This window comes from Hirundo rustica, chromosome 3 (genome assembly GCF_015227805.2).
Source record: "Hirundo rustica isolate bHirRus1 chromosome 3, bHirRus1.pri.v3, whole genome shotgun sequence".
Taxonomy (NCBI): Eukaryota; Metazoa; Chordata; class Aves; order Passeriformes; family Hirundinidae; genus Hirundo; species Hirundo rustica.
In genome coordinates this window covers 20,414,704-20,486,792 of record NC_053452.1, presented here as the reverse complement: position 1 = coordinate 20,486,792, position 72,089 = coordinate 20,414,704, and the positions used below count along the sequence as shown (strand labels likewise).

Genomic DNA, 72,089 nt, shown 5'->3' with positions numbered 1-72,089 from the left:
CCAAGAGTAGGGCACATGGCCTGTAATTAAAATTATTTCCATCAATAGAGATTTTAGTGGGAGACAAGCCAGAAAATTTTGATTTAGTGATTTTACAGTCTAGTAAGGCACTATTAGTATTCCTTTGGCAAATGAGGATTGATTTGCTTGTGTTTGATAGATTATCAAACACAGACTTAAAAATTGGTGCAAAGTGATGTAACTATAGCATAAGCCCCTTTTTAAAAGTTGCTTGGTAGATCGTTTAAAATCAGTGTAAGAGGTCATTGGAAAAGATTGACACAGCTTCCATAGAAAATGAAAGTTCCTGTTTATAGTTATGTATTCATGCAAACAGACAGTGTATCATAAATACACCATTCTGTACTTATCATAATCGAAGTAAAATAAGGCAAACTCTAATGCATAAAATCTTTATTGGATCTCAGGAGGAAGAAAACAGCAACTTTTTCACTGAAATGTCCATTGCTCTGTGCTGTCAGCACTAGTCCTCCAATGCAGAACAGCCTTCCTAATTGTCCACAGGAGAGGAATATAGTATTATAGAAAACATTTGGTAACTTGATGCAACCTGGTTTCCTCTATACAAGTTTTAACTGTTTACTGATAGTTGTCATGCTGTTCTTGAAGCACTGTTTACTTTTCATTTCTCATTAGGGAGGTTAAAATGAACTCCACTTTCTGTGTTTCAGCTTGAAGTTTTTGGCCATCCTTCTCTGGGAAGTGACTGAAGGCACTCCTGCCTTCCATCTCCTACTTTTCTCAGTTCCCTTCCCACCCAGTCACTAGGAAAACATGCAAGAGGAAGGGGACAAGGACCCAGCCACCTCTTCAATCCATTTTGCTCTCTGATGGGACACAGCTTGTTTTACTGCGTAAGCATTGGGGCACAGCTTAAGGTCCACTGAAATAAACACTTTTCCTTCTGATTTAAGTGCCAGTAAAGAGCATTTGCTGCCCCCAGCACAGAGGTTTCCCTAAGGCACAGCAGAAAAGCCAAACAAGGAGGAAGGATGACCTTCTGTGGTCCCCTCCCTCTTGCACAACCCTGTATGACGGCTGGTGTAATGAAGTTCTCAGAAAACCTTTTAAAAACACAGAGAGAGAGAGAAAGAGAGAGAGAGAGAGAGAGAGGGGACTGTATAAGTATTGTAAGCTTTAAAACTGGTTTCTGGGCAGGAAACAGAAGGCTTGAGTAAGAGTGAAGAGTTAGGGGGAGGTAGCAAATCATATGCTCAAAGAGCCAGTGTGCCACACATCTGAATGAGCTTGTGGACTGTCAGGTTTTTACTTCAAAACTGGTTTTAGAGATAACAGTGACTGAGGGTGGTAAGGAAAAAAAATAACAGGAGCCTCTGACTGGGAGAGCAAAAAGAGAGTGGAGACAGAGTGGGGTAGGATAAACCTCTCACTTGGTAAGTGACAAAGGCATTTTAATGCAGTAAATAAAAGTGGAAAGAAAGTATTTTCCTTTGCTCTTTCTCAGCTCTAATAATGATCACAGCTCCAGAATAAAACCACAAGGGCTGAACAGATGTTGTTTAAAACAATTTCATTCTAGACAGAAATTAAATTCCCACCAACTTTAATGAAAATACAAAGTGCTGAACAAATTACAATTGGACTGGGATTTTTCCTCCCAATAGAAAGGAAGAAGCTTACAAATCAATATAGTCCTCTAAGACAAATTTTTGATACAAATTTCATGAACATAGGGTGTACAGAAGCACGGAATCACAGAACTGAGTTGGAAGGGACTCTCAAGGATTGCCACATTAACTCCTGGCCCTGCACAGGACAGCCCCAAGGATCACACCATGAGCCTGAGAGCATCTTCCAAATGCTTCTTGACCTCTCTCAGGCTGGTGCTGTGACCACTTCCCTGGGGAGCCCGCTCCAGTGCCCCAGCACCTCTGGGTGACGAACCGTTCCCTGATATCCAACCTAGACCTCCCCTGGGCGAGCTCCAGGCCGTTCTCTCGGGTCCTGTCACTGGTCACCACAGAGAAGAGATCAGTGTAGAAAGTGTTTCCAGAGTTAACAGGAAGCTCTGAAATCGCCATGCCAGAATTTTATGGCTTTATTAGAATAAAAGCTGCTAAAATTATATTTTTAAACTTATATATTCATATTTCCTGATATAGCAGAAAACTGTAAAGAAAATTGTTAATCATTTAAAAGGCATAATTATTCACTGAAAAGCATAATTATACATTCATTTACCCAATAGGGAAGATTTTACACCCAGAATTTTAAAAAAGGAGATTTGAGTTATTTAAAAAGTGTGTAATTTTTTATTGCTATCTTAGCACACAATCTTATTGCTTGATAAAAACAGCCAAGCACCTCATACTTCACTGGAGGCTCTTTTATACATTTCTCTTCCAGCTGATCAGCAGTGATGCATTAAAACTAATGAAACATTGAAAAATTGCAATTAATTTTTGAAAACTGACTTTTTTCCATTTTTTTCTCAGAGCATAAGTTCACCTGAGGAGCTTGCAGCTTCTTTTGCCCCTGCTGTTTTGATGCTGTCAGTGCTTTAGGAAGTGACATCTTCCTAGTAGAGCAATGGAGATGAAACTCTGTTGCGCTTTTTAACTTCTGAAACACAAGGCTCCCACTTCAAGCTTTTACATCACAGAGAAATAATCCCTTACATTTTTATATTAATATTTCACCCTAGAGCCTCAAGGGAAAAGAATTAAAATAAGTTTTCTTTCTTACTTGGTTTGTTTGAGATCTTTCACTTAGTCCTCTAAAAGCCTTCCAGAGGTGTGTGTCGTGCGCTGTGTGTGGGAGAGGTGTTTCCAGATAGCTCATAGTTTGGATTCATCACCTTCCTTTATTTTCCCACAGTTGTTGTACCCCAATGTATTAATGAAAAAGTTTCCCTGATGCCAGAAAGGATTTTTTTCATGTTTTTCTTGCCATGGATACTTTCCTAGATGAGTTAATTTTCACCTACAGAACCTTTTGAGTCATCTAAATCAGAGAAGAGCCTTTTCCTTGCAAAAGGCTAAGCAGACCTTTCACACACTTTTCACACACCTCTCACAGGCCACACATTAACACACAGATTAGTGTTATTTTATAAACTGTGAGGGGGGAAAAAAACCCTTAAAGTTCTATAAAATAAAGTCGGAGGGTAATTCTGCCAGCAGGTTCTCAGATCTTCTACACATGACCTCCCTTGCATGGTGGACTCCCATATTTACACACCTCCTTGAAAAACAACTCCTGAATGCTTTATTAAAGGAATATCACATATACAGCATTCCAACTCTGGAAAAATTCACAAGGAATGTCTTTGTAAGTAAATTAAAAGTGTTGCTCATCTCTGAACTAGATGCTTAGTCAAGTTAAAAAGATACCTACTGAAGCAAGAGGATTACGTGCATTTTCCTTTGCAAGCTTCTCTGTGCAGATGCATTTCCTAACAAGAGTCTGGACAGCAGCACCCATGGACTTCTGTTCCCATAGTGGTGTACGTGTGTAGGATGAATAGATATCGTGTCTCAAAGTCCAGGCACCTTGGACACCCACCATTCACTGCTGAAGCAGACTGTAGGTAAAATTCATACTGGCATTTCAAAGGAATCTCCAGAGGAATTACTCACATCTGTATTTTCCCAGTCCACACTAGGAAGGGTTTACAGGATTGGGTGCATTTCCCCAAAGCTGTGTTCTGGACAGCTGAATTTTCTTGTCCCCCCCCACATCTCCTCTGTGAACCAATGCTCTCATCTCTCACACATCTAACATTTTCTTTATATCATAGAAATTCTCCCACACCACATGAAATGCCTTTGTTCTCTCTGCAGTGTTTGTTGAGAAGGATTGATTGGATCCACAAAAAGATCATGGTAAGCATGTGAAAACATACCTAAAACTTAACTTAAGCCTACATTCATTTATGGTAGGACTTGAGGCTTTTCTGTTGTGGATTTCAGGACTTCACACTTGCTTGCATGCTGTCAGTTAATGAAACTATCACATGAATTTGTGAAAGGCCACACTTAACAGGTTGTGTCACAAGCTGGGGGTACTAAATGTTTTGGGTTTCCCAGAATTTATCCTTCTCCTTCTGCCTGGAAATGTTCTCTGGGTAGTAAAAGATAATTTTTCCCATTTGTCTGGATAAGTGAGCCCAGAGAAAAGGTAGCTCTCTGGCTGCCAGATGTACAGCAACCCCAGGCAAATGCGTGTGCAGATCACCAGGTGGATGTACTGCTTCATGCAGTCAGTCAGATGGACCCCAAATGCACTGATTCGCTTGTGCACAGGATCTGTGCCACTCCTCACCTGAGAAACTGGAGCAGAAATATTTGAGCCCTGTTTTGCCTTTATTAGCTGAAAGTACTTGTGTTTGCATTATATTGTAGTAAAGAAGTGGCATACTGTTCTTTTTTGTCTTAAAAGTACTTGTGCCTGATTTTCTACATTTGTCAGCATCTCTCTTCTACTTGAAACTTTTAGGGTCATCACTCTGTCTTGTGTTTGAGCATTTTAGGCTGATCTAAGGGTAAGTATTAGATCCAAGAGATCCCAACAGTGGGAAAATCCCAGCCCATGTGTTGGGGTGTAAAGGGGAGGTCTGGTAGTGCTGTTGGGATGTCTCTAACAGCATCACCTAATCAACTCCATCCATTTTTGTCTGTCTGGACAGCCTGAAGTTGCCAGGAACTAGGCCAGTGTCTGAAGCACCGAAGGCTGAGGAGTGTAACAGCAGTATGACCTCTTTGCTGAAAGAAAAGTTGTTCAGATGTTGATCCACAGTCTGTGTATCTATGGAGATGGAACAGGTCAGTGGAATTTGTGATTCCAGCTATCTGTAAGGGATATCCTGTGTGTTCTGCGTATCACCATAAACCCATTTAAGCTTGTACCCCTAGTTTTGATTACAAACCCACCAGGAAGTAGCTGGCTAAGCATGTGGAGGCAGTGGCTCAGGAGGCACATAAAAAGGAGACAAACCCAAAATGGGCACTGGAGCTGCCAAAAAGGAGGTCTAAGATGTGATACAAGATGTAGTCTTTTATGCTTTACTGTGACCACAATTTCACCCAGCAGGGTGAAGGAAAGTGCCCACTGTCACACAACTGCTGTAAGGCACTGGTGGAACCTCTTTGTCCTGCCCTACACAGTTCAGCTGTGACCCCACTGCTCTGTCCTTTTCCAGTGAAAAACAGAAAGTGCTTCTCTTCTTTAAAGCAATAGAGGCACAGTATTTACCTGAACTTTGTTGTCAGATGATTTCCTTGAAGTTGTAAATCAGCCTCTGAAATTTTCTGTGTGCACCAGGAGCTAAATGAGCTAACCTTCTGTCAAGCAGTGAATTCTGGGACATTTTTTCCACCTTTGCAAACATTAGCCTGTTTAAGTGAATCAAGTGCTTAACATGGCATGATGAGGAGGAACCCTGGGGAAAAACTAGTGAGCTCATAGTCCAGAACTGATGCAGTCATAGTACTCAAAGAAAAAGAAAGAAAAAAGCACTCAAATTTTCCACTATGATAAAACCAGAAGCAAGTGCTAGATTAAGTAGGTTTTGACATCCATTGTTCAGTGTTGCAAGAGTGTTATTTTTTTTTTCTATATAGCAGAACAGTGGTTAATTCATAGCCCTTGGGATCTTTTTTCAAGCATAAATCACCATAGTTTTTTTTCCCCCCACTATATCAATAAGTGGTTTGTAAAAATCCGCAGGGAAAAATAAACCATACAAGCTGGCAAGTAGTTTTAGTGGCATTTAAAACAACTGTGGTAGTTATAAACAGTAAACAAAACATAGTAACCAATTTAAACACTAGAGATTGTTGTATCATAGAAGCATAAATCATTAACTTAATAATTTCAGCAGCAGTGACTAAAGTACAAAATTAAGCCAACAGTACCCCCTGTGGCAATACTGAAGTACTGTAGTTCTTACAGAAAACTGACACAATCTGTGGTCACAGTTTGGAAATCCTCTGAATTTGACCCTTGAAAGGGAGACCTCCAAGTAGCTTTTGCACAAAGTACTTTTAGAAGGAGTTGTATTCCAGACATATATTCATAAACACAATCCAGAGCCCATGAGCAATGGCGATGAGGTTAGAGGTATTTCAAGAAGAGACGCACAAATATAAATGTGATGGAGACCACTGCTGGGATTCAGTTCTCTGTTTTAGACAACACTCCAGGCTATTTTTCTGGAGAACCAGTGTAATGAAGCAGAAGATTATAACCTAGAAGGGCCTGAAGACACAGCATTCACTCTGGCTAAACTCCTACTACGGTAGCGCTGACGGGTTCTGTTCCAAATATCCCAGCTGGCCCTTTACGAAACACTGAAGCATATCTGAGAGGAAACTACACTCTCCTTCCTGCAGCCAAATCCATGCTACATCTCTTCTGGCTGCTTGGAAATGAAGCTCAGAGTGACTAGGCTTCTCTCTAGGCATTAGTCATGGGTCAAAAGTTAGGTGGTTGAATCTTAGCTTTAAATCTCCTTAATTTTCCAAGAAAATTGCAGAACTTCTAGGATACATGAATGTTGCTCAGCCAAAACTGCTTTTAATTTTCATCTGCAGATTTTGATACCTTTTCAAAGAGATGATAAAATTCAAAAAGTGCTGTCAGAGTTGGTATGAAGGGAATGCAGTTCACTTTCAACTTCTTTGCTTTTTAATTTCTCTGCTATTAGTCTTTCCAATACAGCATTTTGGTGATAGGAACAAATAATATATTTCTGATGTTAGACGATGTTATGGGAGAGACAGAAAAAAATCATATGATAACACCTCACTTCAGAACTGCTTTTTTTTAAGGATCTCAGAATTCCTGAGATCTCCTTGTCCAAGTTATTAACATGTCCCAATTGAGTACTCTATTCTTTTCCTTGTTTCAGTGTTATTTATGCACCAGAAGCCTTTTACAGTATGAAATAAGGCACCAACCAATGCACAGTGGGGTCATAACCTAACTATAATGCAAGAAATGAAAAGCTGAATCAAGGGTGAAGAGATACTTTTCACTTCCACACGTACAGTAACAATTCTTGAGTAAATAAGGGTTTTTTTCATAGAAATCTCTCGGTCAAACCTCCCTTCCTCAGACGTCCTCTGTGAAATTGCAAGGTGGTGCTCTGTAATTTCAGCCTAGTCCCTCATTTAACACTAGATTTTTCTTCTGTTATGTATGTGCCCTGGCAAACATTAATGCTCACAAGAAATACGACGCCTTTACCCAAACCTCAGGAAGATACAGCCTGAAAAGTAAGGGACCAACTGCAAACATTCCTGCATGAGAATCCAGACTATGGACTTGGGCCAACACATCACATATAACATACACCTTAGCAAATAAAGGTGACAAAAGGAATTTGCAGAAACATCTGGCAACAGTGCTGTGTACTCCAGGACCTCCCTCCAGTTTCTGAGATTAAATATTAGAAAAAAAAAAAAAAATTAAGACATAATCATTATCTACAATATATTAACAGTATTACCTTATCCTGTTGCCTGAAAGCCATGGAACAATATGAGGTCTTCTTTCTTGGTGTATCAGAGAAGAGAAGATGCAGCAAAGTGCCTCTACTGCTGGTAAGTAATCTGAGTAACCAGTGGGGACTGAGTCAAGCCTCAGCTATCCAAAAGCCTTCCTCAGAAGTCCTTCTCAGAAGGACAGCCTTCTGAGAATTAAAGTACAGAACAAGGAAAAGAGGCAAGATTCAGGATGAGCACTGTGAAGCTTGAAAGATAAACTTCTGTCAGGAAAAGCAGACAATGGAAAACCTGATGTCCCAAAACCATGGCAAAGCCATCACATCTGCAGGGGATACAACTGCAGCAAGTCTGTGCACCTGAGGATCCCCTGGGTTAACTGTGATGGGCAAGTGCCACGGCACTTGTGAGCCCCTGGGTCAACTGTGATGGGCAAGCAAACAGGACCCAGAACTCTGCCAACTAGCTGAGAAGATTGCTAAGGACTGAGGGGTCATGAGGGGAAGGGATATTTTGGTATTTTGTGTAGCTTTAAGATGATGTCATTAACGTACGCCCAGGTAACAGAACAGAATCCTTCATCCTCAATGATCCAGAGTCTCAGATCACATTCCAGAGTGATCACTCAGATTTACATCCATTTAATACTACTTACAGAGTAAGCAGTTGCTGCCTACATTACCAGTTATCACTAAATCTAAACTGTATGTCAGCTGTGGGACTGAGATGTGCCAGACTTTGAAAAGGAGGAATCCACTCCATACACAAATACCATTCCATTGCATTTACCAGTAACATGTACAAAAAAATGTCAAATACCTTGCTTGCTCTGAGACTTTCCACTTTCAGATGTGCCTTAGTGTTTGCTGTATTTCTGGAGCTGCATTAGCCAAGAAAATCTTGACAATGGTCAACTATCATTGCTGTGTATCCAAACTGAGGATTAAAACCGCATTCAACCAAACGCAGAAGATTTAAGGATATTTCCCAGATGAAATACTTTTCAGGTATAAACCATTGTTACAGATTTTTGCACACAGAAGGATTGTGCATCACTCACTAAGAAAAATCCCATCACCAAGAAGATTCCTTGAAGACTGAAAATTAACGGATAGCCTGGCCAATTACTCAGCTCTAGCTACTAGTAAAAAGCTTTAAGAGGAAGAGGTGGTTTATGGACCTTTCCACTTGGACAATACATCCTGGGCTGGGGTGAGTTTGAGATTATTGGAATCTCAAACTGGTTATCTAAAAAATCATAAATACTAACCTAGACTCCAACAGTATTCCCTTGGGGAAGACTGGGAGAAATAAATAATTCAGAATTAGGTGCTCCACCTCAGGGCAGGTGGAGCCTCCTGGAATAAGTGGAATTTCTTTCATCAGTGTAGACTATCCATTTTTCACAGCAGAAATCAGCTCATCTCCCACAGTTATTGGTAGCTAGCACTAGGGTAGCCCATTATTTACTTAGAGGAAAGCATTAAAAAATAGAAATTCCTTCAGTTCATGGGTTTGTATAGCACTGTAAATGAAAGACTTTCCTTCAAAATGTAGGCTAATGAGGATCACAGAAAAAAAAGGAGCATTGTTTTGATGTACACAGGCAGCAAACATCTTCAGATGCTGGATCTGATTTAACACACATCCTTGCAAGAAAATAATTAGGTTGCTAAGTGTGAGTCAAATGTCACTTACATTATGAATAGTACATGTCTGTGTGATGAAGAAATGCTGACTACATATGAGTTCAGCCTCTTTAGTAAATTTTCAGGCCAATCTTTTCGAAGTTACTTAATACATGTCAACAACTTAAACTGTAAGCATAATTAAAGAGGGAAATTTGGTTCCTGAAATACGTCCTTTTAGGACCCAGAGATTATTAAATCAGCAAGTTATGTCTATCATTAATCTTTCCTGAATGAAAGTAGTCTATTTGTGTCCAAGTATATGTAATAATGTGAAATAATGCAACAAACAAAGTTAGGTTTCAGGCAACGCTGTAAAGGTATAATAAAGGACACAGTGTTGTTCTCCAGCTCCTCTCAAGAAACAATAAATCTTCTAAAAAGATTTATATTGGAAACATTGTGTGAGATATTTAACAAAATGGAAAGCTAAATGGGGCAAAATTACAAGGTTGGTATGAGACAAGATGAAAAATATCTTCATTTATCCAGTTCCTTATAAATTCCTCTAAATCATAAATTCCCCTAATTCCCCTTACCTTTAGAAAATCACAAATCTCCTTGATATGCCACAGTAATTAGTCACTGTATGAGTGTATAGACTGGGAAACAAAACACTGCTCTGTAAAGACCCTTCTGAAAGCACACTCAGGTTTCTCTTCCAAATTTTTGTCTAGGATGGCATCTCCTTGCAAAGCAGTTGTATGATCCTCTTGCTCCCCTTCACTTTTCAAAAGAAAATGTAAAGAAAACTTCACCTAATGAAAATTCTGCTTTATGATAACTCTACTGAAGAACTGCTAGTAAGGACTTTGCAAACAATCTTGTTCCCCAAAAACATTGTTCTGATCACCTAGAGAAACAGCTCACAGAAAGGGCTAAACCAAACCTGATTGCAGTTCATGTGCTGTCATTGTTTTGGTCATATGAACATTCTTTTGCAGTATAGCCCTCTTTTATGCACATCAACACATCAACTTGTTTGAGTTGCTTTTATTTCAAGCATTCCATTAAAATTCGTACAACCCGTATTCCATCTCTCTATTATAGATATAGTGTCTGCAGGAGACAAAGAAAAGCTAATAATAAGCATATATGCAATACTTAATGTTATCTTTTGATGCTGCTTTGAAATGAAATTTGAATTAAATTTTTTTTGGTATCAGAAACACCCAATAGAAACAAACAAACAAAAAACCCCAAATATAATGGTGTTAGAAGCAGCCATTTTCTTGAACACCACAATTCCTATGTTTTAACACTCAGCATTTCTGACTTTCTTCTCTGCTGAAACACTGAAATATTTCACAAATATATGATGTAATCATGTATTAGCAACACTGGTCTATGTTCACAAAAGAATTTGCACTGATGTGGCAACTGGGAGTGCCCATCAAAGCCAGACTCCATACAAAGCACTATTCAAAGGAGAGAGAAAAATCTAAGACAAGTTGCCATAAGAGCATTAAGGGAATGCTGCATCAAAGATAAGAGAAGCATTATGACAATCTGATTTTAAGAAACCACTGAATGTCTAAAGTTAAAGAGCAGCAATACCATCCTCTCCTACTCCAGCTTCATACTGGAACCTGATGTCTAGATACAGAAATAGAAATATTTTAAGGCAACTGCCTTTTTTCATGGGGAAAAGCACATTCCATTATATTATTTTTATCTCTGAAGAAACAAGGTATATTGATGATGCAAACATTCTGTGGGCATTTATACTGTGAATCAGAAAGGTGGAGTACACCCTGACACAGCCTAAGGAGAGAATATTGCTCTGCAGTCCTTTAAGAAACTAACCTTGGGCTTAAACCCCTGATTATCTCTTGCATAACTTACCTGTTCTAAAGAATTTGAATTATTCCATAACCTAGGCCTTGCAACCGCCATGAGAAGCCATATGCAAATTTTATTCAAGTACTTGCAAAGTAACAATAATTCTTTAGCTTCTGTTGTACTTTTCATCCTTCTTTAATGTGAAAGCATCATGATCTATTATTTTTCTAATATCTTAATATGATTAATGGCTACTCCATTGCTGAAATGGTTATGTAATTGAGCAGAACTGACCTGGATCAGATTATTCAGAGCTCATGCAAACTTCAACTTTGAGGTCACTTTCCAGTTCATTTCTGGTCCAGATAGATCCTGACTGATATTTGAAAGCATAATGAAAACAGAGGGTCTGATACAGACTGGCCAAAGGACTGATAACAGCAATACTGCTCACAAATGCAACACTGGCTACAAGGCAGTTCTGCTACTTCAGGATCCCTGTTTCCATGGATCATCTCCAACTTGCTGAAACATAAGAGTATTTATCAGTCATGTTAAAATATGCACCCCTGCTATGTTCTCCTGCATCCAGTGTGGTTGTCTAGAATGGCTTGAGAACACCATCTGAATATCCCATTCTACGAAACGTGGAAGGATTTTGTAAGTATCATAACACAAAATAAATACAGTTTTGGTAATTATGCACCTGGCTTCCTTGAGGGTGCCTTTGGAGTACTCTTTTTGTCCCTTACTACATTCAAGAAAGACATCAACAAACTGGAGTGAACGCTGTGGAGAGACACCATAGCCTGGAGCACAGAAGTAAGAGAAGAAACCAACAGGGCCAGGAGAAAAGGAGACTAAAATCAGAATTTAACTCCTGTCTGTCACTCCTTGTGAAAGGCTGATGATAGAAGATACAGAGCCAGACTCTTCTCAAGCCAAAGGGAAAAAAAAGCAACACAGATTACAGGAAAAAAACCTCACCTGAATATTCGGAAAATAAAATCACAAGGAAGGCAGAGTCCACAGGTATAAAATTAGACACCTTTACTATTGTGAGAGGAGCCCAGTCACGGTTCACCAGCAGATTCTGGTCTGCAGGGCCTGATTTTCTCAGAGAGAGTAAACATCAGCTGTTTCCACTGAAGTCTGTAATATATGTCAACATTTATTACTTTGAGGAAATTAAAGGTAGGTCACTCAAGATTCAAGGACCAGATTTTTAAATCTCCTTTATGGAGCGTACTGGACATTGAAGACAATTGCAGACACATCCCTGTGTTTAGGTACTCTAAAACTGTTGCTAAAAGCACCATGGAAAATCAGCACCGTATTGTTTGATGTGTCTCTTTTGTTAGTTAGGTCAGACTTCTTCAGCTATCCCACAGTGCTATATGTGGTGCTGTGTTTATTTTCCAGGTCAAGGAGTTTCATGCACTGGAAACTTAACTTTGAAGGAATATGAGAAAAAAAAAAAAAAAAAAAAAAAAAAGAAGAAAAAAAAAGATTATCTTAAATTGACGAAGTTTAAAGGGAAGAGAAAAAAAGTTCAGTTCACATGATTAACTGTCATAAGCACAGTACATACCATCAGAGGTGCCAAAGCCTGACTTGAAAGGTTTTAAATGTTTCAAGCTGTGCAAGCATGCGTTTCTTCAAACAGGCAGAACTGATTATGATGATCACAGGCAAAACCTTAGTTAAACAGAGGATGTGCAATTTTTGTAAATCGTTATACAGCAATTACTAACTATTGAAATAAATGATTTGCGTGTTTATTAGCATTAGAGACATTTCTTTCTTCCCGTGAAGAATAGGGAATGCTGCAGGTAATGAAGACAATTTTAATCATCAATAAAAGACAAGGCAACAAGTCTGGAGAAAATCAAACTTGACCAAGTAGTGCTATTTAGATTTCAAAAAGTTTAGTAAACTTGGGGATAGTTTCAAATAAATCTTTTCTAACAGTTAAGGTCAAATTCTCTTTTCACCTCTTTATTACCAAATATACATTCTGACCATACCAAAAAGCTGAACGAACATTTGTTCCTTAATGTGTCAGGAGCCGAACACACTCCTGTACACACGGCATTTGAAATGAATGGAAAGCACAGAAATGATGGAAGTAGGGATAAGGTCATAGAATCCTTATTATATTTTACTATTTGTATTCCTAACTCTAAACAAAACCTTACTCAGCTGAGCTTTATATACTTTTTAAAGACTTATTTAAACTGGCACGGATGGTTGTTTGGACACTCCTAAATATTATTTAACTTGCATGAGAGACTGAATTGACAAAAAGGTATGAAGCAAGGTAAGAGTTTAAACAAAACTTTGTAAGGGGTCAATTTTGTCAGTCTGAAACTTTAGTTAAACTGGCATGACATTAAAACTGTAGAGATACACGTTATTCTAGCTATGTTGTTCCTTCAACAGAAGGCACAGATAAATGCTCCAAAACATCATCACCAAAACACCATCTCCAGAACACCATCTCCAAAACACCATATTCCCCAATCACCAGCAGATCAGAGAGAAGGAAGCATCTGGAGGCAGAAAAGGAAAACACCTGAAGATGGGACATCTCTTTACCTAAAAAATGATGGGAGTTTACATCTTCAGTTTAGGTGAAGGCTTGTTCTCCTCTTTGCTGGCAGTCTCCATCCCATTACATGGCCAAAAAAATCAATAGTTCCCATGAACAGGAGGTCTGCCTGGGCAAATCAGGTTGAAAACTGAGTCTTAAAACATGTTCCTGGTGTGCTGTGCATGTCAGAGACAGAAAATTTGGGAACAATATTCTGAACTTGAACTTATGAAAACAATACAGAATCAATCTAACTTGCTTTCCACAGAAAGACAAGGGGTTTTTTCCCCAGAGAATCTTGCTCTGTTACCTTATGATTTGCTTTCCCAGCTGGAGGCAACAGAAAAGGGACTGATTTTTAATAAATGATAAGTATCTGCCCTGGCTGTAGCCAGATTTCAATGCAGCGCTCAGGTTGTGATTCACAGAACTGTGACTTGTTAGGCTGGTCCATGGTTAAGTCCACTGAAATAAGATGTTCGAACACTACACTCATTAAGACACGTTTAATGCTTTCCTGAGGGAATTCCTGACCAGTTAGTGTTAGAGCACCTTGAATAAGCTGAGATATTTGCTCCACATTTTTTGGAAAATGAGCAAACTTTATTTGTTCAGGGTGACAAAACAACCTGGCTCAAATGCCTGGCTCTCAGTCATAGTTTCTCCTTTCTTCTATTTCATGATTTATTTCATGAAGTAGGATCTGTAACCATCAATAAAAGGCAGTCTGGGGTGGTTTTTTTATTTCCTGTAGGCAGAGCATCTCATAATGAACTGATCCGCCAGTTTGCCAGTATCTGATCAATTCTCTAGAGTGACCACTTCTTTAAATACAGACATACGCTCCCATCTATCTATACTCAGCTTTTTACCTGTACTCTTTGCACATATGTATCAACTTCTGCATGTGTTATTTAGAAGAATAATGTACAACCTATGGTATATTGAAGTTGTCATTCCACAGTATCCTTAGATTTGTAATGGAAAAAGCCAGATCCAAAGGGAAATCTAAGAAGTTGATTAATACCAGAAAAAGAATAAATAAGATTGGAAACAGAGTGGATGCTTGAAAATCTTACTTGCTTCTACCCAGGGTCACTAATTTAATTTTCTCCTACCGTCCATGTGGTTTTTGTTTTTTAATTTCCAGGAATTCCTGACTGTTTATTCTATAGTGAACCAATGGGGTTTGGAGGCCATGCTATGTTGTGGGAAATGTCTCGGTAGTACGAGTTCTTTGTTAAAAGTTGCAGAGGAGCTGCGTTGGTGTAATTGAACAAACACTAACTACCTCACTTTTAAAAGGGAGCATAATCTGCTCATCAGTTAAAGCCAAATGTCTGCTTAATGGTTAAGACACTGTTATGTGACATCCACCCCGTATTCATCAAAGAAGTGCTCCGTAAGCGCCTTGAAACCTAATCGCCAGTGTTAAAAACATCTTCAAATACATTTGTGAAGGCAGATGGCTTGTTTATATACAATATTAATATGAACAGCATTTTTCTAATAAAATGGTGTGATTTATCCAACATGTACGGCACAACAAAGGCAAACAAGGAGCGGGCTATATGCACTCACATCACCAGGTTCTGGTTACACAAAGTGCTGTGCTGCCTGCCCGAAGCCTGGCCAGGGCTGTGCTCCCTCCCTCCCATCCCAAGGCCTCCACTGGATGAGGAGGGGACCTGGGGCTTCAGCTTCGCACCTGGTAAGATGATGGCCACCCTGTTCAGTTCTGCCCTTGCCACATCCCTCCCTGCTTCTAACGAAATCAGATAATTACATATAGATGAAGTCATGCAAGAAGTAACAGAGGTGCTGCCAGTTGTTAAATGTCTCTCCCTGATCTAGGTCCAACCTCACTTGTCCTTCCTTGCCTCCTCCCATTGCTAATATTCCTCCCAGCGCTTCACAGATGTTTTCTTATCATGCTACTGAGCGGTTATTTTTCAAGCGGCTTCTCAGAGCAGATGTTCTACAGACACGTGCTGTTTAGCCTTCTGTTGACGTTATTTCTCTTATAAAAGAAGTATTACTGCCACATTGCCTTTAAAAAAAAAAAAAAAAGAAAAAAGAAAAATAAACCCCAGAACTCCAAATAAAGAAACAAATCATTGGGGTTTTTAAACACCTGCTGATAATCTGATAATATTCCAAGAGAAGCCTGGATGCTGCAGTTACAACTGTACATTTCACAAAGCAGCTCTTTCAAAATGTCACTTGCTCAGAAACATCTAGTCCTCATCCAGTTGCAGGACAACTCATTTAATACTTAGCAATAAAGGTTGCATTAAAAACAAAACGTAGCACAAGTATATTTAGATATACACTGTTTCACAACTATATTTTGTTTATTTGTTTTAACACACACACACACACACACACACACACACACAAAAAAAAAAAAAAAAAAAAAAAAAAAAAAAAAAAAAAAAAAAAAGCCCCCAAAACAATCTATACATAATTTGGTTTTATGACAGCAGGTGAACCCATCCATACTCTATGAATCTTATCTCTGACCCTTCCATCAAGTTCATATACCAGGGCATATTTTTCTAGTTACTTGGTCCTAGCATCTTTATATTCCCCTTTTTATAAAGTGTTTCCTTCCCATTACTATAACAGATATATTTACTTGCTGTAGTTCTGCTCAGGTTTTCAGATGGTGTTTGGAGGTGCTGCATTTGCAATCCGCTAGTTCTCAGGTCAACACTCGCAAATTAGCAAGGGACAACTCATTGCAGGGAAGTATTTTTGGAGGCTGATTTTCAAAGAGAAATGTGCAGCACAGCAGTCATGTGAAAATAAAGCCACATTGGAGACACTATCTGGGTGGAGAAAATAAACAAATATTATAAGAGTTTAGGAACTACAACTAGTGGCCAAATTTCCCCCAACAAGTATAAAACTGGAATTGCTCCATGAGTTAAAACTTGGTTTCATGGGGGCTGTGCCAGTTCAAACCAGCTGAAGAGCTAGCCCACAGCCCACAGCTTTTGGCCTTGACCAAAGTGCACATCCCTTCACTACATGCCCTTGATGTGGAGGCACAGCCTTGAAGAATGAGCACAAGAACAGAAATTCTTAACTTGAGCCACCTCGTGCCCGTGCTCCAGTTGGCCTTTCTATACAACCAGTTCATTAAACAATATGTCAAGTGCCTGATTCATCCTCTTTTATGTCAGTGAAATCTTTGGATCCAAGCCAGCATAAAACTGGAGCCATACAGAGCTCAATTAAGCCCATGGCTTCTGAAATGGTTGATCAGCTAAAGCTTTTACAGTTCCTGTTATTACTAAGCACCAAATGTGTTTAAGAGACTTTTTTGACTTCCAGAAATTTGGGACATGAATCTGTGGGATAGTGGCAGTGTGACAGTGACAGGTAACTCAGTGAATGGGTTTTGAGACAGTCAATCCATCAGGCAGCCTTCTGTAACTCTCTGACTTCTGCTCTTAAAAGGCTGCTTCAGTTCTGCATTCATCTGTTTAGAAATAACTAATCCAATGTGTTCTGTTTACAGTTTCTCCCTCCTTAGCTCAACATGACTCCCTCCTCACTGTCCTACATACCACCAAAACATCTGGGGTGATGGCCTGTGCCAGAACTCACACCAAGTTGTCCAATTAGTCAGATATCCCCAGGGATTGGACAAATTGTATCAGATGTCTCTCCATCCCAATAACAGCTCCTGCTACACACAAAGGAAAAAAAAAAATAGTGAAAATAGTGCAGTGGTTTTAAAAAAAATGCACCCCGAAACACAACAGTGGGATGCAAGAAGTTTGGAAGCTCAGGTGATGAAAGAAAAAAAAAAAAAAAAGTTAAACACAGTTGCCTGTGTGCATGCACGTGCATATTTACTCACACACATACACGCAATATATATAGCATTTTTTCCAAACATGTATGATGGCCAAGAAATGTCAAGGGTGGGCACAAAATATTACCAGAAAGCATAAAAGAAATAAAGTAGCTGACTTCAAAAAGAGTGGAAAATACTTTTGATTGGGGTTCTACTAACTGTGGGAAAGCTACTAGAGGAAAAGTGGGAAATGTTTAAGCAACTGTTGGAAAGAGTGCTGTTGAAATTCTTCCCACTTCAACCTAAACAGGGAGAAGTGCAACATAGGCCATTGTGGTTAAGTAAGGAATGAAATGCAAAGAGTTTTACAAGCAGAAAGCTGAAAGCTTTTAAAAAAGATAAACAAATCTGGTGCAGAGGATTTGGAGGCACTGTATGTAAAAATAAGCAGAAGTAAGTTAAAGGATCAAATTAAAGGAGCAAATGGAATTACTGAATGCTAAACTACATAAATATTTCAACTGACAACAATGAGCTCTTTAGACATTCTCACATTAAAGAAAAAGGAAAATAAAATAGTGGTCTCCTAAAAATGCACAAAAAAATGAGAAACAGGGACAAAGGAAATAATAATACAGAGGAGGAAGGGAAAAAACAAGAAATATATTACTGTTCCTGTTCAGAGCCTAGTTCTACAGGAGTTGAAATGCAACTCTTTACTCCTTTATAGGCAGATATTCATCTGCACCAGGCAGACAACAAGAAAGAAAAGGCAGGACAAAGCACAACAATTTCTCCACCCTTCCTTGCAATTGTGATTATGGGGCTGGCTCAGGCTCCTACGCTTTTAAGAGAAGACATGAAACTCTTGAAAGTATCACCTGGCCACAGTGATCCTGAAGATGTCTTTCTGGCATTTGTGAATCACTGAGACTCACTCTTTTCTGATCACTTACAAAATTCAGCCCAACTTAACGCCAAATAGCACGGCACTCACTATAAAGCAACATGATTTAACAACCCATATTCCAGAGAAATCCCAAGGCTTAGGTAACTCCCTATTTTGTTTCTACCTTGTGTCCGAGAAAGGAAAAAAATAAACCTAAGCATTAAGAAAATATTAAATATCAGTATAATATAGCAGGCTGTAAAGAGCTATGAATGGCAGACAGAGAGTCAGTGATGTAGAATTTTTGGAGCTGGAAAACTTTCCTATTTTACATGTCTTTCTTCTGTCATATAGACATTCAAAGCAAAGCATTTCTGCAGAGGATTCACAGAGGGAGTGGGCTCTGGAGGTGATTGCCCCCTCCTTTGCACCAATATATGCTTGTGCTGTTCAATGGAGACAGACCCTGCACTGCAGTGAATAAACCAGTTGATTTTTCCTTCAAGCTTTCTCTCCCCATCTGGCTCCACACCTGTTGTGTGTTAAGTATATTTTCAGTGAAGACAAAAAACATTTAGGATGACCTAATAGATGTATACAAAATAATGAAGGAAGTGATAATGATGTATACGGTAAAACATCCTCCCATCCAAGAAGCCCAACAGCCATGAAATGTGGCAGAAGCATTCTAAACATAAACACAAATAAAATCCAGTAAGAACCTAGTTCACAAAGATAATGAAACACCTGGAATAAATGGTGGCACTGGACAATAAAAAATCGCAACACCGTTCTAAGTATTTTTGTATTGTAAATAAAAATGTAAACCACTGAAAAACAGGAATGAGATAAATATAACAAGAAAATGAAAACATTTGGCAACATCCATGAGCAGGCTGCATGTGTAATAAAATCAACTGTGAAAAAGCAACCGTTCATTATTATTAGCTATTGCTACTTTATTCATTCTTCTGATACAAAGAGTAGATGAAGCCAAAGCCAGATACTTACAGTGCAATTAAGTACATCCACGCTTACATGGTCTGCAGGAACAAGCCCTGATTTCTTAACTATGAGCTCTCACTGTTGAAGGTGTTGGCACTGACATATTATGCCACTCAGGAAGGATGCTAACCTTCCAGAAATAAGACCACTGTTGTCAAAAGTATTTCCTGGTTTGAAAAACTTTCCTGACCTCTCAAAACTGATTTGCTCTATTTAAAGTTACCTCTGAACCCCAAATCTGAAATCTTAAAGGACCGGTTCTGTCCCTAGTTTTGAAACTTAGCCCCTTCTCTGAGCCCAGTTCTCAACTGCTTTATTGGAGCCACATTGATTTACACTTACACTCTCTAAAGATGACCTGAAAAAGCACATGCACCCCAACCCCAATATACACACATTTTGATGCTGCCTTTGAAAGGAGTGTAAAATCCTTAATATCACTAAAAACATGGAAGTGTATTTGATTTTGTTTTTTTCTTCAACAGCTCTAGGCTCTCTCAGTTCTCCTAACTTCTGCCCTGAGGCACAGCGCTCACGCCTTCAGATACTGCCCAAACACGCTGGATCTGTCCACACGCAGGACGATCCTCAGCCCACGTTTTTCTTCCCAGTCTTCAGAAGATATTTTCATGTTGTTCTCAATAGATTGTGTCTCGGGGCAAGAAGCAACAGGGTTTCATTAGTGCTTTGCTTGGAAGACTGCTGATTACCGCCCACTGTGGATGTGGGGGTTTGGGCAGTGTTTTGGCCTGAGTGTGCTCAGCTCTGGCCCCATGTCCAGCGGCCAAACCAGTAGAAGATGGTGATGTCTGTCACTCCCCATTGCCCTCTGCCAGCTTGGAAACCATCCACTGAGAAGCTGCATCTCATTACTGCCGCTGGACAGTGCTGGGCCGTGTTCGTCCACAGTGATTAATTCAGTGAATTTGGCATGCAGAAAAGAAATCTCTCAAAATTGCATTATTCCAGCAAAAAACACCTGGATACCCTTAGGAAACAAATATAACAACACTAGTATTGAGAAAAAATAATTGCTAGGAATTTTAAAAGGGGGAAATAATTTTCAGTCAGAGATTTCATGGATCAGAACCAGCTTGGTAAAACAGATCCCTTTGTAGTATTATCAAATGTTCTGGTACATGGAGACATGCAAACTGCAGGTTTCCTGTTCTGCTAAAATATTAGGGTGTGACTTCATTAACCAAAGGTTTTGCTTTAACATTAAAAATGTCAATAAGTGTTTTCTATGCCATACATAGAAAAAAGTTATACTTTTATGCTCCACAAAGTAGATCAAAACATACAGTTTTGACTCACAGTCCATTATGTTACTTTCTCCCTTCCCCATATTTTTAACAAGGAAGGCAGCAGAGAATTTGAGCATCCCTCAGCTTTCTTGCTTTTCCCTTAATAAAACATAATAAAATTGAAAGCTTTAGTAAATCTACATGCCCATCCTCATGTATGAAAAGGTGCTGGCAAAACTTGGAAATCAGGGCATCTAAAACAGTAGCTCTCTACAGTTTTATCAAAAAGGCTCTAATACTGAACACTTTAGCTGATTCAAAAGTATGATAATTTAATTGTGGCCCAGATTTTTGGAGCCTTTCTACACTTGAAGTTCAGAACTACAAAAGGTCATAAAATGCAAGAATCAGCAAAAAACCTTTGCCAAATAGTCCCACTTAGTATTTCAAATATTTCCCATATGGAATGGCAGTGACCAGGATAGAGAGGAGTAGAAGAGAATTTCACTCTGAAATCTATCCAACAGGACTATAGTCATTGTTTCAATTAAAAAGAATTACACACGATGGTGAGTACTCAAGATTCCTACTCTGTATCTCTCAGTTACCCATTTGAGGGCAATACCTATTTGAGGACAATCTAATTTCAGCATTCTGAGCTAACTGAATCAGTGTCAGAGAGACAAGTGTTTCCAGTACTTTTTTGCAGAAATGTCTCACAGCCCATTCTATTGAAAAAGAAAGATTACATTTACATCTTTGATTTCTGTATTCAGTCAGTAAAGTTCACACATGATCTCATGGAACAAAAATAAGAAAAAGTGATGATGTGAGAAAGGTATTTTTTTCCATGTTCTATTGCTGTGAAATACTATCTTCTCAAGATTACAGCCTATAATATCAATTTAAATGAGATATAACAGGACATTTAATTCTCATTCTGCAGTTTTCACCAGGTTTGTAAAATCCTTTCAGTACTTCAAATTCCTCATTTACTTTTCTGAAATATTTTTTTAATTTACCTGTTTCATGAGAAGACCATTGTCTTCACACCAAAGACCTCTAGACCACTTCTTTACTCATCAACCAATTACCACCAACCACCTATGATAAGATTACAAAAAGTTCAAATCTATAGTGGTTTTTTTTTTAAGTGAAGTACAAGGAAAATATGCACTTTTAGTCACTGTGTTATGTGTACATAATATGTGTAAAAAATATATCAGAATCTGAGTTGCACCAGTCTTGCCTACACAAGATAAATGCTTGCACCATCTTATGGGCCTCAGGACTTTTTCATTCTTTGTATTTGAATAGCAAAACATGAAATATAAAAGACACATGATGATTAGTAACCAAAAACTAAATTGAAATCCTTACAAATTCAAACCGTTTGAGCAATTGTAAATCAGTATTTGTTTGTGCAAGATGTTACTGCAATATTTTGGGTGACACTCTTCACCACAAAATACTGATTTTATTCATTGTAATAAAAGACCGTTGCAAAAATATCTGTTACTTGATCCTGTACTGAACTTTTGCTTAGCTTAGAACGTTATAGCAGCCACATCTGCTTCCACAGTATCTCTAATAAATAGATACACTCCTGAAAATATTTCACCCCAAGTTCATCTTGGTCTTCTTCTCAAAAAAAAAAAAAAAAAAAAAAAAAAAAGTTTATTTTTATTTCCTGACCTTTTTCCTAGAAAAGACAGATAGATTGTGTGCAGAGTTTATTACGAGATTGATCAAGATAATTGAGGTATAATTTTCTCAGCTATTTCTGTCATCATTTTTAAAGGCAGAGATGATTATGTCTCTCTTTCACCCATCTGGGAAAGCACACTGTGTTCTCATGTAATTCGAACATTTCAGCAAGGATGTGAGACCATCTTTTGGATGTAGCTAATAGCTCTGCCATTAGGCTATCCTCTCTTGAGACTTAATTTTTCCTATTAATAATTGTCAACACTATCTCTTTTTCAGAAAAAAAACAACCACACCTAAGTCTTCACTTCCTCTCTGGCACAACACCAGCCAATATGAAGTTCAAAATGTTGTTACAGTTCTGAGGTTCCTTAAAGATTCAATTGGTCCCTATGAGAATCATCACCAACAAAATCTTTTCTACAGCACACTTTTTTCAAGAATGATAGCTGAGCATTCATGTGATAAGAAGCATGATCTTTTTATAAGGTCACTTAAAAATTAAACTCCAGGTCTCACATATTTGCAGGAGTGACCATGCACAAACCCTCTTCTCATTTATGCCAATCTTCCAGTGCCATAATTTAAGTGAATTACTTTTAATTGCATCTAACTTTTGAGAGAACAAGATCCTGTCTGTCTGCTATGTTAGTTTTCAATCAATCTTTTTTTCCCCCTGTTTGCCATTCCATTATTCCATTTTGGGTAACAGTGATAGCAGTTACCACAAGAAACAATCCTGTTGGGAAATACATTTTTTATATCCAATATTAGATAATTTTTCCAGTCTGCAATGATAACACATTGTTTCACTGTGATCTCTTATATTTCAATCTCCTTCAACCACCTGTATTCTACCCTATATTTCTACAGGTATGTTCCAGCAGTCACTTCCAGTCATTAATGCTCGAATAGCTAAGACTTCAAGTCAAAGTTTTTCTTCTGTTTACCATTAAGACAAAATCAGGACATTAAATAGGCATGTATGAGTCTGTATTACTGTGTATGCTGTTTGTATTAGTGTCTTGAACCCTGAATTTGCTATTTTTCCAGAACTGGCAGAGATAATATGTTCTTACTGCATTTAAACCCAGTGAGTTTCAACTATGTTGGTGACATAAAAATATCTACGCTTCAGTGTCCACACCATATCTAAGCATCTGTTCCCACATTAAACATTCTTGTTTATAGATACAGATATAGTTATAGATGATATAGATATACAGAATCTTTAATGTACCTTTTATACCAAATCTAATTACTGTATAAGCAGAGCTGCCTGCTCTGCATTTGAATTAGAGTAATAATATTAATCAATTTACACTGTTCCATCTTACTCTTTCTCAAGGGTTGTGTTTTGTTTTTTTTTCCTTTTCACCAAAAATAAGGCATCTGAGTTGAATTGTTTGGTTAAAATAGTTATGAAACTGAAGAATCAGATCAAACTAAATAGCAAGCTTTGAAAATTTGGATCTTAATGGTGGCTTTGGTCAAGCAGGACTTTTTCTGGACTATGAAAATCTCTTTGAATAGGAATCACAAATTACTCACTATCTATCTGGGAAGATCAAAGAACTTTACCATTTTACCCAGGAGTTTGTCTGCTCTGACTGGCTGCAAAGTAAATACAATGGGTGGTCTGTTTAAGGCACCTGTCCAAGCCCAATCACATTACATTTCCATAGTATCAACATTTAAAAACACTATAGCTGTTGCATCAACAAACTGCATGGGAATATCTCCAAAGCAGATGGCAACTAGCACATCACAAAAACATGCAGACTCCTGAGCCAATTTGTATAGCAAAACAGCATCTACCACAGAGCTAATGGAAGAATAATTAGCATATTTAAACACTCAGAACTTCCCAACATCCCATGGTTTAGGCAAAGGACAATGAAATGTAATTGTTCTCACATAACATTGGCTTTCACTTGGACAGGACCTACTTACAGCAGGATTTATTCAACTGAGTAATTCCCTTTGAATCTGAAAGAATACACAATTAATTTGAAAATACTGGCTAAATTTTGCATAATGGAAAACACAGGAATCCAAATAAGGAACTTCTTAATGAGAACATTTCATTATTTCTGAGTCAGTTCTTATAAACCAATGTGGTTCTAATGTCATAAATATATTAAATTTTATTGTAACTCACAGGTATCTAATACAGTCCACCTTTCAATACAACATTTAGCAATCTGAAACAAAATAACACAGAACATTTTTTGCCAGATTTGTTCATATACTGCATGCCTAGGTCTCTTTGCAATTGTTTCTGAAAACGTTTCTGATAATGTTATGCAAACATAACCTACAATGTTTCCTGTTGCCTGAAAATCTAATTATATAATTTTCTACATAATTCTCTCTGTGTTAATTGACTCAGAATGGACGTATCCAGAGGTGGCTGATTTTGCAGATTCCACGTGTGAGAATTCCTTCAGATCCGTAATGGAAAATCTGCCCTACAGCTAGGCATGCTTAGAGCAGCTACAACACCCTGTGGATAACCTTTATACAGTGACCTGTTCATATTTTTCAAACTCCAATTCCATAGTTCCTCTGCTGCAGGAAACAAAACAAATCCTTGCTAACTTGATGGAGCTGATTTGAAAAATGTAGGTACATTTCAGATACGACAGAACTGGCTCTTAACTATTTTGTGGCCACTCAGCCACCACACTCCAACCAAGACTGTTTACAGGTCCAAACTGGGACCCAATTAAATTTCTGAGTGACATAATTTTCGGTGGCCTGCTAATAATGCTATGCTCATGACATGGGATCCAACAATACAAAATGAAAGACGAAATTTAGGATGTGCGTAATCTCACCTAACTTGAGATGTCCAGATTTCAGGTGGACATAGCTGAGCTCATGGCCATAGATGAAACCAGGACTCCTTACAGACCACAGAAAAGACTCAGTGCCACTACTGACTACAGAAAATGGACAGTGTTACAGACTCAGAATAAGATACATGGGTCCTTGAAGCCCAACTAAGCGAAACAGTAAGGACCAGCCATAGATTTTATTCTCAGTACACAGAAAATACTGTACACACAGAACTTGTTAACAGAGGTTCCAGAACTACTCTTTTGGGATATTTAATTTTACAAAAATAAATAAAATATTAAAAATGTATCAATCATAGTCATTCTGAACCCTGCTTTCATTATCAAGGAGAAAATCATCTGTAGGAAATGTATTGATGCATAGTGCAAGTCCTTCTGCCACCTCAGGTCTACGATGAAAAAGACTCACCCGAGTGTTTTACTCTAAGGCACCACAATCATTACCTTAAAAACCTGGAGTACAGTATTGCACTTTTTGTTCTGCTTTTGTATTATATACATATTTGTTTACAATCAAGCTGCACACTGTTTTGGAAGAACTTGGTGCAGTGACACAAAAGTAATTTAAAACAGCACATTCAATTTAAAGAAATGGGGGTTCCATTAATGCACTGTCTGAAAGTGTAACTGTATCTTTAGGACATACTCTGATTTCCAGTCTTCCAAAGGTCTTGGTGGTTGAGCTTGTCAAGTAGTCACAACATTGTACTGGAAATGTGAACAAAATTTCAATTTTCCCAAATGAAATGCTACAAATCTAGGCCAACGTAAACCTGTCAGAACTATTCCTCTATAAGTTTCACCCCAGGGTGTGGTGCTGCACAGCTGAGGCCCTGAGCTAATAAGCATTGAAAAAAAGGAAAACACTGCTTTATGGCGTCATGTAAATCAGCACACAAAATTGCTTGCACCTACGCCCCAATCCTGACAAATAACAGCCAAAATGTGGAAGCCATACAAAGTCCCACTAGTATGAAAGAAGGAAGAAAGAAACAAACAGTTCTGTCAGGGAGTTCTGTAATACATTTCCAGTGTTATATAAACTTCTACATTTCACTTGCTCAGAAAAGGTAAATTAACCAAAACCAATGTGAACATGATTACTTTCTACCTGCATATTACAAAAGCACCTTCTGCCATGTTCCAGCGGCATCACAAGACTGCGAGTCCAAAAGACTCTTGCTGCATTCAACTTACCTTGGGATCAACCAGAGAGTTACTCTAGACTGACAGTAACGTAACCAAAACCAGATTTTAACATTAAGAAAGCAAATGTAGATTTTGTTGTGACTGTATTAAGTTTTGCCAATAAATTTATATGACCAAAGCTCTCTTTCAGACTTTCAATTTATACTGGCAAAAGCACTCCATGTTGGCACAAGATGCATCGGTTGGATAGACTGCATTTCTATGGAGAAAACAAGAGAGCTTTCTAGCATAGCTGTTATTTGGGAGTCTGGCATGGTCAATATGCTCGATTCACAAACACACGAAAGCAGAATGGGACAGCAGCACTCTGGGCACATTCATTTATGAACTCCAGTGCAGAAATCTCGCTAGAATATTCCTATTAATTTCAAGAATTTCTGTTTTGCAAATCCGAACTTAAAAAATGGAATCAAAATTTTAAGAATTTTAAAATAGCAGTTTTGGTAGTATTTTCACGCATGTCTGGATTTTAAGGTTTACATTTTCACAGCTTCTTTCTCCATTTATAATACCTATGTCCTTTTAAAGCAACAAGAACCTGAGATTTGTCTTCAGTAACATATATGCAAGAACACTGCTCCTCGAGAAAAGAACCAAAACATAACAAAATTATGAGGTGCAACCAACTTGCCACATAAACAGATTATACTGATGAAGGATCTTTCATTCCCTATGGAGTCAAACCCTTCCACAGCACTTTAATCTTCTGCAGAAGATCTCCCACACTCAAGTGAGTTCACTACCAAGGAGGAGAGTTTTTGAAATAGTCTGACACATAAAGCAGCTCTGCTAGCAACTTTCAAACTCACATAAAACCAGTCACACCAATATAATAAATAAAAGGCAGACACCTCTAGTCGACATATTGATAGAAAGTAGCTTCACTATTTGCTGAGAATACTGATAATACGATTTTGGTAAGCCCTGAGCATGTCTGTGAAATTCTTTGGAGATGTCTGCTCAAGGAACATCCCAGCAGGCTCCAGCAGGCTCCGAGCTAAACAAGATGGTCCAAGGAAGGTGCCTGCAGATGCAGCAGCTGAGTGGACATCCAAATGACTCAGAAGCAGCAAACCTGATGCGAAGAACAAGCAGAAGAAAAACACGGGCACCACAAATATAGCTAAGCCTGGGTTTGTTTTGGCAGCTTGCTGGCTAGGTGCAGGCCCAGATTCCTGAAGAAGGGAACTGCCTCCTGTTGTCCTTCGGACAGAGCCCTCATTTGTTTCTAAATAGATTGGATGGCCTGTAGTAAATATCTGGCTCCTGCTAGCAAAATTATCTCAGAAGACCCTAAATACTGATTGTCTCTTGGGCCAAGATCTCATGTTGCCAGACAATATTCATAATTGCTTTTCTCTTGTGGACTGATACCCCTTACCCAACTCCACACTAAATCCTACCTATGATGCACAATATTATTGATGTAGCCCAGCCAGAGGTCTTTTTTTTTTTCTACTAAGGAACAGGAGAATGCAGTCCCAAAACATCCTACTGACTGGACAGAAAATAACTTTTCAAAATCTACTTATTTTGAAAGTTGATCATTTGCTAAAGACTCAACTGTTCAACTAAAAACTATGAATGGAAATACATTTTTTGTTTGGCTTGGTTTGAGTACTAGTTTTGCGTGATAAACGGACCACTAGGTTGTATGCCCAAACAGTAATTTCTGTGGCACTTCCTACCTCTACTGTGGCAGTTGTGCAAAGAGGTCTTGACAATAACTTCTCAGAATAAACTATGCCAAGATGTATACTGAAATCAGAAACATAAATATATAAATTCTATGTCAAAGCACTGCCACTGAGTTCCAATACATGAAACCACCTGCAAATTAGAGGACAGCTTCTCATTTTTATCAGAACACAGTAAAAGGCATGAAGGCCTAAAAAATAGAGGACAGACCCTTAAGCCCTGGAAGAATGGCAGGAGAGGGAAGAAATGTACGCAAGAGTCAAATTCAGCATTTCATTTTAATGCTCAATAATGAAGAAAACAGGTATAGGAGAGCTTCACTCAATTATGCCATCTCCTGATATAGTAATGACGATAATGCCACACTACTGAGAAAGAAATAAAGGGGGGATGTGAAAAGTTTCAAACACCTGATATTTTTATCTCCACACTAAAATCCCTGCTTCTAGATATATAATCACCTAGATATACAATAATTACATACAATCATAAGTATTATATAATAATACAATCAATTAGGAATCAGATATAATCACCAGTGAAGCATCTGTGGATTAACTCACCTACTAAAATAACCCAACAGTAACTGTACAATATCTGAAAACTATTTTTCAATATCAAGTGCAGGAGCCTTAGCTCTGCATATACAGCTGCAGCAGTGTTTCTGGATGTTATATATGTACACATGCTGAACATAAAAATTACTCTGCAACATACTGCTTTCAGCTAAAGTAAATTTTAAAGTGCAAAGCCATTTTAAATGAGAAAAACTATCAAAATGGTTTCAAGTAAATTAAAGCCTTCTGTTTATTTCTGAGCAGTCAGTGTGAAAGAACAGTAAGCACTCAGAACAAGGCCTGTACTAAGAAACAAAACAAATTTCACAATTAACATTTACTTTGGAAAACTTAAATATGGCCACAGATTTATATTTCCATATTTATTTCACATTTAAGTCACAATGTAATCCATTTATTTCATTAAGACCAGGAAAAAAAAAAAAAAAAAAAAAAAAGAGAAGCAATTGCAACAGTATATGTTTTTAAGGGTTTGGGATCACATTTTATTAACACTGTGAAATGTAATAAATTCCTTTTGGAGATGTTACATGTCAGCAGTGAAAGACTTGTAAAACATCATAAGCATTAGAACTTAAGCATATGTTCATTTAACAACATTTGCAAGGTATTTCCATATTGCCTATAATCTTCTACAGTTATTGCATACTGTTAATTCATTCAGAAGAGTCCTTTCAGTTAGTAAGGCTAGGTCCTAGGAGCCATGAGTTCCATGGGCTACATCTCTCTGCTTCATTGGCTTTACAGATTTGGCCCAGGAAAAGAGCTATAAGCTTTTTCTGGTTCTTACTCCAGGCAGGTTTCCTCCTTCCCCTCCTTTAGGCAGGAGGCAAACCTGGCAGGGAAGGGGACTCTTATACCTCTAACAACAGAAAACTCCCAGAAACAATAGAATCAACTACTGGCCAAGTCTGAGAAATTGATTCCGACCCATCACAGTATGAAGGGTTTTTTGCTGTGGGATTGGGGGTGTGTGTGTGTATGTGTGTGTGTGTGTGTGTTCAAAAAATTATTAAATTTTATAAATCATTAAGTGTAATTTAATATCTTTAATATTCAATATAATTAATACACTTCAAAAGCAACCCAAGAAAACATTTTCCTCGGGTTTAAATAACAAATTCTTACAGTATATTTGTTGTCATTTGAATTGTAACACACCGCTTTTCCAATTATGTTTGTTCAGGGCTCCTACTATCTCACAAGTTTCTATGTAGCTGTCTGTTTTGTCCTTTTTTAAAAAATATTAGTCTTTCCCCTGAAGCCAGCCCTGTAGGCCCCTCTATCCAGGGAAAGATAAGTTAGCTTTTTCTTTGTTTTCTGAGAGAAAAAAAAAGATGAATCTTATGCCTGGACTGTTTCTCTTAAAAAAATGAAACAGAACAAAAAACAAAACAAAACTAAACAAAACACCACAAAAAAAACCCCACCAAACAAACAAACAAAACCAACCAACCAAACAACCGAACAAAAAACAGCACAAAAAATCCTCCAAACTTTGAGTACTATTTTCGTATGGTATGATATTTTATTCTTTGTTTTGTTCCTCGCATCAAGCCTTATTTGTTGACACAAAGAAATCTTGTACCTCCAAGCTTGTAACTCAGAGGGAGGGAATGACTATTTATAAGCTTTAAAAAAACTTGATCACGGTTTGTTGCCATAACCGTGCAAGAAGAGTGTGTCCAAAGCCACACATCACTGATGTACTTTTATTAACTCTTCACATATAATAACCCCCAAAAAATGACATTGCTCATGAAAGATGGTAAGGCAAATTGAAATATTGCAAATAAGCATAATTAAATTAGTGACTCTGTCATAAAATAATAACAACTAAATTTTCCTTCTAAGTTAATAAAATGAATGAGCCTTAATGACTCAAATACCCCAATTGTTTTCATGCACTAGAAGTCAAAGGAAAAGAAAGGTGTGGCTTAGCTACTAAACACCGTCGATACTGGCTTGTCCATTTTGGCACTACATTGCTTAGATTTGGTATTCTTCAACCGGACAACTGGCACTATAGAAAATTTTAGCTATACCTTTCATCGTTTCCCACCATGCAATTTATTAATTCCCCCAACGATCAGATTTTTTTTTCCCTTCTCTTTACTTGGCCTCTTTACTTGCAGAATGCTTTCAGATATACTAAAAATACAGCTGCATGCATTCTAGAGGGGCAAAATAACACGCTGTTCGTCAGTCTACATCTAACCAGTGCCCTAAGATTTCATGGCCTAAACAAACAGGAATGGAGCAGTCAGGACAGCAATTTGAACAGAAATACAAGCACAGCATGCTCCTCATACTACACACACACTGATGTTTCATCTACTTAACCCACAGGCCGTTCTGAAGGTAATAACGTGCTACCTCAAGAGGCTAGGGTTTCATTACATTTTTAAGAACTAGCAGGTGCGCCCCTGAGCCCTGCCAAAACGCGTTGTGATGAACTGCAAAACTAATCCGCGCACTCGCCGCTCACCCCGGGTCGCACTGCACCTGGCCACCGAAATGCCAACAGCGCGGGTTATGGCCGGCCATCCTTGCCCCGCTGTCGCAGACCTCAAAGCGCTAAAGCAGGTGGCTAATCTGCACAGCACTAGGGGGAAAAAAATAAAATTATGACCTTGAACGTGTATAGGTTAACTAGAAGCGCAAAAGTAAGCTCCTGCTCCTTACACCCTTATGGCAGTTCAGTAGGGACTAGCAAGAGCATCAGGATAGTTGCGCTTGGACACGGATTAAGGTGGGATAAGTCCCTAAAAGCCTGCGGGACCCTTTTCAGGGAGCTCCTTGCAGGCCCCTCACTCTCTGAAGCGGCTCCAAGGAGCCACCAGCGCCCCTCGCCTCCCCCCGGCTCTCCTGCAGCCAGGCCTTGCCCTTGAAGGGCTGCTCCTGGCGACATGCAGCCCGGCACCTCCCCGCACACGTGTCAGGAAAACCCACAAACGCCAGAGGCTTATGTCCAGAAAAGAGACAGACGAGTCCTGCGACTTTATTCGAACAAAGGGAGGGAGTCCACCGGGGCAACCAGCGCAGGGTTTTCTCTCTCTCACGTGTGACACCAAAGGGGCGGACCGCTCCCTGTCACACGGCACTGCCAAATACGGCCTCTGGAGCGAGTCCGCGCTGCCTGTAAACACGCTTTGCTAACCGAGCGCAGCGTCTACGGCGAGAACTTCCCCAGCCCGGTGCCAGGAGAGCTGCGGGTGCCTCAGCAGAGGCGCGGGGGCGGAGACAGGGCGGCTGCAGGCCCGGAACCGGCAGGGCCGGCCCGGAGGAGGAGGAGAGCGCTGGCATGGCGGCGCCCGCAGCGCTGCAGCGGAGCGTGGTGTCCCCCGCGGGCAGGCACACCGCTTCCCTCATCTTCCTGCACGGCTCAGGTGCCTGCTTTCCCCCCTTCCCTCCCCGCTGCCCCTGGGGACGGGGCGCTCGGGGGAGCGGGTGAAGCGGGCAGGGTCGGCCGCTCCGGTGCTGCGGGAGGGGGGCGGCGGGACGGGCTGGCCGCGGCGGCCGCCAGCACTGGGGAAGGACATTGAGGTGACCCTGTCCCCGCGGCTCTGCCCTCCTCGGGACACGAGGGTGGAGGCGGTGGGCGGCTTCCTTGAGAACGCAGGCGTTCCAGGAGATCACGGAACAGGCACGCTCACGTGGAAGGGGCACATCAGGATCATCACAGGCGAACTCTTGGCCCCGCACAGGAACCCCGAGGGTCACACCGTGCCTGAGAGCGCTGTCCAAAGGCTTCTCGGGCTCCGTCAGGCTGCGTGCTGCTGTGACCACTTCCCTAGGGAGCCTTTTCCAGTGCCCAGCCTCCCCCTGGGTGAAAAACTTTTTCCTGATGCCCGACCTTACATTTCATACCGTTTCCTCGAGTCTTGTTACTCCCTGGATTTCCTCTCTCAGCGGGATTGCCCCATTCAGAGGATGACTCACAGTTGAAGTGGCTCTTGCTGTTTTAGAATCGGCATGAGAGTACTGTTGGTACCCTTTAAAAGGCAATGTTCATTTACTGACTTCTGATTGTCCAGAAGGGCCCTGTCCATGTCCAGACTGGCTTCAGGGCCACCCTCTGCAGAGGGGAGTTACCTACATCAGTGCTTGGTCTGAGGACAGGAGGGGAACATGTGTTTTGTTGGGTTTCTTTCCTTGAAAGTTGTTTCTAATGAGGTAAATAACAACAACAAGGTCCACATGACATTAAAAAAGAGAAGAAAACCCAGTAATCTTAGGTCTGTACTAGATCAAGGCCTTGAGAATCAGTACTACTGAGCTGCCCATGTGCATATGGCAACGTGCACAACAATTTCCCTGTCTTTTGCTTACTTTTGGTTTTAGCTGGTGGTTCTGTTTGGTTTAACAAAGATGTGTGTCCTTACTAAATTAGTTTCTTTTTTGTAGTCTAGTTTAATTTTTCTTTTTAAAAATTCAGTGAGTTAAAGAATGAAAGTGAAAGAGTTTGTGTGTTCAGCTCTCTTGTTAATGCTGATGCTTTAATGCTTGAGGAAATAGTTTTCTCTAATGTTGGAGGAGTAAGGGAAGATTATGGTTAGAGGTTGATGCCACATGTGGTTAAAGTACTCTACAATTTTTCTTTTTTTTTAATACGATTTTGTTCATAATGTTTGTAATGGTTGTTTGGTTTCTAGCAGTTCCACAGAATAGAATCTAAAACAGAGGTCGCCACAGTGCTGTTGATGTGGGCTGGCCTGTAAACCTGAGTTGTAAACCTTTGTACAGCACTTGTGATGGAAAGGGGCAGCCAAATGGCTTGAATCCATTTTGTTCATAATGCTTGCTATAGACAAACTATAACAAGTGCAGAATATAAATACAAAATGGTGTAGAAAAATATTAGAACAATCCTGGTACTGTACATCAGATTTAAGTGGAGGTTCCATTTGGAAGCTGGACAGAGAAGGCAAATGGACATAGCAAGTATGTAATAGTTTTTTAGGCTGAGGATTACAACTTTGCGTGTCGTAATGGGCACAGAATCATAGGCTGGAAAAGACCTTTTAAAACATCAAGTCCAACCATTTACCAAGCACTGCCAAGTCCATGCCACTAAGCCATGTCCTTAAGTGCCACATCTACACTTCTTTTAAATGCCTCCAGGGATGGTGACTCAGTGACTTTCCTGGGGAGCCTGTTCCAGTGCCTGAAAGCCCTTTCGATGAATAAATTTTTCCTAATGTCCAGTCTACATGTTACATGCTGTTAAATTTAAACTGCGCAGAAAGAAAACTTGGAAATATAAATTATATTTGAATGGAAAGAAAGTCGTATTGTACTTGAGGAGGGAGAAGAAGATAATATAGCTGCCGTCAGTCTTTTTCAGTTTGTAAACTGACACAAAGCAGAATCACCCATCACTTGCTGCTTTTTGTCGTGTTCAGAACATATAATGCTAAAATTTCAGAAGAACCTGAAAGACTAGCATTTCAGGAGGTTTGTTGGCTTTTGTTTGATGTCACAGTCTCCTTTCCCCCCTCTCCTTCAGGTTCTGTTCCTAGCAAATCAAAATACCTTATCTGAGCATACAAGTGTTCACATGTTTGAGTGACATTTGGACCATGACAGTTCTAGACACACAGAAGGTCATAGTTAATTTTTCCCTTATTGAGTTTTCTCTAATTTTTTCATGGATAAGTTGTCTTCAGTAACAGTAAATGTTTCTTCAGATCTTTGCAAAGTTTAAGAGGTGGGAATAAATAATAGAATAATTATTTATCCTACATCATTAAGGAATTTGTAAAGACCTAAGTCCCAATTCTGTAATCATTCAGGTAGTTGGTTGACTTACCTAAAGATTCAGTCTGTGCAAGTATTTGCAAGGCCCAGACCTTGGCTTTCTAACTGAAAAAAAAAAAAAAAAAAAAAAAAACCACACACACAAAAAAAAACAAACCCAAAAAACAGTGTATAGGGAAAAAAAAAAAAAGTTACGTCAAGCCTCCCGAAGATACATTGTTTATAAGTGACACGACAACAGCCTTGAGGAAACCCTTGTACGTCAAGAGCGTCTGTGGAGAGTCAGAGGTGTGTTTGGACATCAGACCTCAGTACTTGCATAAGCAAAGTGCTTGTGGGGATACGTTCTGAAGCATCCAGTTAAGGAGGTAACTTTGATTTAACTTAGCACGGGGTAAGATTGGTGCCAGTTTTGCAACCCTGTTTGTTTGTCACATGGCGTGTTTAGGTCAGAGAACAGTTAGTTCTAGTCATGCTAATTGTGTTTACCAGGAAATAAATTGCTGGGTTTGAATCCTCCTTGCCTTCTGTTTTTATTTGGAAGGTACATTAATTATGGTTGTAGATAGAGCCACTGGATTTTGTTAAGAGTGCCTAAGAGCAGATTTTCTCTATTGGGGAATTATAATAATTTTAACAATGAATTGTTATATTCATGTGGCATTGTTCAGATGAGCCCATGTAGTGTGTCAGTAAGCCTGACTAAATTTTTTTCTTTTGGTTTGGCCATTTTATTGAAAAGAATGGGGTGAGTTCTAAAGTCAAACCAAATGGCTTCAACTGAAGTAATAGAGAATATTAGCAATTTGAGTTGATAATATGTGGGAACCTCAGCTTCAACCAAGAGGTCCTATGACATGAGTGGCAGTAGTGAAATTCCAGTTTGCAGAGTCCCTGATCAGTTTTTTAGATTGAACATCCTTCTGCTGTAAACTATATTCCTTGAGGGACTGGTTTCCTTAAGCTTGAAATATTACACTGAGGGCTTGTGTGTGCCTGCTCTTCAGAGGGGCGGCAGTGAAGTTATGGCTGAAGATACCAGTGGTGCAAAGACATGCCTGGTGTATATATCTATATTTGTTTAAAAGGAGCAAGTGTTGTCTACAGAATTCATCCTGTTCGTAGCACTTCAGTTTGCAGGGGTTTTGGCCATGGGCTCTGTTGGTATGACTAGGAAAAAAACAGATTGGGAGTGGATCTCAACTAGTTTTCAAACAGAGCTGAGTGGTTAAGGTTTCTTTAAGAGTCGGCTAAATATTTTAACAAATTGTCTTTTTTCCTTAAAGCCTATGTGTAATGTTAATTAAATTTGGAGATCTTTTTTACTGGGTTCTGAAGTGGGTTAACATAAAATTCTCTAGTAAAACTAATTAACTTTTCTACCGGGAGCAACTGTTATTTTACCTCACTTTTTTAAGATGTTCATCAAGATTTTTGTTAATCACTTAAGAGCAAATATGGTAAACTATAAGAGGTAAGGCCTTGTGTTTGCTTGGGAGATGCTGAAGTCACTGAATGTAGTGAATTTTTGATTAAACTTATGTTGTGGGATCTCTTAAGTAGTCTTTTTCTGGGAAGTTTTGAGTCCATTGGAAAGGGGTCTGAAGTTGTTCTAGAATAGAAAGTTCTTTTTTAGCATTTTAGTGTATAAACTTCATAATTTGAAATTAAGTCCATCTGAAGTATATTTGACATTGTATAATTTTCTTGCTAAATGCGCAGAATAATTCTTGTACTCTTCTGTGTACAGGTGATACTGGCCAAGGAGCAAGAGCATGGATAAAACAAATTTTGAATCAAGACATGGCATTCCAACATATAAAAGTAATTTACCCAACGGCTCCTGCCAGGTACCATTTAATATATTGTAACATTAAGTTCCTCTGTTCCAGTGCTGTAATATACAGTTCTGGATATAAGTACAGATTGTCTTAACAATTCTTTCTTCTTTCTCATGTATATGCTTTTTGACAAAACCAAAGCTCAACCGTGCATTTTTGTCCAGGAACTGTGATTTTAAGTGGTTAAGACTCTAAATGGTTCCCATAAGTCACAGCCTCTAGTTGAAATTTCGATATTGTCCTCATAGTAGCTTTCCATTTCCTTCATGTAAATAGAAGATGATCCTGCAGTGTGTGTTGTAGTGGCATTAGAGAGTCATGATCCAGATCACAATCCTACCCATAATAACTCCCATATATTAACTGTTAGAATATTGTGTTGTATCCAATGCCAGGTTTCAGTACGGAAGGTGGTCAGTCTTTTTGGCAAGTAGGATGTCAAAGATCCTCATCTCCTGGAGAGAGGACTGGGAATTCAGAAATGCACATTACTTCTTGTTTGAATCTTGGCCCAACTACTTCAAAGAGAATTGTGTTCAACATTTGCTGTAAGCTGAAGTCTTGTTATTAAATGACACTGTGTGTTCAGAGGTAGATGGAAATGTAGATAAAAAAAAATTCCTGTAGGAATTTGAAAGTTTATGCGGTCAAACCTAGAGGCTAAAAGTTGGACAGCTACCCCTGTACTTAGCTATCCAAAGATAATATTAAATATAGAATATATAATTAATTACATATATTATGCGTGTAACATATATTAAATATATAATACTAAATTTCAGAGGTGTTTAATTTTTCTTAATACAATTTCTTTAAGATGTCTGTGGCTCTAAGTTAGGAAAATGTTTCCTTGAAATGTAATGGGCTTGAGTTTCTTTCTGAATTTGTGCATAAGTGCGGATGAATGCTGAACAGAAAAGGAAATTGTGACACAGACTTTCGAGGTAAAGAGGTTTCAAAGTCAGGAAAAAATTCTTGGAGGGTACAAACAAGTATAATAGCAGATTTTGTCTGGCACTCACTAGTACATGAAAAAAAACCCTTTTCCTTGACCATGTATTTCTCATGGTCTACTTAGGCAGGAAAACCAACTGAGCGATTGTGGTGTGAATGCACTCACTGTGTTACAGAAAAATCAAGCTCATGAGTGGAAACCTTTGAAGCAGTATGTTCTGGGTTAGCAGGGAGTGAATCCCATTTTCTGTAAATAATGTGCTTTTTACTTCACTGATGACAGGCTAAAGTGATGCTAGAGTTATCAGTGGCACATCACACATGGTGAGGGGCTCCACTGCTCCCTACCAGCACAGCAGATACTGGGGAAATGCAGGAGGAGTTGCTCCCCTGCGAAATGATTTTTCTCCCTATGTTATATGCAGCCAGAGCACCTCAGACCACATCTGCTGGGCCAGTGATTCACTTTTCCATCCCACTGCACTTCTGAGGTCCAGTCCTGTTTTTATTTGTTCTGGTTTCTTTGGGTAACTACAGATGTAAATGATGCATGAATGGTTAACCAGCAAGATCTCCTGACTCAAATGAAGGAATTTGTTTTTATCTTACAACTTCAAATTTCAGTACTTTGGTGAACAGATGGGAAGATACTGTTATTAAAATATGTGAATAAACAGTTTATTTCACTCCCTTTTTTCTTTTTCAAGTTGAGGTTACTCTTGTTCTTTTCTAGAGCAGGTAGAGTCATGCATGAGCTGATTCAGAAGCGGCTTTTAGCAAAACAGAAAAGTTGTATATGCAAAGAATGTAAAATACCCACTGTTTATCTTTAACTGGCAAAGCACTATTGTATACTCTGTAGCTGATAAACAGCCCTAGCTGACGCAGTAAAATAAAACAGATGCTCCTAAGCACTGTTTGCCACTGTTTGCAGCAATGCTGAAGTTTGTGATGATACATGTCGTTGGTTGAAACCAAAATAACAAAGCATTTACAGACCTATTTCATATTGTTTTGGTATTCAAGAACAAACCACACTATGCTTTTTTGAAATGGTTTTGTAACAGTTGCCTTCCTTTCTTTCACAGAGAATAAAAGCAAGGCCTAGAACTTCCAAACTGGAATGGCAGACATTAAAGTAATTAAACTTGAATATATATGTTGGCTTTATGTATGTGTATATTTATATGCATATATGTTTTGATAAGAATTCCAGATGTTTCTGTCAGCAGGGGAGGAATTCAGCATCCTTGTTAATGAGACTTACAGCTGAGTGGTTTTGGGCATGCAGATCTGCTGAGAAGATTCTTTGAACCAGGTTCTTTGCTCACGTAGAAGCTGAGGAATGTGCTGGCTGAAAGTCAGGCTGCAGAGAGAGCCTCTGTGGGTCTCTAACCTGCCGCTGCAATGTCAGTGCAAAACTTGCCTGCAGGTTCTTGTGCTGATGATGAAATCAAAGAAAAGCTTGAAGCTTGGCAACACCCTCCTAGGATTGGCTAATGTGCTCTTCTGGCAAAATACTGTTAATATGGATGTACTTCATACTCTGAGCTCCTGTCTTTTCCAGGATAACTTTGCACATGCACATTGAATGTTCTCTTTCAAAATAGTTATGCCAGTAAAAGCAGGTTGGATGATATAACTGCAAAGCTGGGGACTTTGGCAGGATAAATTGAAGGTCAGGAATACCTCCTCATATTTTTGATGGAAATTTTTCTGCTGATGAATCCATACATTTGGTCTTATACGTTCTTTGCATCTGTTCAACAGAGTTTTGAAAAGCAGTGGAATTCACATTTTTCAACACAACATTGATTTTTTTTTTTTTTTTTTTTTTTGGTAAAGGATGGATTTGGGTTATATTTATGTTTTGTTTAGATTTTATCCCAGGTGCTGAAACATGCGTATTTTTAATTTGTACAGCATCAGAGGTTCATACACCTTTTGATTCAAGAGCCAATGTATTTGAAAATTATTTTGGAAAACCAGTCCAGCATATAATCAGGAAGAATTCTGAAAAATGTTCTTTGGCTTCACTACCATTGATTTCGGCAAACACTAGAGAAGATTATGGATAAAAGCAATGGAATGTTACTGAACTACATTTTATGAAACTGTATTCTATAGGTCTCTGTAAAATGTCATGCTTATTTTCTTAAAAGATTTAGTTTTCTGTAATAATTTTTTCATATTCAAGGTTTGTACAGAGACCAATCATCTGATGCGCCCTCAACAGTCAGTTTGCAGCATTTTGTCTCTTATCCCCTATCACATTGGAAAGTGCAATGAGTGTCTATTTGGTTGTTTCCTGAGGAAAAAATAGCAGAATGTGGGTAGTGAAATTTATATTTGAAAAAGAAAAACTTGCAAAATTACTAAGTAAACTGCATATGGTAAAAAGCATGTTTAGATAAAAATGGAAAAAATATGTGGGTTTGAGGGCTTGATGTGATGTAGTGAGAGTACTGACACCTGAATTTGGAATATGTTTCAAATTATTAATTACTAGTGCATTTACCAGGGGTATGCAAATTTTGCTTTACATATTAAAAGTTTTACACATTTCTTGGAGGTTTAGGGGGGTTTTTTGTAATATAGTCTACTGGGATACATAAAAATGAGTGAAGAACTTGTTTTAACTGAATCTAGCTTTCTGTCAAGATTAGTGCTTCTGCACATAGATTAAACTTGTTACACACAACAGAACTCTGTTTTCTCTCCATTCCATTGTAATGCTAATATATGTCTTAAAAAAACCAAGCTCAAATTGGAGCCCTAGTAGCTGATGCAATCCCTAAAGCCACGTCTACACTAATAGTTTTAAAGGAAAGGGCTTCCTTTTTCCTTTTTTATTTGGGTCAGGATGCCTACAACTCTAAATACTGTTTCAGCTGCTACAACTGTGTCTTAAACATTAGGTTTCTATTGAGTTTCTAAATCAGAACTGAATACCACCCAATTTAAACTTTTTTTTTTTTTTTTTTAATAGAAAGTGATAGTTTAAATTGGCATTGCAGGAGCTAACGTGGTAAATTTAAAACCATTTAGGCTCTGCTTGTTTTAATACATATACCTTGCCTTCTATAATTCCCTGAAAAAAACTAGGCCAAAGATTCTTTGCGTTGTCTTGCATTCCATTCTAACAGTCCTTCTCTTTTGCTAGTCAGAAAATCAACTATAAATACTACTTTGGCAATTTTATGGATCTTTTTGACATTCACTCAACAAACCTTTCTGTGGGATGTACGTCTCTGTGCAGAACTTGTAGTCTGGGGTTGGGGAGCCCCAATTTATTCTAATTTCCATTATCTTTACGTGGCTGGTAAGGACTAAAAGGCCCACTACTCCATCTTTTCACCTAAATTCACATCTTTGCTCAGCTCATGGGTGGAAATGAGCTTCATCTCACCATAGTCCCCATCTGGCTCTATCACAAAACCACCAGACAGTTTGGCACCACTCGGCTCCACTGGCAGCCTCTGCCTGTGAGAGGCCTCGGATTGGAAAAGCAGCAGGGGTACTGCAGCTCGGACTTGAGATGGATTGGAGGGGAGCGTGCACAGTGCCTATCGTACTGTTTTTGGCTCAAGCAAATGTTATTAATCCTTGACTTTTGTAAGCCCTAACCTCATTCATAAATTTAACACAAAGAAGTCCTTTTTAAAGGTGGGAGCTTGAGGGAGAAATGGGAAAGGTTTGGGTTAGTATCATGGGGTGGTTCTTTCATCTCCTTTAAGTAGAAATCCAACATGTTCTGCATAATAATGCTCGAAGTATGCTTGGATAAACTTTGTATTTTCCTTTTATTTCTGCTCTGGAATTAGGTGAGGAAAACTGTATGTATTTAATGCTTACATCAGATGCTAAATAGCACGTGAGATGCACTAAACACTTGTCAGAGATAACTGTAATCATGCTTGGGGAAAACAAATTAGAAGACGATGTAAATAATCTTGGATTTCTAATCGCTTTTACTACATTGTGCTCTTAGGCATCCTTCCTCTTGTTTTTCTTCTCTCAACCCTTTTCTAGTGCAGAAGAATCGGAGACAGTGGTTTTTATGTCACCCTTCCGGCAAGCAGTTGTGGATTTCTAAGTTATGTACCATTCTGTGCTCTTGCTTTACAGTCTTTTCAAGGGTTTCTGTGCTAGTGTCACTCATCCATCCTCAGTGCTTTTTGCCGCCAGCTTGTGAAAGATGCCACTTTGAATCCCAGAGTGCTTTTCAGACCCCATAATAGAGAACTGATGCAGACTGGACCCTGGTTTGCCTCTTGCCACTTTCTTTCAGTGAATTTTTAAAGCAGCCACTATTGGTTGCTGAGGAATTGGCAATTGGTATTAAAGGTCTTTTATGGTCTTTTCAACCATAAAATTATTGCTGTTCTCTGATTAGTACCAATCCCCAGAATTTACACCACCCTCTCAAAAAAAAATCCCCCAAATAACAAAACCAACCCAGCAAACCAACAGAAACAAAGAAACAGAAACAAACTTAATTTCTCCCACTGAGTTTTATGCCAGACTCTATTGCAGCTCCCTTTGTCTTGAATGAATAAGATTTGTCTCAAGTGACAAAAGCTGTCAGCATAGTATTTCTTCAGGTAACTGTTCTGTACCGGCTCAGTCAGCTCTCATTTCAAACAATGTGCATCCAGAACAACTCTATCAAAAGCATGTGCATGTGATTGAGTGAACAGGCACAGCCTTTTCTGGAGAGCAGCCAAAATTGCTCCTCATGGAGATGCCTCTTGCCTTCCTTTGGATTTTTTTTTTTTTTTTTTTTTTTTAATTATAGTTCTAAGTTAAAGCTGCTTGAATTTTGGACACATTATATGCTCTGTTACCACACCACAAAGCTTCATTGTTCAGATATGTTGACCTTCGGTTTTAACTCAAGGTGGACCTTGGACTAGAGTTTCCGATTTATATTTCTTATTTGACTAGCTGTATTCTCTGCTTTCCTCCCCATTTCTTTTAAAATTGGCTTTGTGCTTCAAGCAGACAGTGGGAATTAAAAAACATATTTTGGACCCAAATTTTCTATTGAAATGTAGTACTGAAATTCAGCAGTGACGTTATGCTATGAGAAAATTTGGGATTAGGGAGTAATTTCCTTTCATTCAAAAAACCTGCCATCAGCATTAAGAGAGTCAAGACTTGCTTCTAGAACCACTCAATATTTTGGATTGGAAAGGACCTTTCATGGTCATCAAGTTTAACCCCCGCCCCCAACAATGAGCAGGGACATCTTCAACTAGATCATGTTTCTTGGAATCTCATCCAGCCTGTCCTTAAATGTTTCCAGGGGTGGGACATCTACCATTTCTGTGCAACCTGTGTTGGTGTTTCAGCACCCTTATTGTAAAAAACAGTCTTCCTCATATCTTCTCTAAATCCAGCCTCTTTAAATTGAAAGGCATTCCCCCATGTCCTCTTGCAACAGGTCCCCTAAAAAGTGTGTTCCCATCTTTCTTATAGGCCCCTTTTAAGTACTGCAAGGTTTCAGTAAGGTCTGCCATGAGCCTTATCCCCTCCAGGCTGAACAAACCCAACTCTCAGCCTTTCTTTGTGGGGAGAGGTGAACTGATCATTTTTGTGGCCCTCCTCTGGATCTGCTCTAACAGGTCCATGTCTTTCCTATTCTGAGGATTCCAGGACTGCATGTAGTTATCCATCTGGAGTCTCACCAGAGCAATGAGGAACTACTGTGGTAGTGTGCCCTGTAGATTTTTTCAGAGCGGTGCACACTGTTCTGAAAGACAACATTACAACTTGAGAGGCCCTGCCTCCTGACTGAGAGGAGGTGGGTTTGGGAAGCAAGAAAATTTGAGGATTTCAGTAATTTTTTATCTTTCTTTGTCTTTATTTCAATCTTAAAGCCCAACTTCACTATAAATTTCCAGTTCTGTCTGACATTTCGGGAAGTTCTGTCTGGAAGCCTGTAAGCCAGCACCAGTGGTCTGGGTTTATGTGTCTGCTAATGCAGGGTGATCATAGCGCTGAGCACGAAGGCAGTGATACAAATTGTGCATCAGGAGAAAGAGTTGGGGGAAGAATATTTGCCATTTATCAATGTGCTGTCTTCTACTCTTATTTAAAGCAGCTAGAACTGCTGGCTTGTCTTGGAACTTAAAATGTTGGATAAGGGCAGTGATTTATTGGGTAATGAACAAAACCACCTGTAGTTTTATGTGAATCACTATGCTAATAGCGTCATTTTGGAGATGGAATTTGCCGTGGTTTGAGATCTGAATTTGAACCTTGTGTAGCATCATTGGGTTGCTCTCCACTTCTGTTAAGATAATTTCAGACTAGCTGGCACAATTCTTAACATGACTAAGAAGGTCTAGAGGATATATTCATGCTTCGGAAAGGTGGAAATAGATGGTGTTGCTGCTACCTGCTTTCATCATGTTTTCTTCATTACTACAGAACTCAGGTTAGCAGAAGCTTATCTATCTTGAGTTTGTCAAATCTGTAATATTTATTGCTTTGAAACTTTGCAGTGAAATCAACATTGAAAATTACTTCTATCTGAGAGGGAAAGGGTGATAAGTACTTACAAAGATATTACAGGATATATTTTCCTTTGAAGACATTGAAGTATTGTGTACGAGCTTCTTGAGACTGCGCCTTCATGCAAGAGGTGTATTGATCCTCAATGCACCCTTATAAATAGGAGCTATAAAGTAATCAGAAAACATGATTTAGAGTGATTTGGGGATGTTAGGAGGCATTTAAAATATTCTAATCCTCCTAATGCCTGCAGTTTCTTAAATAATGTTTGATATTAGCCATGTCTCCTTTGCTGTCTGTTCCCCTAATTTTTAAATGTTAAAAGAGAAATTTGTACAAATGGAGCTTTCTTTCAACTGTCTCCAAAAATGGATACAAGTTTGAAGCTGGGTCTACCCAAAGAGAGGGTTCTTGATTCTTGTTTTCTTATATGGATCTGAATCTTTTACATGCTCCATAACAAGCAAAACATATTCACGCACACCCCTTAAAACCAAAGAAAAAAAGCCCACCCAGCTTGGGGGATTCTGTATTTTCATTCCCACTTTCAACAGCACATACTATTGCACACACACAGAGCTTTATTTCCAGTACCGTTTTTAAAAGAGAATAAAGAAAGTGAGGCACAGTTGGGCTAATGGTATGAGTTTTAATTAAACTTAAAAAAACAAAAAAATTCCAAACTTAAAGCTGATTATTTGGTCTGACACTGTCCTTAACTGACCATGTTGTTCTTGTGGGATGGAGTTTCCACTCCACTCTGTATTTTTTTTGCTTTTGCAGATTTCACTCCAGGTTCTCATGTCGCTGTAACATAGGGATGGGTTTTGGGGTTTTTTTTTTTGGTGGTTTAATTGTATGAAAAAATTTGGTGCTGTATTCTTGGAGCTGTACAGATGGTTCCATGCCAAACATATTTGTTTACCGTGGTAATGTCTGAGTTGTAGTGTGCCAGCTAATAAAGGGATTATTTAAGGAAAAAGGTGAATGACTAAAACAGATGTGCCAGTTGGGTGAACCATTAAAAAAATCTTACTTCTCAGCTTTATGTAAAGGTTATTTTTAATGCATTTCTGAGAAATGCAAGAGTTTTTGAGGTAGCTGAAAGCCACTCTTCTGTTTGCTTGGGGGTCTTTTCCTCTGGGCTTTAAAGACATTGGTCTTTCTTCTGTCTTATGAAGAATTTGCAAAGATGGCAGGTGGAAGAAGTCCTGAGTTTCAGCATCTGATCAAGTATTATAATCTCATGATGAATTTTGACCTATTTTAAATGTCATGATCTTGTCATTTGGTTGTGGGGAAGCATGTTTTAATATCTAGGGAGTGTAAAAGTAAATTGCTGTAATTCCGTATGTGTATGTATCTCTGTTCCATATAAATCCTGGAGGTCAACCCACTGTAATAATAAATCCAGGTCAACCTGCTGTAGTAATACTAAAACCTTTCACATCTTTTCTTACTCAAATATTAGGTACTCTGACTTTACTAGAAAATTAAGCACTCTGGCTTCTAAGCATTTTAACCAGGATTGAGAGAAGCTAAAATCATGGATTAAAAGCTGTTAGCCCAGGCATTTTGTCTGTTGTACATCACATTGTCTAAGTTACTTCCAGAAACTCCATTGAATCTGCTCTTGATAGATTTGACTGGAATGTCTCCTCTTAGAAACTGACTTCCGTGAATTAAATATTTGTAATCTTATTTCTTAGGTGTTGATCAATTCATTTGGGAAGAATCCTGGAGACAGAATTCTAAGGAGAAGACAATAAAAAAAGCAGAAGCATTTTAGTACTATTTTTTTAAATGTAGCTTTGTGTTGCTGGGTATACAAGATATTTCCACTGAATGTCCTTTGATTTCAGAGTTAACTTTTTAATAGACAAGTAAGGGCTTGAAAACTAACCTTGAAAACTAACAGCTCTATTTTTAAAATTCGGGTGCTTAGGTATATAGTTTGTTTTAAATTAAGGAAATGAGGCGTCACTTAAGGCACTTGACCACATATTGTATAACATTTTCAATAATGGTACATTTTAGGTGCCCTAAAGCTCTGTTGGAAATTATGAACCTGTGGTGTTTCTGTTTGTACATATCTGTTGCTCTTTGTTGCCTCTTTCAGTATATTTTTCTTACCAACTTTTAAGTCATGGACTTTTTTTTTGTGTTCACGACAACAGGCAGAAGAAAACCTATATTCTCTCATTTTTTACTTTTATGACTAAATAGTGCAAATAGCATTATCTCGAACAATCATCCTAGTGGCAGTACTGATTCAGAAATAGGTGTTTACATATGTGAAGCCTCTCTGACGTTAATAAGGGCAGAATTTGTTTCTTCCTTAATAACTGAATTAGTGGCTTTCTCATTTTAGGTTAGTTGTGGTTTTGTTTAATCCTAGTATTGAAAAAATTCCAGAGACAGCACAGAAGTCAATTTTAGCATTTTCAGTGTGTTCCCATCCAGAAATGTATCAAAACCTGTCTGTTTTGTGGACAATGATTGTAGTCTGATCTAAGCTTAAGTAAAAATGAAGAATTTGCCCTGGTTGAACATAGCAAATAAGGGTTTCAAGGGGCTTTGTTTGAGATGATCGATCTCATAGCAGCATGTTTTGTAATATATTGTAGAGCCATTGCAAGGCAATTAGATCACCTTCCTTGGGATTTCAGGGCTCTATTAATCATCTTTATTTAAAACCAAAGAAAAGGCTTCTTTGAATCAAAGTTTTCTTGATTATCCAAGGTTTGGGCAGCCTGTTGAAGCACTTAAAATAACATTCCAGCAACACAGTATTATGATGGGGAGTATCATATCTCTTGTTTGTGCACCAGTCCAGTAAGCATATGACATTTCTTTTAGTTATGTTTATGAGATACCTGCTCCATGAAGATTAGGATGGCTGTATTTATTGGACAAAAAGAAAAATTGGCAGGTTTTTTTAATACCTAGAGGTTAATAATACCCATCTCCTGTCAGTTTTTTCAAGAATTAGGCAATTGAATTCCATAAAGTTAGCTCCTGCAAAGCTGTTGTGTTTAGAAGTTACTTCAGTTTGTCGTATTCCAGCATGGATTTCAACCCTGACTTTGTTTAGGATTAAGAACCTCTTGACAGGCTTAGGATTTAAAATGTTTAGCTGACCTAACCAACCTTAACATTGAACTGGCTGAAAATCTCATTTTACATAGCTTCCAAATGTTGGCTTCATTCTTGAAGGACCATGACTTCAGTGCAATGTGACTGGATGTAAATGGAGTTAGACCTCAAAGAGGTTTATTCTCTCCTTTGCTGGAGATATTCTGAATTTTTATTTTATTTGCTACATATGCTCAAGGCTTTTGATCCTGTACTTGGTTAATAATTTGTTTTCTTTCCTTCCACCACTCCAGGCCATATACACCTATGAAAGGGGCCTCTTCCCATGTGTGGTTTGACAGGTATAAGATCTGTAATGACTGTCCTGAACACATTGAAAGCATTGATTCCATGTGCCGGGGCCTTACAGACCTGATCAATGATGAGGTTAAGAACGGCATTGCCAAGAACAGGATACTCATAGGTAAGAGATTTATTTATAATGTGTTTATTCTCATGGTTTTTTAATGATTAAGAGATCATCTTGCTTGAATTTACTCTATCCTGAAGGCTCTTGAGCATGGCTGGAAACTGCTGAGCAGTCTTTTCAGTAGTCAGCCCTCAGCAATAGTGAATCCTTATTTAAACCCATATCAGGTGGGGAATGTGGCTAACTGTAAGCAGTATCCTCAAAACTGTTTTTATTGTCTACAGTCATTTGTAATCGTTATTTAAAATAGACTGGGCAGTGATTTACTTTGAGAAGTACATAGTTTTACTATTTCCTTTAAGCCCTTTTCAAGGATGGAAAAGTACACTTTCCAAAAATGACGTGCATTTTGGAGAATGGAGATGTAGCATATAAATAATCATGAACTTTTCCTTACTGCTTTAATCATTTTGGGTTAAATTAATTCATGCAGGAAAAATGTGCATGTTACATTGCACTGAAGGTTAGCACTTGATAACAAATGAAGTATTAGCTGTAATAGTTCATATGTGTCTATCTTTATTTCTCTTTCCACAAATTCCAGTAACTTTCACACTACTTCAGTGAAATAGATAGTAGGATATTGAAGCACAGGAGTTGAAGGTGATGAAATGGCCTATGACAAGAGAGGGAATGAGAATTCTTAAGTCCTTGGCTCCCTGTCCCATCTCTAGACCACAAACTATTTCAGGTTGGGGGAAAAACTCTTAAAGTGGGATCTTATAAATTTATGTCCAACTGAGTCATGCCATCAAAATATTGCATGGTCGAGCCACTACCAGTCAGCCTGGTGTGTTTTTCTGGTCCAGCCCCATGTTGCTCTGTGAAGGCCTGTGCTTGCTTTCCTTTTCTGGCTCGTTGCCCTGGCTGCAGAGTGCATTGTTTTGGTTGGCTGTCAACAGAGTCCCTTTGATCTGTCTTTCCTGTGTTGTTATACCTGCTGGCTTGGAAGCAGCTGGAGAAGTGCAAGTGCTTTGCTGTTGAGCAAGCTGGGAGATGCTCTGTGTACAGATCCAGTGTGCTACTAGGCTGTTTTCCTTTCCTCTGTAGCCTTCAATATTAGAAACAGCCAGACTGAGAAGTATGAAGGTTGTTTTCCAAGTCATAAGTAGAGTAAGGAAGTTGGCATGCACTGACTGTTTCATCCCTTAGATTCTTTGGAAGTCCCCATGTCTGTGTGTTTGCATTCCTCATATATAAATCAGAAATAACTGTATTTGTTTTGTCACTCTTGAGAGCTCTGTTTCCCCACCTGACAGAGACTACAAGCATACATCCTTGTGGTTCAGTCCAATATTTATGCAAGAAGCAAAATAAGGCAGCCCTGAGTTACTTCATCCAAAGTACAAAAGGGGACTCATGTGGATGCATAAGAAACTTGGTAGTGGAAAATTGTATCACTTGTGGCTGTAAAAGATTAAGTGTTCTTCTACAAGAACTTTGTGCCTTTTCTGCGCTATTTTTAATGGTTAACCAGTGTGTGATGCAGTGAAGAATGAAGCTTAGAGATCCTCTAAGGTCTCTATGCATAAAGGTGACATTAATCATCTTAGATAGGACTTTGTGCACATAATTGCCTATCTTCTGGCATTTTTTCTTGCAGGAACTTAGGACTCTTGTAAAGACACTCTGCAGATTTATAATATTCAGCCTGGAGAACTCTGGGGAGATATTGCAGCACTTTCCAATACCTAAAGGGGCCCACAAGAAAGCTGGGGAGGAACATTTTACAAGGCCATGTGATGATAGGACAAGGTGGAATGGCTTTAGACTGAAAGAGTGTAGGTTTAGACTAGATATTAGAAAGAAATTTGTTACTTCGAGGGTGGTGAGACATTGGAACAGATTTCCCAGAAAAGTTGGGGGTGTCCATCCCTGGAAATGTTCAAGAGTAGGTTGGATGGGGTCCTGAGGAACCTGGTCTAGTGAAAGGACTTCCTGTCCATGGCAGGGGGTTGGAACCAAATGATCTTTAAAGTTTCTTCCAACCCAAACCATTCTGTGATTTTTTTGATCAAAAGGAAATATGAGGCCCTTCAGTATGTCTGCACCAAATTGGTATGTCCACTTGAAAAGGAGAAATGTGTGGCCTAAATTTTTTCTGAGTTTAAGAGATTGGTGTACAGGAGATAATGGAAGGTTTGGTTACTTGCTTAGAATGTCAGATAACTTAAGTTCTGTCAGATCTTTTTAGATTTCTCTTTGAAAATGTCAGGAATATCCATCTGGTACAAGAAGATGAGGCCTAAGGTAACAGATGGTGTGCAGACAGTGGGTTTGTCACTGCTGGTACCATGGGGTTGGAAGAGGCAGCCTTTGTGAGGTAAAGGGAAAAACAAGACATTTATAGCAGGGGAAACCAGGGTGAAATTTTGCAGTGAATTCATAGTGCATTCAGTGCTGTTGCGTCATGTTGGGTATCCATAATGGGAATACTGATGCATATCTTATTATAGAGACAAAATAGTTGAGAGAAGCGACTGGAGAACATGGGAGTCTGTGAAGAGCAGTGGGGGCCTTTTTGGGGAGGGTCACAGAAACCAAAGAGCAGAGCAGTCATATGAAGCTACTTACAGGGAATGAAATTCTCCTTAAAGGGTTAAGGAGAATTGGTTTGAGTGACCATTTTGTAGTAAGTGGGAGTTTTAATGACTGGAAGGAAAACAAAAATTACTATGAGGACCGTAACAAGATTGAAGGTTATGGTTTTATACGGAATAGAGGACTAGAAATTACAGGCTGAGGGTAAGTGTCAGATATTGTTGGATGAGGGCGAGTGAGGTGTCAGGCAAGCAGGAAGGTGGGCAGCTGCTGACAGCTCAGAGGTGTGGCATAAGAAGGCAAGATCTGAGGGAGCATTGTGCAAAGGTGAGTGAGTGGGAAGAGAGGGAGCAGCATTGGGCTCTCAAACATGGAAAATGAGAAGCCAAACACCTGGTGTTCTGGTGGATGATTCTCCTTCTTGGGACATTCAGACTTTCCCCAAGGCCTAGGATAGTGGGACAGTAAGAGCATTTTCTCTGAAAGAAATTATAGCCTGCATTGTTTGCTTTAATAGCTCTGAAATCCATAAATGGCTGCTTGTAGAGCCAAACTTTAAAGCTGAGGATGCCATCCAGATTGTACAGTGCCACTCCTCTCTTTATCAAGAAAAATGCTGGTGGCAGCCTCGCTTTTAACAGCTGCTCTATGAATCTGCTTTTAAAGAAATAAATTACTTAGTCTACTGGATCTAAAGGAAGTCTTATTTTTAAAACATCCGTTTTCATTTTGTGACATGGCTCATCTACCATTCTTATCTCCTAACAGTTTCATGACTTGCTTGGCTTTTAACACAGGTCTTTTGAAGGAAGTAGACTTCTGATTAAACTTTCTTTCCCCTGACCTTGGAGGAGGAAGGAAGGGAGACTAACAGTAATACATAATTATTCAAAAAAATAATTATATCATCCCCAGGATTTGATAATGGTACTTAGTTTTTAGCCAGACATTCTTGTTGAGTTACTCTTACTGGTCTTCCTGGCTAATGCACTCCTTACAAATAGTCCTGTAAGTAGGTTTGTATTGACTTTGGAGATAAAAGAGTGTTATAAATTTAGTCAAATTTTGACACTTGGAGCTTTAATAGTATCCTTTCTTTAAAAACAGGATGTATTTCTTCTTTATAAATGCCTGAATTCATTGCTAAATTGGCCAAACAAGCCACAGTTTAAAATGTGGGACAATAATTTCTTTTTCTATCTCAAGCTAAGTTGGTTTTTTAGGTGGTGATGGTTTTGTTTTAATGTGTTGATTGTTCTGTTGTTTTGGGGTTTTTTAATTTCTTCCATAGTAATAGTGCTCTGTAAAATAAGTCCACTTCAGTGAAAACTGTTAAAGATTTCAACAGTCTTATTCAAGAATATGTTAGAAGCTCTTGAAAGAAATGGCCCTCCTGTTTTTTGAACATTTTGATAGGGCTCACTGTAGTCAACTACACTTTGGTGAAAGGCAGTCTTTTTGTTCTTTTTTTGTTCTTAATTTAGCACTGCTTTCCTGCTTTCACAGGTCGCTTTTTGTGTGTGCAGAAGTGCTGATCCAAGCGCGTTGGTCTCTGCCACCTGTAGTCACTCGTGTAAGCAGCCAGTGAAAATAAACTTTCCATAACAGTCCTGTAGATTTGACTAAATGCCAAAAAACACATGCATGATTCCTGACCCCTTGTGCTGTAACAATAACACAAGACACCCAACCACTTTTTTGTTTATTACTAGACTTCTTACATAGCTACTGAACCACGGTGGAAGTAACATGAAAGCTCTGTGCTTCTTGTAAATATTAGCATTTCCCTCTCTCCCAGTGTGTGTGTGAGAATGAAGTGGGGAGGGGAGAAATATTTTGGCTTTGACACCCCAGAGAGTGGATCCTATAAATACGTGAAGATAAAAACTTCCAACAATAAATCATTAAAGTGTTGAGCAAACTATTTCACCCACAATCTTGGTTTTTCATGTTTTTGGCTTCTAAGCATTTTGCTGTCACTCATCCTATCTTATATCTCCTGTCTCTATTAGGAGGACATTGTCTTCCATTCGGAGGTACTTACTGCCTTGTTCTTACAGAGTAAATTCATGAATTTATTTTGCAGTTTGTCTCTGCAATTCAAATGAGACTTCTCTTTCTGTAACCTCCCATTATGTGGCTTTGTGGTTTATATAAATTGCAACTGAGATGCTGGGCTCAAAGCAGTACTGGTAGTCCACCTGCCCCATAATACCTGCAATGTTTTAGTAATTTTCAGTGCATCGGTGTAAATGTGCTTTGCATTTATACAGCGGGGTAAATGTTTGCTCCTCTTGGTTTTGAGGGTTTTTTTTCTATCTGGACTGACCATGTTTCTCTTTTGGATCTCTGCTACTCTTGCTCACACATCAAGTAAGTAAAGTAAGTACACAGGAAGTAAAAAGAGACATTAACAAATTAATCTTTCTGTTTCCTTCATAAGTCTTTCAGTAGGAGGTACTATGCTAATTTTAACCAAGAGTAGTCCACTACTTGTTACTTTCGTTTCCCAGAATTTGGTGATATCAATATATGTATCAAATGTGTCTAAAGACTTTGAAAGGTGACACATTCTCAGTAGGGTGAAAGACAGGTTTAGCAAATGATAGTGAAGATTAGGAGTATAAATAAGACTCACAGCAGTAAACTCAAAAATAGTTCAATCATGATATTGTCATCACATATAGGATAATTACTTCAGTAAGAAAATAATTTTAAAATGAATCAATTTCTGATCTTTTCAGCCTTATTAGGAACTTTGTTGAAGACGTGTCCTTACTCATCCTTAATAAATGCCTGAATTCAGTGCAAAATTACATGGATAGATGGGCTTGTAGAATGCTTGTGAGTTGTGCAGACGTGCCACACAGTACAAGTTAACCTGTACTTTCTTCACAGTTATGCAACAGAATTGTAGAAGAGTGAGACATCACAAAATTTGCTATCCATTGTCAATTGCTAGTGCAGGCTCAGCTCTGTTTAAGGAAATCCTTACCCCTGCTTTTCTGACTTCTAAAAGATCTCTGCTAACAAGGTTCACAGCTCTGCAGAACAACAGCCTGTTTTTGTGCTTCACTACTCTTTGTTTAGAGAGCTATTTTCCACTTTCCTTTCTACAATACAGTTTAGAGTCACAAATACTGTGAGCATAAAGGATAGGTTGTTCTCCTCCTTTTTCCCATGTTGTGCAGTATGCTGACTGTTAAAATGGCAGGTGAGTGTTGTGGCAGGGCAGTGCTGTCATCCTCTCTAGAAACAACTAAGGAAACACACTAGATAAATGAAGCAAGCCATAGATTGGCAGAGTAACATCTTAATAAAAATTGATTTGAGACTTTTCGTGGATTTTATTTTCCTTCCAGTGCTAAAAATTACGACCCCTTAGGTACATGTTGTGTTCCCCTATGTTACCCGTAACAGTTGAAAATAAAAGCGTATTGGTTCTGGTTTTACTGCAAGTTGATAATGTTAGAAACAATTGTACACTTGTTTTTACAAAACAGTGGTAAAACTCGTACCATTTAAATATGCATTTCAAAATGTGTTTTGACTGGTGAGAAAGTTGGGGAGCAAATTGATTCATATTCTTAACAAGAGCAAGTGGCTGAGCCACTCAAGGGAAGTTGCCTTTGTTCTTGTAAAGACTCTCAAGTTTGTTGCCCTTGTAAAGACTAAGTAAAAAACAGAATAACAAGGCTATCAAAGGTGCAAACCATTCATTGCAGTTGTACTGGTGTGCAAGATTTTTGTTTGATGAAGTTTCCTGAAGAGATTAAAAGGAGAAAGATCTCTGCTGTGAGGAAATTAATTTGAGACAAAGTACATGTTTGAGCACTTAACACAGGAGCAGTGTTCATGGAGTTCTGTGGAGAAGGGAATTTGCTGTTCCGCTGGCATTTGTACTCTTTGCTGATATTCATTTGTGAACACTGTTAAAGGTATATAATACTTCCATTCATTGGTGAAAATGGAAGGTCAAAACAGTCAGCTTCTCTGCAGATGATGTGTAGAACAAGGCTGTGCTGTTAGCATTAATAGAAGGTAAATCACATAGTCCCTAGGGAGAGGGGAAAGTAAACTGGAATGTAGCTCTAGGGAGAAATTCCTGATAACAAACTGATTAAAGCAACTCTAAGTTGAAATACTAGAAAAGGAGAAATTGAGAATGAAAAATGCTGTGAGAATGGAATGGAAAGGAGGCAAGAGTATGTAATGTATTGTACTAATAACAGAACAGGCCAAGACAATTTCTAGCTGTACTGGTGTAGCCTTATAGAACAGAAGAGTGTTTGTCTTGTGCTGTGCTGGCACAGGCACTGTGTGCTGGAGGATTCATTCCTTACCACTTTGTTACCAAAGCTGTACTGGCAAATGTGAAGAAATACGGGAAAGATGATGAACAACAACTACAGAGATACTAATGAAGAAATTTTGCTTAAAACAGTCCCCCCAAACTACACCCCTACATCCAAGTCCAAATCCCAATCTCATCAAAGTCTGGGGTTCAACTCCTCCTGTTCCTTTTTTACTTCAAAATTTGTGCACTAAGTATGATTCATAACTATTTTTTTTCCCCCATGGCTGTGATTTCTAATATGGCAAGCAGCTTTGAGCACGTTATTTTACTGAAAAGACTGAAAAAGTGATGTTTGTTGCTTCTTCATTCTCTGATCATTGTAACAAATGGACTAAGTCTCATTGCAGTCAGATCTGTATGATTCAGGATGCACTTGGCAATGTCAAGTCTGTGTGTGCTAGAGAGCTGGGGTTTTTTTCTGTAAAAAAGATTGAACACTTAAAGAAGTTCCAGAACTCAGGAATAGCTCACTGCAGCCACTTAAGTGATGCATGGGGGAGAAGGCAGTTTTTAGCATTCTCTTTGTATGCAGAACAGGAGATACAGAATAAACCTTTGTGCTGGATAATAAAGTTAGTCTTTTCTGAAATGCAAACACAGACATTGTTAGACAAAAGTACAAAGAAACAAATGAAGATGAAGCTTGACACCAGGTACATACTTGGTTTTCTGAGCCCCATATAATGTTCAACTGTCGTCATGGACCAGATTATCATTTCAGACAAATACAGGTGGGAAGCAAGTTAATACAAATTAAGATCTTTGTAAAAGTGAGCTGGAGTTTTGTTTAAAAGGCTCCTAAGGCCATTTACAAGCTCTGAAAGGAATGTTTTATCACTGAAAAATGGCAACTGTGGTGAGGGCTTCTGTTTTATTCGAGCAGGAATAAATTCCATATGAGGAATTCAGTTTCTGTTCACATTGTGTTCGATCACCCTGTGCCTGAGATTACCTGAATTTAGTTACAGATTATTTTCCAGAAAAGAATGTTTTAGTTTTAGCAAGGTATTGCATGGGAGATTCCTTCTGATTCTAGTTCTTTGATTTGGAAGTATGATTTCATCAGATCTTTCTCAGCCATCAAGGTGAGTCACAAGCAGCTTTCTTCTTATTGCAGAGGGGTGTTACCTAAAAATCAGCACTACACTGAAGCAGATTTGAGGTCATAAATGCATCCTTGAGTGAACTTTCTCTGCAACTGGAAGTGTTTTACATAATTGAGTCTTTTGTATGTGCTCCCCTATTAGTCCACACATAAACCTTCTTTATGAGTCAGGGAAGTTAACACAAAGAGTTAGGTGCTTTCCTGAACTGGCATCCTGAGCATTGTCGAGCTAACCCTGTTTAACTGTTGTGAAGCATTAATCACAGTTCTCATTAAAATAAGTATGAGGGGAAAACTGAAACTGAACGTACTTTTAAATTTAAAACCTCCTGGCAAACTCTTAACTTCTGAGCACAGTCTTTGTGTGTCTTGGAAGTAGATTGGTCTCAAGTAGAGAAGTAGCTTGGTGAAGACCTTGCAATGTTCTGCCCATCTAAGGATGAGTGAAATGTTGCTGTGTCATTTTGATTTTGTCAAACATTCCTGACACGATCTGCAGAGCAGCACTGTACAGTTTATGTATTCTTCATGCTGAGATCATCTGTGTACATGTACTTTGTGTTTTGTTTACGCTGTCATTTCATACATTTGTTTTATGTAATATTTGTACCTGCCTCTTTTTTTTCTTCATCTGAAATTTGAATTCTTACAGAAGTTCTTGGCTGAGAATGTCTTTTATATGTTATGTCAAACATACACTTATACTGAAACAGTTCTTGTAATTGAAAAAATAGTCTGCATCTATAAATGCTTATTCAAATTGTTGTTTTTGAAGCATTCACCATATGGCATTTACTTGGAGATGGTTGTGGTGTGATAAACTTCAGGTATTCCCATGCAAATCAAATTCAAAGAGCTAGTCCTTTGTATTGCATTTTCTTGTAGTAGTATGAGCCACATAAAAGAACCATTACCTAATATTCTTCTAAACAGAAGGTGACTGCATTGTCAAAGACTGCTGGTGAGTAATTGCAGACAGTGTGCCAGATTGTGACTAACTGGGTACAAAATTTTAAGATTAAATCATTTACAAACTAGTAATGACTTTTCAATGCAGCTTTTCTTCCTGTAGTCTGAAATGCTTTAAATGGACTTTTATGTGTTGACAAAGCATTGTCTCTATTTATTTGTAAGCAAATGCAAAATGGTCTCTTAAAGTACAAGTGCTTCTTTTGGGGTTTGGGGATGACAGCATTCTTCAGAATGATCAAAAGGAAGTTAAATAAGTGACCAGATTGTGCATAAGAAAATAAAGGAAGCTTCACTCTAGTCTTTATCTGGATACAGTCAATATAATGGCCTGTGTCTGTGTGAAGTAATGTAGTAGTCTGGATTTCTTTCCTAATGAATAAGCATTTGTCATATAAAAATCATCCCTGAGGAATTATCTTCAGTAAGGAATTAGTTTAGTTGAAGAGACATATGGATCAGGAAGGGCCATAATTCAGAGATCCTGTTAGAACTCAGGGGGAGTACATTGCATTTGTTCCCTATTTATTATATATCCCAAGGTATAACAACAGAAATATCCTCAATGCTAGTTTAATGTGAATGCTTATTGATTATATACAATAGAGATGTGTGAATGCTGCTAGCCTAGGGGAGAAATAACTTGAGTACAAAAAGCAGTGAGAATTACCTGTTCACACAGTTTACTTTGTTAATGTCAGCGTAGGTATGGCCACAGTATTCTGCTACTTGGTAGGGACCACACACAAATGGCTGCTGAAGCAATGGCATTTTGGCTGTTCCTTTTTTGTCCTCCTCTGTAATGGATCTTCAGTGCTGCTTTAGCTATCCAGTGTCTTAACTGCATCATACTTTGATTTAAATTTCAAGTTATGCCATGTAAGGTTCAGGTTGGACATCAGAAGGAATTTCTTCACAGAAAGGTCGTTAAACATTGGAATGGACTGCCCAGGGGCATGCTGTAGTCACTGTCCCTGGAGGTGTTCAGGAAATGACTGAATGTGGAACTTGGTGCGATGGTCTACTTGACAAAGTGGTGTTGGGTCATAAGTTGGGCTTGATGATCTTAGAGGTCTTTTGCAACCTAAGTGATTCTGTGATTCTAAAATCATTGTAATCTTCATGATACTCAAGATGGGTTTTTTGTTGTATTATGTAGAAAAGAAACAAGTCTGAAGATAATAAATTGTACATTGGGTAACAAAGACTTACAGAAAAATCCAGTCTTTGTTTCTTGTGTTGCATCCCAGGAGGCTTTTCGATGGGAGGTGGAATGGCGATGCATTTGGCATATAGGTTTCATCAGGATCTGGCAGGAGTCTTTGCCTTGTCTAGTTTTCTCAATAAAGACTCTGCTGTTTACCAGGTGAGTGTGTAGTAGCTATTATAGAAAACCTGCTTAGCTACATGGAAAACATGGTGATTCAAATTCAATATATGTGTTTATACATCTGAGCCATACATTTAATACAAAGACATTTGTATTGAATTTATGCCATTTTGGGGAAATAGATAATCAGAATAATAGCAAAGTAAGGCTTTAAAGCTGTCTTTAAATAATGTTTTATTGCACTTTTTTGCACAGACAGTAAAATATTAAAGTGTAGAAGGAAATACAGCAAATGTAATGCTTTACTAGTTGTCCTTAATTGTTAAAGAGTCTGTGTAAGCATAATTATTCTTTGAAAATGTGTGATGCATTATAATACTCATGAGCTCCATTTGCTGTCATGAATATTTTCTGTTTCTTTTATTTGGATAGGGTTATAGACCTTAAAGTAAACCCTATCATTTGTCAAGTTACTGTGTTGAAATTTGAAGGGCAGTTTTTTTCCAGTATTTCCTTGTTTACTTCTATAGAGATAGTACAACATGACCCTAAAATGTAGATCAGTAAGTGCAATATGTTGTCACCATGTAATTGTAAATATTCTTTTAAAATTTTTGTCACTGTGTCTGACAGTGTCTCATTTCCATCTAGGCTTTGAAAAGAAATGAAAGTGCTCTTCCAGAATTATTTCAGTGTCACGGAACTGCTGATGAACTTGTTCTCTACTCATGGGGTGAAGAGACCAACAAGATGTTAAAGTCTCTGGGAGTATCAGCATCACTTCATACTTTTCCAAACCTCAATCATGAGCTCAGCAGAACTGAAATAGAAAAATTAAAATCCTGGATTGTAAAGAAATTACCTGTTGAAGCACCGAAGGCAAATGAATAAATGAAGATCCAGCCTCATACTTTCTGATTTTTCATAGTTTTAAAATCATGTGTGACATATATATGGGTGTCCCATATCCCTTATATAAGCACAGCTTCGGGCAGACACTTTTATATTCCATAAAATTCATGTAAGTGGTGAAAAAATAGTGCTGACCACTAAACTTCACTTTAATATGGGGGGGGGTGTCTGTTTTGTCTCCAGTTTTTAAGCATACGTCAGTCTACAAAAAATAATGACTGATAAAATAAAACCATTCGAAAATAATCAGAGCAATATTCAGGAAGTATTGCTGTCCTTAATCTCTGAGGTGATTTTTTTTTTTTTTTTTTTTTTTTTTTTTTTTTTTTTTTTTTTTTTTGTGTTGGGGTTGAGCAGGGAGGTGTTCTAAGATGGAAAAATATACAAAAAGGCCAATTAGTAAAATAATGCCATTTTACTTGTAGAAATGCATGCATCTATTCAAGTTAGTTAAGTGAGAGAAACTGTATTGGCTTCAGTTGGATTCTCAGCATGAGGGAACAAACTTGCCTCAAAGCAGAGCTGTATGTCACCTGAAAAAAAGTCAGATTTGTGTTATATTTTAACAAGTCCTAAGTAGCTATGCCTAGCTATACCACAGGTCATTGTTATTGCCCTTTCTCGTTGTTTTGTTATTCAGAGGTCTAGGTTTGTGTGAGTCTCTTGAGCCCTCTGTAGTTTGCAGTGTAGATTTAAACCAAGAAGGAGTACCATCATGATTGCTATGATCTATCCTGTTTTTGAAGAAATCACTCTTTGGGCCCTGTTCCTGTAGAAACTTATTTTTGCCAAGAGGTTTTTTTTTTTTTTTGGCCTGCAAAACCACATTTTAAATTAAAAGATGAGGATATTTGACTCCTCTGTGAATATTTAAAAGTTGTAAATAATGATCATGATATAAAGAAAACTTGTATCCCCGTATTTTAATGGTGGATGATTCTTCTTTCTGTCAGCTTCATAAATTAACTCAGAGTATAAATATCTATTCTTATGTAATTGTAATGCTTTTTTTATTTCTCCCCCCTCTGCCCCATTTTCTACTCCCCAATTTCAGTAATTTTTTTAGCATGACAAGCTATTCAGCCTTTTGCCAAAGCCAATAGATCCAAGTCTCTTGCTTAATCCTCTCCTTTTCCCGTTTTTGAGGAGTGGATCTGGGACACTCTTGTTTGCTCTGTCACAGCAGATTGCTGCCAGTACTGACTGTGACTCCAGAAATATCAGCCAGCTCCCAGGGACTAAGTTTTATTGAAATCCTCATGCCCCGAGACCTCAGCCAGCTTTTACCTATCTTGAAGAGTAAGCAAGGGGAAAAAAATGTCACTGTTCAAGTACAAGGCATGTAATTGGCAGTAGCAAGTAACAACTTCCTGCTGCTAAAAATATTTTGCTGTATTTCATTTTCCTAGCATTAGCAAGTCAGCAGTCTGTCCTGAAAAACAGCATTTTAAATGGCACATGAAAACTCAGCTATTTGAAACAGTGAGTGAACAGCAGTTTTTCCTGGTGCCCTAGGCTTCCTAATTACTGCAAATTGAATTGAAACAGGTGTGTACAGAGGCAGCTGAGCTAACATTGCCTGGGCCCAACTTTAATTGCAATCCTTGACAACTGAAGTAGCAGGATTTTAGGGATAATGCATCACTTTTGCCTCATTTTCTGTTCTTCCTGAGCTCCTATCAGGAGGCTCTTTGAGCCACTAATGCAAGGTGGCAATTCATCTTGTGACAAGTGCATTCCCATGGGAAAGTGGCAGGTTTCTGGCAAGGTGGCTTTTAACAGGGTCAGAGAATAGTGTAAAACAGTTGAAGGAATACCATGGAGGGAATAGGAAATATTCCCAAGCCAAACCCATCTCTTCTAATTGTTTTTGCAATGTCAATAATTGCAAATACAGTGCATACGGGGTTTGGCTTAGTTCCCTTGATATAGGATGAGAAGCAATTACAAATGTCATGACATCTTTAGAAAACAATAAGTTCCCAGTTTGCATCTATTTTTTTCCATCTTCTTGGCTTGTGATTGAAATGCCACCTAATCAGGAGATGCATTGTGAAACAAGACTGGAGATCCATTAAGTATATGAGGTTTCAAGGTCACTTTTGGGATGTTGGCAAATTCAATAGTTTTCCTTCAGTCTGCAGGAAGTGAAGACACTGGGACTCGCTTGTCCCTTTAGCTGAGGATGGTGTGGCTCTGTGTCCCAGATGGTGCCAAGCTCATACTGGACAAACAGATTGAAGTTTAGCCCAGAAAAATTTGGGTTGCTGGTTGGTATTGAGAAGCAGCCAGAGGCAATATTAGTCCTTGAAGACAGTGGGCGTGCTGTTAAATATCTAGTCAAATGAAAACCTTAATAGTCAAAACTAGCCCAGCTGCTTGACAGCATGTTTCAGAAGTAATTCAGACAGCTTTTTGACTGACTGGACTCTTTTTTTAACCTGGTCCTTTTTTACTACACTTCAAACAAAGTAATGTTTTGTTTGATACTGGAAATAGGATAAGAATTTATTTGCCAAAAGGGCATCTCTGCAATGTTTATGTTAGAGCAGCTCCAGGACCTGCCTGTTGATTTCTGGGTAGAGTTTAAAGTGCTTCTTAGAGTCTTTAAGAATCAAAAATACTTCCCTTTTGACTAAATGGTCCCCCGTTGTTGGGACAGACTTCCCATACCAGGTGCCAGGCCATACAGAGCCCTGAACTGGTATGTCTTACCAGCTGCATTTAGGTTCTCATGAAGAGAATGATAAAGAATGCAACCTTTCTGGTTCATCCCTAATGTTTCACTCCTGACCATACAAAAATGTTAAGGCAAAAGATGCTCTTCCCTTTTAGGAGGAATCAACTTGAGATGCTTTGCTTTTCTTTTTTTTTCCTTTGTACATGAGCTTTGTCCTGTTTCTGTCCTGTTTAAAGATACAGTCCTGAACAGTATTTTGAGGAAGAGGCTGCAAAATTTAAGTGCCAAGCCTGGATCTGTACTGCTTACTGCTTGAGCTACTGAAGCTATGAGAACATAAAGTAGAAAGATGGTGGCTCTGTCCTGCTTCGTAAGAGGCAGGAACAAGTAGCTGGCAGCGCTGGTTTATGTTCTTAATGTAACTCTTTTGAGATACTATTTTCTTTCCTTTCAAAGTTAGATAAGAGTTTGGCTCTAAAGTACAAACTTTAATACTGTTTAAAAAGATACGTGTAATAACTGACTAAGTCCATTCAGACTGATATTATTTTCTTGGAGCTTGGTACTGTTTTGGTGAAATACACAATTTAGTAGGCAAAAGAAAACTTGTTTAATAAAGTCTTTAACTCTTGGGCTCGGTGTGTTCCATAGTGCTTCAGAAACAAAGCACTAGTGTTTGGACCTTTTTTCTTTCTACTTTTCTGACACTACACATTCGTATATCAGTTGTTTGAAATTTGTGAGTAGATCATTGCTGGGAATGTGGGTGCTTTCTGTGTAATTCATGTGCTGGTACAGATATATAAAGCCAGAGAACAAATACGAATAAGGCAGAAATTGGTGGAACAATGTGGGAAGCCAGGAATCATTGGTAACATAATTTTGACATTAAAGCAAGAAATTCTCTACTTAAAGTAATCTCTTTTCATGTTAGATCTTTCACTGCTTTTTTAGTAAATCATCTTTAAAGCCATTTAACAAGTCTCTACAAATGAAGTGAGCCAAGTAGGTGAAAGTGACTTGTATTTATAAAGATGAGATCCAGATGGCAAAACACGGAAATGGAAACCTAGTGGACAATGTTAGAACAAAATTTGTTAAGACATAGATGGAAGAAAGTGGATATGAGTTTACTTTGCAGTTGACACATGTTCTAGAACAGCTGTGAAGATTGTTTGGGAGATCATAGAAAAGAAACCTGTTCCATAAGTTTTCTGGCTTGACTCAGCAGCTGGTTACAAGTGCTCTAGAGAAAGGAAATAACAATTAAATTTCCTACCTCTGTTTCTTTTCCAAATCCTCTTCCATTGTGTGAACCTGATATCGCTGCTCAGAAGATAAAGTAACAGTTCTATTTTCAATATCACATCTGTTCAAATGTTTCTCTGCATACTGCACTGGACTTAGCACCCAGCTGTGCCTTGGGTGAGTTCTGTGTTTACTGAAGAGTTAGATTAAAAAATCATAATTTAGAAGAGCCAGTGGTGTGATTCCAGAAAGGCCTCATTCCCCATGGCACAGCATTGAGCCTGAGAACCATAGCAAACCTCTTGTCATCAGGATAAGTTTTGTGAGCTTGAAGGACAGAAATTCCAGTCTTCTGTTAAGAGTGTGAGGGCTGTAGGCCCTGCTTTGGTGAGAAGGTACCTAAAATCTTCTGTAGGTTCAGTGTGTGAATATGTAGGATCCTTTAAAAATGCAAGGAAAAGTTTGTATCTCCTTATTAAGTACTTAAAAACAGTTGTGTAGTGAGTGTTAAACATTGCTCTTGAACCATTAATTGCTAATGACAATGGATTTGTCATTTGTCATGATTCCAGAGAACAAAGCCAATGAGGCTTTGTAACCTGTGTCTTAATACACAGTGGAGATTGTCAAAATAGACCAGAGAACTTAGAACTTTTCCACCAGTTCATAGGGCCAGTACTTGGCAGTTGGTGGATATTTTACCCTGGCTTCTCAAAAATAGGTACTGTTTTAAATTAAATACAACATGAAGCAGTAATAATCTAATAGTCTGCAACTCCTAATATAAGCATAGAATTGCTTGCTTGTGCTCTCTTGGTTGGTTAAAGGTGTTGGTCACCACAAATGTACATAATGTGCATCAAGTATGTCAGATCATTGTTTGAATTGAGGAAGCCATCAAGATACTATGCCGTGTATACAGTAGAAAATTTATTTTAAAAAATTACTTCTGCTGCTTCTTGACCTTTAAAATATGCAGAAATGAATCACACTGCAAGCATTACCTGCTGTCATAGTTGATTTTAGTAGAAAAAATGCTTTCTAGGGCACGTTTCAGCCAAATACTGATACTCCAACATGTGAACAACCTCTGCTGCCTTAGAGCCTGTGGTTCCCACTGATGGATCTGTGTAGAACACCTGGCTTCAAAGATGAAGTTTGGTTTTGAGTTAGGAGGGTTAGGGGTGAAGTTCTTAATGTAGCCAAGGTCTTGTGAGGGGAAACCAAAATAATTATGAATCTTAGTCACACTAGTATGCCAAAATTGCAAAGGCAGTGATTTTTAGGCTTCCAGAGTAATAAGAATGGTTGAGTGCTCAATGATGCTCCCCTTCTGTAGCTTCCATTGCTAATCTCTAGTCCACATAAAGTATGTTTATATATCAGAGGAGAGTCTCTTTTTTGTGTTTGCCTTTTTATGAAGTGGAGGTTGGAATAATTTGCAGGTTAATGAGATGCATGATTTAGGCAACAAGCTTCATCTACACTTAAAACAGAGCTTCCCTTCGTTTTCTTTGCACTGCAGAAATAGTAATGGTTGACTGATGACCTTCTGGGCAAGAACTACGGCATTATCATCACCAGGATTTTTGCAAACACATGATAATTTAAATCAGGTTTACCCATAGACCCATTTTGGCTTAACCCTCGAGCTTGCTATTTTCAGAGGAATTAATGTTTTTCAGTGTTTCCGCTGAATGGGTTACAGTCTAAATTGGCTAAGTAAATGCTCAGTGAGGAGCTTAGGGTTCAGAAATGGAATTAAACTTTTCTTTAGTTTGCAACAGAGTATTTTTCAGTTAGGACTTACAGATGCCCGTCTGACTGCCACCTTTCCTTCCCCACTGGTTTGGGAAGGGGGAGGAAGTTTGTTTAGAAGTAGGTTCCCTCTCCTTTCAGGCAGTCAGCCTGTGGAGAAACATTTCATTCCATGACACATCACATCAGATTTACACGTGGAACCTTACAGATTTTTGTACTATGGCCACTTCCAGTATGTGCAGAGGTGGTGTGGAGTGTCACGTGCTAATTTAACATAATTTCCTGAGAAATGAATTGGATGGCAAATGAAGCATAGTGCTGCCACTATTAATACTAATATATTGATATGGGCATTTTTGGGAACAATGTAGCCCCTGCTTCTTTTCGTATTTATAATTTATCATGAATCATAACCAGAAGTCAGAACAGTGCTGGTGAAAAGAATGAATATTATTATTAGAAGTGCCAGGGCAGATTTTGTATATCAAAAGCTGACCAAAAAGACAGTTTGCAGGGGTTTCAGTAAGTGCATCATTAAATCATTCTTGGCTCCTTCTCAGTTGTTTTTTTAAATGATGCTTCTCTAAGCAAAAAATATAAACATGTGAAGCACTGAAGGTGACTTTCTTGGAAGAACTGAATTTTTTCCTCACTAAGGAAATATATTTTTTCTGAATATGTCCAATTGATTAATGGCAGACTGCATGGAATTGCTGAGTGAAATCCTCAAGACGTTTTAGTGGTTTTATAGCACAACTTGGTTGTCAATGTTTTTATGTATATGAAAATATTTGGCAGCTTTGTTGACCAGATAGGAAATGGTATGTGAATTTTACATTTTATATAAGGGCCCTTGGTTTCATATCTGCAATTGGGGGTTTGACATTCAGTTGAAACAGTGATTAAGTGATTGCCTTCATAATTTCTGTAATGTCATGAGAAGTGAGAGCCTTGTGTCCTGCTCCACTCCACCAGCTCTGAATGTTTGGTTTTCCTGAAGTCAGTTTTGGACCCAGCAAGCTGTCAAGCCTGGAATTGCCTGTAGTCTTGCTGGCCTCAGCAGCTCTCCCCATAGCCCATGAAGGGACTTAGATTGGCTCTCCTGGTGATAAAAGCAGGTTCCATCCTCATAGTGGAATCCCTTACTATGTTTGGCATGGGCAGCACTGAGAAACGTACATGTTGTATAAACTCCCTTCTTGAAGTACTACCAGTACTTTGGTTAAGCCACTGTAAAACTACTGGTATGCATTTGTTCATAGTTTGGAAAATACTGTTTTCATTACAGTAAACCAATATAAACATCAGCAATATTGCTATCAAACAAATTAGTTCTCATATGAAATGTATGGTAAGTAAATTTGTTGTGTAGCTGAATACAGTGTTATTTAATGGAACTTGGTTTGGTGCCAAGCAAACATATGGATCTTTAAATGCATTCCCCTTGGGGCTATGTTGAAATCATCCACCAATAGCATGGGACGAATTCCCTTCCAGATTTGCAGGCTGGCTGCCCTTATTGTATGAGATTTGAAATCCAACTAATAGTGCAACAATTTCCGTTTTGTTAGTTTTGGGTGGTTTTTTGGTTTGTTTTGGGTTTTTTTGGTTGGTTGGTTGGTTGGTTGGTTGGTTTGGTTTGGGGGGTTTTTTTGTTTTGTTTGTTGGGGTTTTTTTTGGGGGGTGGGGTTTTTTTGTGGTGTTTGTTTGTTTGTTTGTTTGTTTGTTTGTTTTTACATTTGCTTCACCAACGTTTTCCTCTCTCACTCCTCCCCCGCCAACAACCTTCCTTTCACCCTGGAAAGGAGATTTATTTTATCTCCAAAAGCCACCAAGGTTCTTCATTCCTTTGGGGATTCTTGTCTTCATTTCTCTTCTAGTTCTTTCCTTTTACCAGGGAAAATTGATGTAAGGGGAGATAAATGGAAGACATGGTAATACAGGTAAATAGTCTTGTCATTGCCTCTTTACAATATTAAAGTTATTACTTTAGGAATATATGGATTTTGCAAAAAATATTTTTTCAGGAAATACTGCAATTTTTTTTTAGTTGTCCATGTTCTTTAACAGGAAGCAGTATTGACAAAGCTGTTTCAGCCATCAAATTTTTAACCACAGGGCTTTAACGGGCTGCCACAACAAGTAACATTACACTTGCAGCAGAAATAATAGCATAGATCCTCATCTATGATCTTGCTATTGTGTGTACTTGCTTTGCTTGCTGGATGCAATTGTATTTGAAATCATTGTCATTCCCTTCTTGTAGTGAAACTCTTGTGTCAAAGCTTAATACAGTGTTCCTACATAGCAGTCACTATTTAAGTAGCTTTTAAAAATTAGTGTAATTACCTCAATCATTCAAATTTAACTCACTGCAGTTTCTTTAAAACCTTCCCTTTGTACTTAATCAAATGCTGAAGTGGTGCTAAAAAGGATGGGCTTCATTTTACTTTGTCAAATTCCCTCTAGTGCTACAACCACAAGCAAGTGTGTTATAACCATTTACTTGTACATCTGCGTGTTCTGATGTCTCTGGCAGGCAAAGTTGTGTTTTGGCTTACTGAGACAACTAAATGGCACAAAATGTGTTCCTAGATTTGTGCCCAACATAATCTCCAGAGCTTTGAACACATTTACCTTCTGGCTGGCTGGCCAGACCTGGTAAGGTTACCTGATGGTGGCATGCAGAGCTTTCAGGCATTGAAAGGCAGCTTAACATCCAGCTCCAGGCACTGGATGGAGACCACCTTGGAGTGACTTGGTTTTAGGAGAGCAGCAGGAAAATAAAATGTTCTTTCAATAAATAATTAGGAGGACTGTTAATGCTATACAGAGTAGAGCAGAGTTGTCGGTAGCTGTTCCTTCTGAAAATTGGTGGAGCTCCTTTAGGACCGGTTGAACTGTGCCAAAATACATCAGGCAACATCCTTACATGAGTGGAGTTACAGGGGGCTTGACCTCATGTCATCTGAGGATCTGCTTCTTCTGGATAGTACTGATGATGTCAAAAAGTTCACTATATACTTTTTATTATTAATTTCTTAGAAGCCTCAAAAAAATGTAGGTGAAGTGGTGGCATAATGCTGACAGCTGGAGAGGGGGCACTTGTGTTCCAATTCATACAGCCACTACTGGCAAGAAAGATGTTCTTACTCCCTTAAAAACAGAGTTAGGGGCTAATTATAGACCTACTGACGTAATGAGAACATTCTGACCCACCATTACAGTCCTAATCATAGTTGTAAGTCTGGTAAATTAGAAAGTCTGTTTTTCTTGCTTTCTGCGTACAAATTCCATTTCATAATAACATTTTGCGTTATTTCAGGGAAGTTGCAGGACTCTGAAGGTGATTAAAGTTACTCGGTCATCAACTGCGTGTTGTAACCCACTCAAAGGCTGCTTATAATAGTACTGCTTCATTTTGTTCTCTAGAAAATTTCTTAGCTGAAGTTGAGATGTGGTCTAGGGAACCTCAAGTGTTAGACTGAAATATTAGAGCTTCGTACAGCTACTACAGCCTGCTGTCTATTTTGTTGAAATCTTGGTGGGAAGGGGATAATTAGGACAGGGGACAGCCTGGGGGCATTGAGTCCTGTGTGAAGCGTGGAGCAGTGTCTGTACTGCAGCACTGTGCTCTGTGGGGCACTGTCCAGAGCAGGACCCACTGCAGAGGAGTCCATGCAGCTCTGTGGCTTCACTGTGTAAATCCAAGCTCAGTCATCACATGTTTGATGACACATGGACTTTGTGCACTGTTTTTACCAGGTAAGTACACCAAGACTGTCACCTTATACTTAAACCCATGTTTTTGCAAGAGAACTCAGCTTGTGACTGATTTCAGTTGACTGAAATGTTTCAAGGCAAACCCAGACTTTCAGTGCAGTCTGTAGCATCGAAGATCACTTAAGCCAAACTATTCAGCTGCTCACCCTAGGTTCCCTCTGGTCTTATCTGGGAAGAATTATCTAGTCCCTTCCCAAAGTGTTTTCAGCTTGAAGCCCAGCTCTCTCCATGGCTGCTTTTTGTGAGCAGTGTTTTGAACTCAGGGTAGAACTGAGAGGGGAAGGGCATGAGCCAAATGTTCAAGAAGTTTCTTCTGCCTGCAGGGGCATGATTGGCACGTGGATGAGCAGAGCATCACATGTGGGGTCAGCATCAGACTAAGGTGAACCTCAACATGCCTTGAGGTTGGGTGGCTGCAAGTAGATTTTCATCTTGCCCATTCACTCAGAGATAAGCTGGACTTTCCTTGCACAGCCGAGATGCAGAGACAAAACCTCTAGGTCTTGAATGTGTTTGGATCTGGTGTTGAAACCTGAGACCTGAGGAGCACTGAGAGATGAGCTGTCATAGCAATAGGCATGGATGAGAAACAGGATCCCAGAGGATTTGACTTTCTTGGAAGACAAATGACATGTACTACTCTTTTGTTTTGTGGGTTGGTTTGGGGAGTTATGGTTTGTTTTTTTCTTCTTCTTTGGGGATTTTTTGTTTGGTTTTTTGGGGGGGGGTTTGGGGGTTTTGGGGGTTTTTTTTGTGTGTTTTTTGGGGGGTTTTTTTTCTGATTTTGTTTGTTTGGGTTTGTTTTGTGTTTTGTTTCTTGGGTTTGTGTTTTTGTTGGTTTGTTGTTGGTCTTTTTTTGTTTTGTTTTTGCTTTTTGTTTGGGTTTGTTTTGTTTTGTTTGTTTTTTGTTTTCTGTTTTTGTTTTTTTGTTGTTTGTTTGTTTTTGTTTGTTTGTTTGTTTTTAATAGGATCAAAATCAATAAATAATGTGGGGAGCCAGAAGAGTATTTGAAGTTGGCAGTCCGTATTCGGGAATCAGATATCAGAGATACCAGGCACCATGCAGTCCAATAAGATCTTCCTTGGAGCGGGTGAGGGCGGGCAGCAGAGATGGTGAATAGCCTTCAGAGGAAAGACTCTGGGGGATATAACCACATTTCAGAGAAGATGTAATACTTACCGGCCAAGAGGGGTGGTAGAAAATGTCAGAAGCTTTTGAGAGGGCCAGAAGGTTATGAGCTGTTCCCCAGTCATCACTGGGAGATAAGCTTCTCTTTAGGAAAGAATCAGAAATATTTAAAATTTATGTGATAGGCATTAAAAAAAATGCATTGTCAGCTGATCCCTCAGCCAAATTTTAAACATGGTCAGTCATTTTTCAAAGCTTTGTAATCTTTTAAGTTATAAATCAGTGTTTTTGTACTGTATTATAATTACCGTAAACTCTCAGCCCCTGTGATAACCCACCAGATAAAGGACTAGAAGCCAGCAAATACTTCTTGCAAATAATTTTAGAAGCTGTTATTCTTTCCCAAAAGATTGAAAAAATTGATTCCTGAATTCAGTTCAAACTGGTGTGGATAATTGCTGCTTTGGATATATAGGGTTTAATTCTTTGGGTAAAGGTTGGAAGATTGCTGGTTAAAACACTTGAAAGTATGTTAGTTTATCAAAGTGAAATGAAGGACACTGTAAAAAATAGAAACTGCTCAGTTGCTCTGTCCCAAATAAAATGTGGGAAGTAAACCAACTGCATAATAGAAAGCTAAAAAATTGTATCATTCTATTCCAAATGTCATGATGTGGTGGTGTATTTCATAAAGATGTAGCTCATTTAAAGCCATGACTCTGTGAGATTTTTGACTCATTGGCATTTCAAACTTTTAGTCTGAATTGCATGAAAATTTAAAATATGCTCTAAAAACGCTAGAAATCCAAAGTGATGGGGGGAAAAAAAAGAAGAAAAAAAACCCTGCACAAATTATCTTTAGTAAAAAAGATAATCTGGGGGATTTTTTAAGCTGGTCATAAAATCTCAGGGTATGTGTCTGAGTGCTGTATATAGTAACCTGTATTTGAGTGCTACATTTCACCACCAACTTCAAAGTGATTATCCAGCCTCAAGAGGAATATTTGCTAAGTAATATGACCAGGTCAATATGAAGGTGATTCCACTGCGTGACTTCACTCCCATGTGAATTTACCGATACGTAACTTAAATCTTCATTCTTGCTGATAAACCTTTTTTTCTATGCTTTGTGGAGTGAACCTGGAAAGCATCTGATCACCACCCTCCTTACATTTTTCTTTTTTTCTTTTTTTTTCATATTAGGGAAATGTTTGTCGCTTATTCCTTGATATTCAGTTCCTAGATGAAATCGAAGTTCTTCAGCCTTGCCTTATGTCATGTTTTGTAGGTCTATAAAATTTCTGTTGCTCAATGTTGAACTTGGTTTGAGTCCTCTGGATGAGTTCTTGCAATAGCTATGTTGCCCACCTCTTAGGAATGTTGTTCACATTTTTAATGCGAAACAAAAAGAGCTTTGCCCTCTTGCAGCATAATGACTGTGAATTGTATGTGGTTTGTCATATCGTGTAACTCCAAATCCTCCAAGATCATCTATAGTTTGTGATAGTACAAAAAGTAAGAAAAAAATTTACCTTTTTTAAAGTCAGTTGGCTTAAAAATAGCCAAATTCAATTTAACTCTCTGCTTAAAAAAAAAAAGGGGGGGTGGGGGGGAGGGGTGGTGCAGGGAGAATTATTTTTTGGGTGGAGAGCTTTTATTTCTAGCTTCATACCAAAGCAAATTTTTATGGCTGAGTTATAAACCCCTGAAAATTGCAGTTCATAATGGAAACATTGGCAGACGCTGAACGGTGCTGCTGTAAAGTAGTATGAAGCTTTAAGTTTTTCCACTTTTAGACCTGGAATAAAACTAAATTACAACACTTTCCATACAGACATTTGATTTTCCCCCCACTAATTTCTGCTGGATCTGTCCAGTGTTTCCTGACTTCCTATGTTGCCATTGGACTTTTTCCTATTGACTCTGCAATTGGTTTCATTCAATCGGTAGATTTACCAATGGGGATGCTCACAGAGAGTGTTGTTTTCTGGGGCAGAGGGTGTTGCGGAATGTAATGCTGGCTTGAGGAAAGTTACACTGAAGATTTATGGAAGAAATTTACAGCAAATGGGGTTGGAATGAGTGTTACGGGACTCACAAAACGTGTGGAGTGATAAGGGTCCTTATAATATTGTTCTGCAGAAAAGAAACGTTCTTTCAGGCTCCATCCAAACCCATTGACCAAGTGGATGAAAAAGCAATTCAAGATAGGAATATAAGGATTGTTTTTGTTTCCCAAGGCAGGAGAAACAGAGCAGCAATGTGATTTTTCACAGCATTGCAATATGCTAGAGTATTCCAACAGGAGCAATTTTATCTGAAAGTGGATATGAAAGCAAAAGGCAGAATGGAAGTCAGCAAGTGGACAGGGCTTTTTTCTGGAATTATTCCTGGAGTCATTTCTCCTACTGGCGCAGGCTGCAGGAAGCTGAAGATCAACATGGGGGTTATTTATAGCCATTTGCAAATGATCTGTTTAGCTACTTCAGTCCTTAGGGCAAGACTGGCAACACCACTTTTTTGGCCCCATGGTATTCCTGTTACAAATTACGGAGCCAGGGCATAAGGAAATAACATAGCCTTGCTTTTCTGGTTTGGGTCCCTCCTTGAAGATGAAATATTTTTGTTTATTATTATTGCTTTTACTGCATCCCAATGGATTTGTGGTTCTTTCTGGCATGACCAATTCAGGGACATGATATATTCCTAGCTGGTATGTATTTAGCTATTTCATACGAGCAGTTTTGCCTTCAGCCCTATAACAATCCCCCAGGCTGTTGGGACATTAGGATGGGGCACTTAGGACTTCTGGAGTTTTCCTTGGGCAGCAAGTAAACTTTCTTGGACTGTAATGGCAATAATTTTAAATCAAGATACAAGAGACAGGTGCCTGAAAATAATCCCTAAGGTCATAGATAAAGACCCTTTTGACCAGATCAGGTGATAAAGATTCCTGTCCGGGTGGGGCTGAACGTTGTACCTACCTTACCTGTAGGTCTTTACTGGATGGAAGTGTATGAGAGCTCTATAATCTGCTGCAGGAAAAGTTCTTTAGCCTTCACTGAGGAGCTGAGCTGTTCCAG

The 72,089-nt window shown here is 38.7% G+C and overlaps 1 protein-coding gene across 2 annotated transcripts; it reads left to right on the top strand.

Annotated features, from left to right (window-relative positions):
• Window positions 1-31,646: 31,646 nt before the first annotated feature.
• Window positions 31,647-58,401, top strand: LYPLAL1 (lysophospholipase like 1). 2 transcript variants are annotated; one of them, XM_040060395.1, is made up of 5 exons: window positions 31,647-31,941; window positions 36,063-36,162; window positions 47,016-47,185; window positions 57,414-57,529; window positions 58,145-58,401. In XM_040060395.1, the coding sequence occupies exons 1-5, from the start codon at window positions 31,857-31,859 to the stop codon at window positions 58,382-58,384; spliced, it is 711 nt and encodes a 236-aa protein (XP_039916329.1). In that variant the 5' UTR covers window positions 31,647-31,856; the 3' UTR covers window positions 58,385-58,401. The 2 variants fall into 2 exon arrangements, with proteins under 2 accessions (XP_039916329.1, XP_039916330.1); XM_040060396.2 differs by lacking the exon at window positions 31,647-31,941 and adding an exon at window positions 34,530-34,680.
• Window positions 58,402-72,089: the final 13,688 nt, after the last annotated feature.

Bases quoted from the DNA above. Each gene is read 5' to 3' on its own strand.
- LYPLAL1 (XM_040060395.1), top strand. From the start codon at position 31,857: ATGGCGGCGCCCGCAGCGCTGCAGCGGAGCGTGGTGTCCCCCGCGGGC. The intron at 31,942-36,062 runs GTGCCTGCTTTC...TTCTGTGTACAG, and splicing joins CATCTTCCTGCACGGCTCAG to GTGATACTGGCCAAGGAGCA. The intron at 47,186-57,413 runs GTAAGAGATTTA...GTTGCATCCCAG, and splicing joins CAAGAACAGGATACTCATAG to GAGGCTTTTCGATGGGAGGT.